This window comes from Arachis ipaensis, chromosome B2 (genome assembly GCF_059453495.1).
Source record: "Arachis ipaensis isolate K30076 ecotype BB chromosome B2, ASM5945349v1, whole genome shotgun sequence".
Lineage (NCBI taxonomy): Eukaryota > Viridiplantae > Streptophyta > Magnoliopsida > Fabales > Fabaceae > Arachis > Arachis ipaensis.
The window spans coordinates 105,491,386-105,554,200 of NC_142437.1; the positions used below are offsets into that span (position 1 = coordinate 105,491,386).

At 33.8% G+C, this 62,815-nt stretch overlaps 3 protein-coding genes, 1 long non-coding RNA gene and 2 other non-coding genes across 7 annotated transcripts; 4 read left to right on the forward strand and 2 right to left on the reverse strand.

Moving 5' to 3' along the window:
• Positions 1–5,680: 5,680 nt before the first annotated feature.
• LOC148575103 (uncharacterized) lies at positions 5,681–8,616 on the forward strand. The gene is made up of 5 exons (XR_015904782.1): positions 5,681–6,029; positions 6,102–6,180; positions 6,261–6,432; positions 7,923–8,113; positions 8,499–8,616. It is a non-coding gene; the product is annotated as an uncharacterized LOC148575103 (long non-coding RNA).
• A 3,365-nt stretch (positions 8,617–11,981) lies between these two features.
• Positions 11,982–14,190, forward strand: LOC110269273 (uncharacterized). The gene is made up of 6 exons (XM_021116983.1): positions 11,982–12,328; positions 12,678–12,860; positions 12,941–13,252; positions 13,351–13,447; positions 13,516–14,047; positions 14,108–14,190. Exons 1-6 carry the CDS (start codon positions 11,982–11,984, stop codon positions 14,188–14,190), a joined length of 1,554 nt encoding a protein of 517 aa, XP_020972642.1.
• Positions 14,191–26,985: 12,795 nt separating this feature from the next.
• TRNAE-CUC (transfer RNA glutamic acid (anticodon CUC)) lies at positions 26,986–27,058 on the reverse strand. Its single transcript has one exon. It is a non-coding gene; the product is annotated as a tRNA-Glu (tRNA).
• A 437-nt stretch (positions 27,059–27,495) lies between these two features.
• On the reverse strand, positions 27,496–30,760 carry LOC107628452 (uncharacterized). 2 transcript variants are annotated; one of them, XM_088505248.1, is made up of 8 exons: positions 30,522–30,760; positions 29,911–30,127; positions 29,285–29,485; positions 28,994–29,218; positions 28,588–28,828; positions 28,269–28,354; positions 28,121–28,183; positions 27,496–28,024 (listed from the first exon to the last, which is right to left on the reverse strand). In XM_088505248.1, exons 1-8 carry the CDS (start codon positions 30,753–30,755, stop codon positions 27,993–27,995), a joined length of 1,299 nt encoding a protein of 432 aa, XP_088361374.1. In that variant the 5' UTR covers positions 30,756–30,760; the 3' UTR covers positions 27,496–27,992. The 2 variants fall into 2 exon arrangements, with proteins under 2 accessions (XP_088361374.1, XP_016186600.3); XM_016331114.3 differs by having other exon boundaries at positions 28,588–29,218.
• A 2,481-nt stretch (positions 30,761–33,241) lies between these two features.
• On the forward strand, positions 33,242–37,410 carry LOC107625657 (uncharacterized). The gene is made up of 4 exons (XM_016328353.3): positions 33,242–33,768; positions 35,126–35,304; positions 35,923–36,262; positions 36,773–37,410. Exons 1-4 carry the CDS (start codon positions 33,331–33,333, stop codon positions 36,851–36,853), a joined length of 1,038 nt encoding a protein of 345 aa, XP_016183839.1. The 5' UTR covers positions 33,242–33,330; the 3' UTR covers positions 36,854–37,410.
• A 13,413-nt stretch (positions 37,411–50,823) lies between these two features.
• Positions 50,824–50,931, forward strand: LOC148575104 (small nucleolar RNA R71). The gene has a single exon (XR_015905828.1). It is a non-coding gene; the product is annotated as a small nucleolar RNA R71 (small nucleolar RNA).
• Positions 50,932–62,815: the final 11,884 nt, after the last annotated feature.

A 62,815-nucleotide genomic window follows, 5' to 3' on the forward strand; every position in this document is an offset into this window, starting at 1 on the left:
CATGATGAGCAAATGAACTAAACTTAAATATCGTGCTCACTGTCATCAATTAGGATCTTATAAACTCAACTTATTGAATTATTATTAATAATTTGAACTCAGTTTAACTCATGGGTTGACTTACTCATTTCCATTTTCCGGTAGTATAGTATCCACTATCCACTATCCAACCTGTATCCATCTTAATAATAAATTAAAACAAAAATTGAAAAAAAAAAAAAGTTGACGCAGCTTTGATAGGGAACAAAAAAAAAAGGAAATGACTAAGGAGGAAAGAAGAAAAAGTCAATTCCTAAGCGACGACATCAATCTCTTAACAATTAATTAGTTGTACCCATGAAGCCGTCAAAACTCAAAAAGTCTAGGGATAGCAAATTTGCAAATAACAATTTATTAGTAGCTACCAAAAACCAATTATTAAGTAGAACTAATTGATAGCAACTCATAATAATTAATCAGCTCTTACGTTAAGTTAAAGGGACTTAATATATACTCTATTATTAATAATTTTTTAATATTTTATTTTAATAAATTCACAATCAATATATATTAAAAAAATAAAATTTATTATTTTTTCTATAAAATATTTTTTAATTAATAACCTCAACACACAACCTAAATTAGAGCAATATGGTTTACCGCTACCTAGAAACAACTCAAATCGATCTCGTAATTCTTAGCTTTTTCTTGCACTCTGGTTTCATATATATTTATGCACAATAAAATATGAATAATGATTGAGATTTTTAATTTATTATTCAAATTAATTTTTTAATATTTAAATGAATAAAAAATTTAACTGTATATACTTTTTGAAAATATCAAAAGGGTAAACTATTAAATATGCCTTTAAATTATTAAATCGCTACTAATAAAAGTATCTTCCAAATTTGTTAACAATAAAAATATTTTTAAAATATGATAAAAATATCTAATATTAAATATATATTTTCAACAAGAACTTCAGAAATTTAATTTAATTTTGATATAATTTTTTATAAGCATGATTAAAAAATTAATCACCAAAATTGGTAATTTTATACTAAATAAATATTTTTTGCAACTTTTTTTGTAAATTTTCAAAAATATTTTTTAAAAATAAAAAAATCTAGCGGTCTAATTTTAGTTTTTATTTCATGTATTTTTTAAATTATTATCCAAATATCTCCACAAAATTACAGATCAAATGTACAAATAGTTTGCTGCTAAATATAAAATTCAATTGTTACCTATAAAAAAATTAATTTTTTTATTTTTTTATCATATTTTAAAATATTTTAAGAGTATTTTTATCATTAACAAATTTGGAGAGTACTTCTTTTAGTGATTTGATAATTTAAGAGCATTTTTAATTTGGTGGTTTATCATATCGAAAAGATAAAAAAATTCAAAACTTTTTTTATTAAAAAACTAGAAAGATAATTAAAAATATATATAAATTAGGATTTCCAGATATTTTTCATAAAATATTTCACAACTTTTTAAATATATATCAGGCTACCATGTACAATATTATTATTATTATTATTATTATTATTATTATTATTATTATTATTATTATTATTATTATTATTATTATTATTATTATTATTATGCAGTTTAATTTCATATCTATTAATATATAATCCATTGTTTTTGTATTTATGTCACTACAATGTATAAATGCAAATAGTAATCAATCAACGTGAAAGATTAATTAAGATGACAAATTACAATAATACTATTTTCATACCAAATATTTTTAATACTTGTGTAAAATATAATTATTATTAATAAATTATGTATTTAGATTATTTTTTGTAATTAATAAAACAAAATTAAAAGAATATGTATTGATTGTTAAAAAAAATATTAATATTAAAATAGTGCCTATAATAAAGAATGTACGCATAACAAAATTGAATTTTTTTAATCTCATAATTGATGGTTTTAGTTTAAACCAAAGAGAACAATTTAAGGATCTTAATTGTTTTTTATATAGAAGAGTAAAGTATCGTTTTTGTCTCCAATGTTTGGGGTAAGTTTTAAAATTGTCCTTAACATTTTAATCGTTCTATTTAAGTCCTAACGTTTCAAAATTGACTCAATGTTGTCTTGCTGTTAGGGATCCATTAACAGAATTGACGGCGGGACAAAATTGAGACGATTTTGAAACGTTAGGGACTTAAATAGGACGAAAATGTTAAGGACAAAAATAATACATAAAAATAAATTTTAATTTAATTTTATCTTTCAATAATATTAATTTTTTACTGTACATAGTGTCCAATTATTTTTTAATTACATCTAAATAAATTACACTTAATCACGTTACTTTCATTTTAAATAAATTTATTTTTTTTATAATTTTAAAGAATTTTGATACATTAGAGGCAAAAGGTATATATAATTTATATTTTATTGTATATATATTATTTTTTTTCTTTTCTGCAAGTTTATATACTAGTCATTCTACAAACATTTCATGATAACTAAAAATCTTTAAGAGTAAAATTATAAAAAAAAATTAATTTATTTAAAATGAAAGTAATATGATTAAGTGTAATTTATTTAGATGTGATTAAAAAATAATTGAATACTATGTATAGTAAAAAATTGATATTATTAAAGGATAAAATTAAAATTTATTTCTATGAATCATTTTTGTCCCTAACATTTTCGTCCTATTTAAGTCCCTAACGTTTTAAAATCGTCTCAATTTTGTCCTGCCGTTAATTCTGTTAGCTGATCCCTAACGGCAGGACAACATTGAATCAGTTTTAAAATGTTAGAGACTTAAATAGGATGATTGAAACGTTAGGAATAAAATCATAGGCAAGGACAAAATGTTAGAGACTTACTCCAAACATTGAAGATAAATTAAAACGATACTTTACTCTATATAAAATCATAGGCAAGGACATACTTATGTATATATTAGTAGAGGCTAGTCACAAATGGCCCATTAAAATTTAGAAAATTACTTAAAAGTATACAGTAGTATTATATTTTTGCCTCGTTAGTTTGTTAAACTTGCTCTGATTATGTTAGATGAACATAAAAATTATTTTATTAGATTTGGCTTTATATATAAATTTATTGTGTTAATTAAATGTTTTCATAAAATTATTTTATTAAACTCAATTAAGGCCTTAAAGAAGAAAATAATTATTGTGTGTAACATACAAGACAACTTTAAAAAAAAAAAGACTTTACAAATTCTTCCATGTTCTTCCATTTTAAATAATCCAACCAAAAGTAGAATATTCAAAAATTAATATCCAACAAACATGGCATTAGTAAATCGACTCAGCAAATAACTTAAAGCAACTAAAACTTAAGTATTTTTTTTATAAAAAAATATACTTTAATTCCCCATCTCAATTAAAACAGAATTTTTATCAACTTTATACTACCAAATAAACATATACACATATATATATATAATACAACAAAAAATTAGATTATCAATACCTTCTAAGCGTGATAGTAACGACAATGACGCAGTGGTGACATCGATGGCGCGATAGCTACACTAATTGGGGGCCAAAAATGAGGTTAGAATTTTTTATTTTAAAAAAATAAAAAAGGAAAGCAGCAACAGATGGGGATGAGGGAGTTGTCCAACCTATCTGAAAGAGGGAGAGACATGCAGTTTCGGCAATAGAGGGAGCAACAGCAATAGCGACACCAATGGACGGTGAAGACAGTGGGAGCAGCTCCGTTTTAGGCGACAAAACACGATTTAGGAGAGTCTATGAAGTTTTTGAAAAAGAATGCGGATGACCGACGTTAGTGGATGGTGGTCAGAGGGACTGCCGGAAGTAGAGAGAAGAGAGAGAGAGAGAGAGGAGAGTGGTGGAGAGAGAAGGAAGTTTTCGAAAATGAAGAGGGAGGGTCGCATGTTTTGAAATTAGGGCACCGTACCGTCGAATTTACCGGCAGATAAATCCGACGGTAACGTATTCAATGACATCAAGATGTAACGTTCCATTAAATGCATTTAACAGCGGATAAACCTGTCCTTAGATTCCGTGCCTATTATTCTATTTTTTCCTTCAAAAATTACTGGTAAATTTACCGCCTATAAATTTGATGGTATATTCACCGCTAATATGTGACACTAAATCAAGTGGTACTTAACATTTTTTTAGTAGTGTTTATTAGAATTATTTTCAAGTTAAGATATTTTATTAAATAGTTGATATATAGATAACTTTTAAATCTCAATTTTCAACAATTATTTTATAGAAGTAAATACTGAATTACTTTTTATATACCTTGCTTAAATTTAAGATAACTAGTTTTATAATGAGAAAGTAATTTGATTATTTTAATTTTATCTATTGAATTTTTTTTAAATTTAACTTTTGGCACCTAATAATTAACTTCATAACTTCGTATAAGATATATATATATATCAATTATCAAACTAATTAGATTTTTTATATTTTTTAAAATTATAAAGAATATGTGTATTTATTGGTGTTTTTTTTTTGTTGAACTTAGCTTTGACGATCATAGTTTAAAAAATTCTTACTAAAAATATTACAATAAAATGTTGATTTTGTGATCATATGAAAGATAATTTTTAAATGATTATTTAATAGTCTATATAAAAAGAGAGAGAAATTATGTTTTTTTTTAAACTAAAGAGATAGATTGATAAAATGAGAAATTAAGATTCTATTCAACTTTAAATCAAGATAACATATTTATATATTATGAAAATTATAAATTCAATAGTGATTGCGATTTTATTTTATTATTTAAATTCTTTTTATATTTTAAAATATAAAACAAAAATAAATACATTTTAAATAACATTTTATTATTTTAGATTATTAAATTTTTTAATGGATGTGTTAGTCAAATAATTGATAATTAATTATATTTTATAATAATTAAAATTTTTTATTATAATACATGTATAATATTTGTTCATACTGTCAAAAATTTTTGGATCTGTAATTAATTATAAATTAGTTTGAAAGCTAAAGAAATGGCTTTTAAAAATCCGAACTTTTTGAGTAAGTTAAAGGGAGGAAAAAGGAAAAACATTTTAGAGAAAGTAAAATGTATAATTCTTTTTAAAAAATAATTTATTATAAAAAACAAATAAATTAGTAGATGTTGGGTTATTTCTAATTTTTATAATCTTATAAAAAAATAATTAACCTGATTCATATATAAATTATTTTTTAAAATTTAAATTATTGATATAAAATATATAATAAATAGAGAGTTGTTTTGTTTAATTGCTATAAAGAATAAGAAAAGTAAAGAAATAATTAAACCAAAAGAAGCAGAAAATAACAATGACGTCGTAAGGCACGTTTCACCACGTTTTTTAGTATCAAATTGGAATTGGAATATCAGAAGTTGACTCTTTGCTTTAATTTATCTAGATGGTCAATTTCTTCCATTCCATGCGCATGCGTTGCCACTATTATTATATCAGCATGCTTTGATCATTTTACGTGGTATGGACTATGATCGAAATATTATGGCATCTATTTGTTAATTTCTTCAGAGAAATTAAAAAATTAAAGTAAATAGAAAAGACAATGAAGGTTCAAGGGCTGTTTGAACATAAAGGAAGATACAGCTTCAATTCTTTACAAATTACAACTAAATTAACGTGTGTCCCCTTTTTATTAGTTCATTAAACTTGGCTTCATTAGAAAAGACCAAAATTTGGTTCCTCGTGGAAAAAAATTGTTAGGTATATAAAGATGGTAAGATGACAAAATTTTATATTACTACGGTAGAGGCGGAGGATAGCGGCGACTAAATAGTGGCCTTGGCCATAATCGCCACTCATTCGAAGGATAGCGGTAGAAGTGAGTGGCGGTCTGGCAGAAGCCGCAAAACACCCCTGGATAGCGGCTGGGCAGTGAAAACCGCCGCTCATTTGGGGGTATATATCTTCAAGCCCCCTTGTTTTGGCATGTCTTCTTGGCGCGAAGAGAAGCAGGAGCAGAGGCGCGAAACACGTCCACCCTTCGTTCCGCAACATACCTGGCGACTACTTCAAGAAACGCCACTAAGTAAGTTTCAATTCATTGTTTCAATTCCCCCTTTTTCGTACTTCCAGCAATTGATTCCCCCCAATTGTTTAGAAACCCGCGAGTTGTTTTTGGTAGCGCACCAAACGAGCAGGAGCAGAGCCCCAATTCATCAGCGGAAGAACCCACCCAGGTGAGGATCTGATCATAATTCAATTTGTCCATTCCCCCTTGTCATGTTACAACCATTAATCGACTCCCCCAATTTTGCAGAAACCCCCAATTTTTCGAGCTTTTGCCCACAATTCCAGAAACCCACCCAACTGCTATCCGTGCTTCTCTCACCGGCGTCGAAGTTGAGCTTCTCATCAATCGTGCGTGAAACAGTTCCACCGTCCTCCACCGTGTGCCAAGTTGAGCTATCGCGGCCTCTCCCCTTTCACTGGTTTGTTCTTTAATAACTGATCTTTCCTTCTTGTTTACGTTCTTGGTTCAGAATTCTGAACAAAGAGTTTGTCTATATCTTCTGCTAATTTGGGTTAATTGCTGCTGTTTAGAGTTAGGAATTTGATTCATGCGAGTTGTTCTACTATGAGCAAGCTCAGCTGGCTAATCATTTTTATGTTTTTGTCATAACTTTAACTATTTGAACACTTGAGATTTTACTAGCTAGATAGCTAATTGATCTTAATTAACTAGCAGATTGTAATTTTTCCATGTAAAAGATAATTCTAATAAGAGTATACATACATCTGTATATGATCAGCAAGAATGGATTGTTCTGTTATTTTTTCTCTTAAGTAATGAGACCAGATTGTAAATAATTGTAAAAGATAATTCTAATCAGAGTATACACTCGCTTATTATGTAGACACCTTAAGTACTTTTCGCATGTTGTGATGAGTGTGGAGTTGAGAAACAAGGTTGAGTGGTTTGAGTGATCAAAAGAGCATGTTGATCTCATTCGATTGAATTAATTTTCCAGATTTTCTGATTCTCAATCGATTGTACATTTTTGCTTTTTTCCTCCCCTTTTTCTCACAATTGATCACACATGTACCTCTTTTTCTCAAACTGGCTTTAGTTAGTTGAATTTAAAGGGCAATCATGTGAGTTGAAATGAATCAGGCAAGCTTCACTACGAGTTAAGAGAAAACTCCATAAGCCTCTGAACCATAATTGAACCCCTTCCTTATACATGTTCCTTTTAAAGCGAAGATTCATAGACTAATCTAGTTACAAGGTCTTTGATGAATCCTAATAAATATATGCCAAGTGGTTGTCATCATTTCCTCTTTTTTGGTCTGTTCTACACGTGATTTCCACTTTTTTTTTTTTGGTTTCCCACGGTATCCCCCAGCCCGACAGGCCAAAGACTAATCCGTCGCGGTACTGAGCTCCATTTAAGGGTTTGCCGCTGGCCAATGAGTTGCTGCATGCACAAGGCGGGATTCGAACCCCCGACACTTGCTTAAGCGGACTAGTGAGCTAACCACTAGACCAACCCAACTTGGTTCGTGATTTCCACTTTTAAGTTTACTAGTTAACACCTTAAATTAATTTTCCTTTTCAAATAACTCATGAACTTTAAACAAGCCTTAAACATTCCCGGCTGCCCCTAACAATACCATAATTCTCTAGGAATTTGACGGTTAGGTATATAAATGAAAAAAGGGTCATTATCATTATTAGAGGAATAAATTGGTCATGGTTCTTTCTTTCTATTCTTGGAATTGGAATCATGAAACAAGAGGGACTTAGGTGCATGTATAGATTAAAACAATCAAACGCTAAGGTATTCATAATGATCTCCACTATGCTCTTTGCATGCTACTAGCATCTATGTTCTGCTTCTAAGATTCGAAATTTGAAGCCACTATACAATTACACTATAGAAAGAGTTTTTGGAATTGAAATCACGCTGTTTTTATGCAGATTTATTTGAAACCTAAAGTGTTTAGAGGCTCTTCAACGAAGAAGGTTCTGGTGCAGGAAGCGACGTTGTTTGGTGTCAGCTGCTAACTACTGTGCAAAGCAATTGCCAAAGTGTGTTTCACTCTCCGCTGTTGATAAGAGTTTCAAAATTACTTGCAGCAAAGAAGCTTCTAGAGCACACTCTGAACAAGGTTAATGTTCTTTTAAATCTGTTATTTGTTATGATTATGATGATTTTGATTTGTTATTGTTGTTCTACTCATCTTCTGCGTATGTGAGTAGTAGAATTGATCATACTATTTTTTATTAAAAGGAAAATAATAAGTATGAATTGAGACTGATTCAAACTATAATATTATTGAAGTGTTATAAGCAATATTCATCATTGGCAATTTCTCAACACTATAACTTGGCCCTATTATCAGTATTATTAAAGTGTTATAAGCAATATTCTGTGGGTTTTGGATATTGTTGGAGAATTGATAATATAGAATATTGGGGAATATTGGATTGGTGACCTCGATTTTTGCTTCGTTATTTGCACAAGTTGACTGGGTTATAGATTTATTGATGCAGACGTTAAATGGGAAGGGTGGGAGTTAAAAAGACTGAAATTCTACTCATGCTTTAAGGATGAAGGATGAAGGGTATATAGAGAATACATATATAATCAAGCCAATTTTTACAATAACTAGCACTTTGTTATTGACTCTTCCAAGTGACAATTGAACGTTGGTATTTTTATTTTTCATATGCTGTATTGCTGCTGGGTTATTTGTGCTTTACAAATTGGTTTTTTGTTAAACAAATTTGCTAGAAAATGAGAACATTTTATTTCAACAAAATTTGTATCTGTTAACTCTGATCCATCCAAATGGTTTTGATGGAACAATTTTAAATTTGCTTCTTAGTTGAATCTCTTTGAAACTTGTACATGTGATTGTACAATTCTTATTTCTTCTTGCTGCTTGGTTCCTGAGATAGCTGCATTTTCAAAGTATTTGGTTTATTGTGTCCAGTTCATTGAATTTATCAAAGCTTGTTGATTGTACTTTCTGTATACTGTGAACCTATTTCTTTTCCATGTTTTGCAGCATTCATACATGTTATCATCTGATTGATGAATGAAATGTTAAAATCAAGAGGAGTTTCTAAGTTCTAACAAACATATAAACACATGGGTCTTTATTGATTGTACTTTGTGCCGCTAGCTAGCTTAGCTGGTTTATATATTAATTATTGGCAGAAAAAGTGTTGAACAGAAGAGATAAACGGTTTTGATGTTTTTACAAGTATGAATAATAATGGAGTTATTATATACTTTGCGTGATTAATTTGACTTAACATTTTTTTTAATTGACTCCAATTTCTGTCCCTTAACGAAAGTATCCCCTTTCTTTTTCTTCCTTGGTTAAAACAGTTTCTTTTTTTCATTGCAAATGTAGCCAAAATTTTATAAGAACTCAATTATATGCTTTATTATTATTACTATAATTATTATTGTTGTAGCATCTTCTTCCATGGCTCAAATCCAAATAAGGGTACCCCAATAATTCGTGTGTACCAGGTCCATTCGCAATACGTTTTGGTTTCATACAGTCATAGCCATGCCAATTTTCTTGTTATTTCTCAGAATTCAGATTCTTAAGTTTAAATTTTCTTGTTTGACCTTTATTTTTTTCAAGTAACGAAAATATTGGGTTTTTCTTGAGTCGATCATCGGAAATTGGAATCCACAACTTAGATATATCAGTAAATAAATATATAATTTCTATTTTTTCTATTATTATTATTCATCTCCTCTGAATACAAGATGAAAACTATTATAGTCTATCTATGTGTTGAGAAGAAGAACAATGAATACAAAATAGTTGGGCTCTTAGTTTGTTTTCTGCTGATCCTACAACTTATGAAGCAACGGATATTTCACCTGCTAGCATTTTTGGTTCCCATTTCTTTTTTGACTGACTCTTCTTGTCCTATCTTTTTTATTTTTATTGTTATTTTCTTTTACACTGAACAAATTATTTGTTCATACACGCTAGAAGACAGCACAAGAAATCCATAATATGACTTTCTTAGAATCATATCTAAAGTAATATATTTACAATTTCCAATTTCTATTCTCTATCTGTTATAATTGTTTATTTATATTTTTTATTTTAATTGTTTTTTAAATCTAACCTTCAATCCTATTTTCTTTTTCATTTTTTAAGATAATTTGAATATTCTATTCTCTGTGCCTTATGATGGATTATAGTTATTGTTTTATTTATTTTTTAATTTTATCAGTTATTCCTGCTTTCTTTTTCATCTTTAAGGGAGCTTTTCTTTATATTTTCATTTTTTGGACCTGAAACCAACAATTCTTTCTACCAATATTTTTTTAAAGAAAGCATAGAATTTTGCAATGAGTATGCCTCCTTCCAAATACTTTTCATGTGCTACATGTTATCCGGGATGCAAGTAACTTTGTTTCTTTTTCCGTTTTGAGTTATTCCGTCTTATATTTATGATTAACTGTTGTTGTTTCTCTTGACACATATCCCAATTTTTTTCCAATAGGTTTGTTAGTGTTATTTATTTATTTACTGTACATTTATTTGTTCGTGCCTTTTCATTTAATTAGACATTGATAAGAGTTGGATTACAAAGCCACGAGGTAGTGCATAATATAGGGATGGGCTGAATAGATTTCTTGATTTCGCATTTGTCAATGCATCATCCGATGGGATGATACATTGTCCATGTCCTTTGTGTGGGTTCCGGTTTTTCCAAACCAGAGAGGATGCCTACGATCATCTTCTGATGAAACCCTTTCCCCCTAACTATACCTTTTGGTTACATCACGGTGAGAGGATCGTAGACGAGAGCTCGAGAGGTGGAGAAACATTAGAACCCACTGGAAACGCAGGAGATTAAATGCTTGACATGGTCTACGAGGCATTCAACTTTCCGGGACTGCAGGGTGATGATGAAGACACGATGGATAAAGTGGTCAGAGATAGTGCAGATGGGTTGCCGTACTTATCTGACGAGCCTAGCTGCGAGGCTCATGCCTTTCACGACCTGCTTGAGGACGGCGAGCAGAGATTATATCCGGGATGCTCAAGATTCTCGAAGCTGTCTTTCTTGGTGAGGCTGTACCATATAAAGTGCATGTGCGGAGTGAGCAACAAGGCTTTCAGATTGATTCTGGAGCTATTGGGGGATGCATTTGAGCATGCAAGGATTCTGAAGACCATGCATGATGACAAGAGGATCATAAAAAAGCTCGGTATTGAGTACAAGAAGATAGATACATGTCCAAATGACTGCATGCTATACCAGGGTTTCGACCAAGACTTGTCTAGATGCAAAAAGTGTGGAGCATCCAGGTGGAAGCAAAAGACCAGAAATAATTCTTTAGTAAGAATCAACTCCGTTGTCAAGAAGAATGGGAAACCTCAGGCGGCGAAAGCTCTTCGTTATTTTCCTTTGATTCCACGGTTGCAGCGATTGTTCATGTCCAGCAAGACAGCCGTGGACATGTTGTGGCACAAGAGAGGAACCAACTCTGACGGTTCCTTGAGGTATCGCAGGGACGGCGAGGGTTGGAAAGCATTTGACAGTAGATATACTGACTTTTCTGGCGATCCGCACAATGTTCGGTTAGCCCTGGCCAGTAATGGCTTCAATCCTTATGGAAATCTCAGTTCAAAGTACTCAATATGGCCAGTGATTCTTATTCCGTAATACTTACCCCCATGGATTTGCATGAAACAAACCAACTTTATTCTCTCTATGATTATTTTCGGTCCTAAAATGCCTGGCAATGACATTGATGTCTGCCTACAGCCCCTGATCGATGAGTTGAAGCAGTTGTGGGCCGGTGTTGATACGTACAACGCCAGTGAAAAGAAAACATTCAAGATGCATGCTGCATTGATGTGGACTATCAGCGATTTTCCTGGCTTGGGTAATTTATCTGGTTGGAATACGTACGGCGGGAGAGCTTGCCCCACGTGCAATTTGGACTGCGAGACTAGGTGACTCACCTTCAGTCAGAAATGGTGTTACATGGGTCATCGTCGCTTCTTGAATCGCGATCACAGATATAGACATGACCGGAGTAGATTTGATGACAAAGTAGATGATAGATCTCCATCTACCAAATTGACTGGCAGGGATGTCCTGAGACAATTGGAGGGTGTGCACGTCTCACAAGGCAAGGTGCAAGCGGTGGGCGATAAAAGAAGGCGCGGACAGCAGACCGTGGTGCAAGACGAGTCACCCTGGAAAAAGAGAAATGTATTCTTTGATCTGCCATATTGGGAGAACAACGAATTACGTTACAACCTTGACGTCATGCACATAGAGAAGAATGTATTGCGACAACATTGTTTAAACCATGTTGAACGAGAGCGGTAAATCCAAAGACCACCTAAAAGCTCGAAAAGATCTCCAGTTGATGGGAGTCAGGCATGATATGTGGCCACTTGAAGGTGGAAAGTATCCCGCTGCAGTCTTTACCATGTCGATCCCACAGAAGGATATCTTTCTTAGGACCATCAAGAATGTGGTCTTTCTAGATGGGTACTCCAGCAACATCTCTCGATGTGTTGATTTAAAATAGCGCAAGTTATTCGGTTTGAAGAGTCTTGACTACCATATTCTAATGGAACATCTATTGCCATTTGCGTCAAAACACGTATTGCCCACCCCAGTGTCTGCCGTCTTGGCTGATTTATTAGCCTTTTTCTGACTAATATGTAGTAAATCCATAGATCCTCAACAACTTCCTCTCCTTCCGGATCGTGTGGTCCATACTTTGTGCCACATGGAGATGATATTTCCACCTTCCTTCTTAACAGTTATGGTTCATCTAACGGTGTATTTGGTCGAGGAGGTACGTCTCGGTGGCCTAGTGCATTATTGGTGGATGTACCCAATTGAGAGGTAAAGATGTACTTAAGCTTTCTCGACCTGTTTTGTTAGGATAGCTGTCATCTAGTAATTTATATGTTATGTTGTCGAAGGTACCTATGTCGTCTCAAGCAGTACGTGCGTAACAGGGCACAACCGGAAGGATCGATTGCAGAGGGCTACTTATCCGAGGAGATTCTCACATTCTGTTCAAGATACCTAGATAATGTCGAGACTAGGATCAACCGACCGACACGCATTGACGACTGGCCGAGCGATGCTCCGCCGAGCAAGATTGCCAACATGTTCCCAGAGGTTGGAAAGGCGGTCGAGGCAGCGTCATTTTTTACTCTAACAGCAACCGAAAAGCTTCAAGCACATCGTCATGTACTGGTCAATTACATTGCTGTAGAGAAATTCTTGGAGTAAGTACAGAGCCTGAGTTTTAAAATTATACAGTGAGCCAATTTGGTATTGATAGTACTAAACTTGAACAAACTTTTTGTATGCATAATGAGTACAGAGCCGTCACAAAGAGAAAACTGCGAAATAAAACAAGGTCCCAGTCTCAGATAGATAGTGTTGTGCACAGAGAATTTTTCAACTGGTTCAGGCATGAGGTAATCTTTAATATCTCAAGATCCTACTACCCTTTGATGCTTTCTTGCCTCTAATGGTTCAATTTCAGGTCCCATTTGGAAGCACCAATCATTCGAACGAGTTGCAGTGGCTCGCCTGCGGTCCCCTTGCTCAGGCCAGACGCTATCGGGCTTACAACGTCAATGGATTTAAATTTAGGACCATGTCAAGGGAGGAAGGGATGAAAACACAGAATAGCAGGGTTTATGTCACTTCGGATACTAAAAGTTATGCAAGTAAACGGGATGCCAATGTCGCTGTTGGCGATGTCTCGTATTACGGGAGATTAGTAGACATCATCGAGCTAAATTACAGCGGTCAATTCACTATAGTCTTGTTCAAGTGTCTTTGGGCAGACACCACGTCGGGCAGAGGCATCCGACAAGACGTTTTGGGCCACACCTGTGTCAATTTTGCCACTCCGATTCACACCGGTGATCATGAAGATGATGAGTCGTATATCTTGGCATCTGAGGCGCGTCTTGTGTTCTACGTGGAGGATGAGGTGGAGAACGGATGGAGTGTAGTAGTCCATGTGAAGCCAAGAGATTTGTTTGACATGGGCGAAGATTATGAACATTGTGAGGTCGACCTTCATCCATAGTCCTGTATGACTAGCTTGCTTGAATTTGATGTTGAAGGCCTGCGGTTGACAAGAGACGGCGATTTAGAGGAGTCCACTAATGACGGGGTTGAAGATTGTGATGAGGCCGCTGATTCCTAAAATACTGTTATCCATCATGCATGTAGCTCATATTCATGGCAGTTCTGGATATATACTACTGTCATGATTCACCTACGATAGATAGTGGATTGTATTTTAGTCATATAATTAGACAATAGGTTGAATTGATTGAGTTATTTTATATTTTCTTATCCTCTCAGATAAAGCTCTTTTATTTAACTGGGTATTCACAATGTTGTTACCTCTCCTTCAAGATTTCTTATGATCACATTTTTATATTGTCCTTGTACATTCTTTCTATTTCCGTGGAATATCAGGGAAATTGGAGACAAGAGACTCCTTTCTCATTAACAGAAGCCGTTGATTCGCAGAGAAGATGATAGGTGCGTCTCCATTCTCTTCGTTGGATCACGCAACATCCTTTGCAAGGCAGTTGTGGTTTAAAGAGTCCCGTATACAATCATGGTTGGATGCCTTCTCTGGACACAGTCACCTCTATCGAGCCATTGGTCATGCGCTGGCTTCAATGATGAGGGTTTGTTTGCTGCTACCCAATTTAATTTTGTAAATCCTTTTCTCATTCGTGGAAAGAAATCCATATTCATGTGGTTATGTTAAAATTTTAGGAATTGCTTCATTGGGACCGAAAGTACCGGGCTAAATTTGTGTTTGAGTTTATAACAAGTACGGAAATGTGGTGCTCACAGAAAATACTTGACGAGGTGAAGGTAAATATTCACGTTTTATCTTGCTATTTATCTAACGTATATAACAGTTCTCTATCTAGATAACTAAATTCTATTATTTGTTTTGTAAAATTAATAAATTAGAGTCATTAACCCGAATCACCATTGAGGGTGGAGAATTTAATTGTATTTTGTAGAGCAAGATAAACTCTAGAGATATGTTTGCTAGAAGAAACTTAATAGCATATAATAGCTAGAGACCTTTTCGTGGAACTCAAGCATATAATATAGACCCTTTTGTGGAACTCAAAAATGGATGGTCTGTGCTACTTTAAAGTGGCTGCTTAGGGGATGGATTCTCTTGAGATGAAATGAGTATATGTTTCGTTTGGTACCTATATTTGTGTACCTTAAACCTGATGTTTGATATTAGATTGTTTAGGGACTACCAGATAATTAATATGCTGCGAGATTTATGTACTTAATTTTTTTGGGATGTTTAAGACCAATCATGTACAATCTGCTACAAGAAAAAGTTCTGGTTTCAAAATGCCATGTTACAAGAGAAGCTATGTTTAGCTAGATAGTTATGATGTTACATCCTTTTAAGTCTTTCTTCTTAAGAAATTGTAAAACTGAACCCAAAAACCTGCAATAATCTCTACGGGTGTAATAAATTAAAGGAAATTCTGAAACTACATGAAGATAAAGTCATGATTGGGAAATTCTCAACCTTGGAATGAATCTGAATTCTGGGATTACTTAGGCTTATTAGCCTTATCCTATTTTAATAGTATTTTCTCTTAAAAAATAAAAATTTTGAGTCTTCTAGAAGGGTTCTAATGCATGGGATTAACGCATGCTTCTCAATTTGGGAAGATATATATATTAATTATATATATATATATATATATATATATATATATATATATATATATATATATATATATATATATATATATATATATATATAACATTAACGGAAATTGAAAAAAGTGGATTATCAGTTTAATTTTATGTAGTAAACTAAAATGTGTGCATGAGGCATAGTTTTTTTTTCTAACTTGAGCTCTAGAGCATTCCAAAGAATTCATTCTCTTGTTGGTGTTATTAGTGTTCTCTTTTTTGATGTCATAGTCTTCTTGCTATCTAATCTATTTGCTATCCCAAAAAAATGTAATTCTTTTACTAGAGAGTCACTTGCTTTCTAATTTTTAGGTTCGGAATTATTTGAATAATTTTATAATTCATATATTGTAAGGGATTACATTGTCTCAGGTTTTTACAAATAGTATTTCTACATTATTTTTGTGGTGTATTGTGCAAGCACGCTATGAAAATACTCTTGTTGTTGAACTAGATATTGCAGCACGAGAGGAATTCAAACTCAAAGAACATGGACTTGAACGACTATGGGAACGTAAAAAAGACAACTTTTTGGTTGTTGATGTAATATGATTATGTTCATACACTAACTCTTGTTATTCTGCGCCTATTTTTTGCTATGATGTACCTCTCAGGGTTATCTCGATTCCAGATTCAGGAGGCATGCGAAGAAACGGGGGAGGTGGTTTCGGATTCAGTGGAGAAAGAGGACATTGTCTCCTTCGATGGCTCTAAAGAGGTTGGTTCTACTGGACAAAAGGCCTCGATACTGTCATATGACCTCAATAAAACGCCGGAAGAGAATGAATATCCTTATAGTTGAATGTCTCCTGATAAGAAGAATGCGTGGCACCTAGCTATGTGGGCAACACGATACTTGAACCCTTGAGGATATTGCAATAGTTTAATTGAAGAATTTGGATTCAGATTTATAGGATGCCCAAAACTTGTGTTTTGAAGTTGTCGTGACTTTTTAACTCTTCAGATTGTTATTAGGGAGTGTTAGTATGCTGCATTGAAGGCCCTTGATTTACTGTTTTACCTATTTCTGTATTTTGTTAAAAGACTACCGCAAGATGCTGATTAATATAAATTTTTTGACACAATGAGTGAAATGTTTTGCTATAATTTCTACTCTGTTATGCATAGAAATTTTCCAAACAAACTAAAAAGTAACAATCTATTTATTTTTTGTTTATTTTTATGACGCCTGAAACAAGTACTTAGAAATATACTTATTATTATTATTATTATTATTAGTTGCTCAAAAATAAAAAAGTAATTATATTATTATTACATAAACTCAGTATATCACAAGTTACCAAAAAAAAAAACTCAGTATATCACAAATTAATATGCTTACTGTTATTATTGTTCCTTTTACCCTACTATTATTATTATTATTATTATTATTATTATTATTATTATTATTATTATTTTAAAATTAAAAAATTAGTAATAAATTTAGATTCTATAATATTTTTATGTTTTAGTTTCCTTCTGCTATAATCATTCCCGCGTTTCACGTAATTTTTTTTTTGGGCAATATTTACTCATTATAACAAATAGTATTATACTTACTATTATTTAATGTTCACAATTTTATTATCAAAATGAATATTGTTAATTCAGAATAAAGATAAAATAGTGGATTTGTTTCTTCACAATTTCAAATACCCCAGCTTTTGCACCCTACCTCTTCTCCTCGATCCTTAGAAACTTTACATTGGACGTAGCCCTAGCTCACTACTCTAACTACATTGAACCAAGACCCGCCAGGAGATGCTTTTATCCTTCGCGCTCTGGCCTGTCTTTGTTGTCGCCGATGAGGATTGCTCATCGTGCGTCGCATTTTCAAGTTCCAGAACCTGCCGGTCACATCGCTGTCTCTGCCCGCGTGGTAGTCGTCGGTTCGGGACTGCTGTTAGGCTCGTCCTCTCTGTTCCGATAACCACCCCTATTTCTTCCAATAAAATGTGGGATGTTCTAATGTGGTTGCGGTAGGTGTTCTTACAAGTCAATGAAGTTTATGTGTGTCTCGTTAATTGGACTATGCTCCTCTGTCTTCTTATGAAATTAGGATTTATGTAAAGTGATGCTTATTTTATCAAAGTCCTATCATGATAACTGATGCTCTGAACCTTCCAAGTAATCATGTCTCATTTTTTGTTGAAATTCTACTCCATTAAGTTCACCAACACACAAATAATTTTGATGAAATCCTACTACAACTTATCATCTCATCTATTACCAAACGCACCTCGCCTATCTATTAAAATGATTTGTGTATTTGATCAATTTGTGAATACTTGTCCTGCTTTCAAATGGAACATACATTTAATTGGGTGGATTAGTGTGATTTTTAATTATTAATTGATTATTGTAGTCATGATGAGACTTATAAGAAGGATTGCACATTCAAGATATCTTACTATCTGTCAATATTTGTTGGGAAACGGTTGTGTGTTTACTTTCGCAATTTAGGATGAGAGGTGGAATATAGGTTCATTACTACTACTGTGATTACCTTGCAGATCTGTTCCCATGAAGCTTCAAATTTTAATATGTGAAGTTTACTAAGCTTTATATTTCGTTTCTTTTGGTTTCATTTGGTGTTATAACTTGTTTTTGTGAATCAAGGTTCATGATTTGCTTTTGTAATGATGAATCTCGCTGATGGAAATTTTGTTGCACTTGTATTGTGCTTGTAAATGCATTCAAATAACTGTATTATGATGTAATTCTGTGCAGATACACTCATAGATGCATCAATCATTTAGTTTTTCACATCGCTGATTCTTCTGAAGTACCGAGCAATATTGTTCAAATGCATCTTTTAAATTAGTAGCAAATCATTACTATTGACTACTAAAGACCCAGATTCTGAAACATGTATTTACCTTCTGCTTGAGTGATTTTTTCTGTTATAATTGTTGATCACTGTTGTTCGAACTTGCTCATGGTTACTAACAAATCATCTTAATTGGATTTTAATGTGACTTGATTTTTATCCTGCATCCTAGTGTTAGGGCATTAAGATGGCTAGGAAAGGTCAGTACACGAAAAAGTCAAAATTAGGACCAGGATATCAGCAACCTCAAACGGCTCCGCCTTCGGCCTCAGGATCCCACCATGATGACTCTCAAGTCCTCCCAGCTGGTGGTGATGGTGTCCCTACAACTTCCCATCCGTTTCGTCCACCGCGCACTGAACCAAGGCCTGCTCCACAGATGAGCACAAATAGCGTTCACAACTCGGAGCTAAGCCATGATCACTTTTTGGAGGGTAATGCTCCAGAGGTAGAATCTCGTGCTCATGAAGTTGACGACCACTTTAGTGCTTCTGGAGCTCAAAGTCGTAAAAGATGCAAGACTACAGAGTTTTGGACAATTAATATCATCGGTAACGTATTTTATAATTTTTCTATATTCGATTTGAGCTATGTTATATATTTTTTTTTTGTGCATAATGTCAACAACGGATGCACACATAAGGATTTATATTTGGCTTATAGATTCTGACGGCACAATCAAGCCGGCAAGATTAAGCGTGAGGAAGGCTATGGAACGGCCTAACGGTAGAAGGATCGTGCTCAGATTCAACAACAAAATGCATCCAATTGGAGACGAGGCTGGACTGTTGAGTGGAGTGCTTGGTCTGCTGGAATCTGCCTATGGAAAATTTTCTATCGGTAAGCAAAGTTGGCATAAGGTTACCACTAAAGACAAGGTTTATAACGAATGTGTCAAGATAAAGATTTATATCCCCTTTGTAATAAATCTGCTTATTTTTTACAATTATTGACAAATTGTATTATATGTATAGCAAATTTTTTACTTTGATGAAGATTGTGAAGGCAGTATCAAGAAATATATTTTGAAAAGTATGGGAAGGTCTTGGAAGGAAACAAGGCTGAGGTTGTATAATGCCTTTTATGAGCCAACATTCACATTTGAGCAAAATATTGAGCACCGTCTACCGGGAATTGATCGAGAGCATTGGAGAAAGTTTCTGATCGCGCCAAAGCTGAGACGAAGGTAATCTAGTATACTATTGGTAGAAAACACAGCAATTTATGTTGCATTGAGTCCTTTTAAATCAGTATCTAATCGCCCTTTAATTTGGCACTTATGGAACAATAGGAGAAGTGCAGAAAAAATGCGATTAATCGATCAAAACAACCATATACCCACACTGGCGGTTCGAAAAGCTTCGCACGGCGGATGGAAGAAGAGGTACTCCATTTTTTATCCACTGTTTGGACTTTCTTTATGACTTAAGTTTCCTTGATTGTGAGAAATACGGTAATGGCGTAAACCTTGTTGTTGCAGTGTGAAGAACAACGAAGGAGAGTCGGTAGAGGAGAGTTGTGGATCACAGTGCACAAAAAAAAATGATGGCTCCTATATGAATGATGAAGCAAGGGCAATTAGTGTAAGTACTACTTGTCAGAAATTTTCGATAAAATTAGTTTTCAAATACGTTAATAGTTTACTTCTCTATTTTATTTTGTTCTTTATTTCTTTGCTGAATGATTTGGACTTGGGTTAGAAACAGCAATAAGATATTCAAAGATAAGTTTCTATTAATCCTAATTCAAAATGGACCAAAGGAAATTTTCAATTTCCAATTCTGCTTACTTTTATTTATTTTGCTAATTTACCTCAGATGTTTCTAGACAGTTTAAACTTCTATGTAATTTAGAGACAGTTGGGTTAAAATTGAAATAATTTAATTTCACTTATTCCTTATTTCTTTTTATAGTGTTTGGCATCCTATGTAACGTGCGTTATTTTGGTTGTTTTACATAAATTACTTTTGGACCCTATTTTTTTCTCTCATATTTGACTGATTTTTTATTAAGATAGACCGATCAACAAAATGATTGTATTTGCTAATTTATGTCTGTAGGAAAGAATTGAGGAGATTGAGCAACAGGATGAATCTTCTAGAGTGTTGTCTCAAAATGACTCCATTGCTCAGGTTTTCGGAAAAGAGAAACTGGGTAGAGTACGTGGTGTGGGTTTCGGTCTGACTCCTACTCAACTCTTTGGTTCAAATTCACATGTGCCAGGCAACAGAGTCGAAGTAGAGGAGACCCAGAGGAAGCTGTTTGCACTGCAGGCAGAATTGGAAGGCGAGAAGTTGAAGAGGAAGGCGATGGAGGACGAGGCAGCAGCAGAGAAGAAAAAGATGCAGGCGATGGAGAGAGCTCTGATTTATCTATTTCAAAGGCAGGGTGAGGAGCTGTCACGAGACATCGCTGTAGGGATGAGTTCCGTGGAATGATAGAGTGAAAAATAATAGTAGGATTATAGATATTTTGGATCAAAGCAAATATTTTTTTTGAATTAGACTATGCAACTCTTTGCAAGAGATTTGTTCTCTTCGTATTTTTATGAATATATTATTTTGTTTTGTGTAACACCCTACTACACAGAGTTTTACGCTTAAGTCGTAGAACATAGGTAGTGTGGTGTTACAGACCTCTAAACAGTAATATATATATATATAATAGTGGAAAGGACAATATACTAGGAGCCTTGGAAAACGGATAAGAACAAAATCGCAAAAATAAAAAGCTCAACGCTGAAGGAATAGGATTACTTGCGCGTTAAGAAACCTAATGGGAGGAGGTAAAGATAAGCAAAAGAGTAAAGGAAAGCCAAGGAAATAGCATAACTAGCTCCTGACTCAGCCTGCGAAGCCAAGGCTGGCCAGAGTATATATATATATATATATATATATATATATACACATATAAACATACATAGGTATCCCAAAATACACCAAAATATCAAAATAAACTCCTATCTCTCCCTCAACCTCTAAGAGGAGCAGCATACACAAGTTACTGGGAGAGTAAGCTAAACACATATATACATATATACAAACAGAAGTCCAAAATACACCCAAGAACTACTTCGCTTCAAGGATCCAGACGCCTAGCGATGAGCCTCTCGACCTGCATCTGAAAAATAACAACACAGTGTGGAATGAGAACCGGAGATTCTTAGCATGGTGAAAGTGCCACGCGTATAATAAATAAGGTCCTGAGAATTCCATAGGCAAACCTAGAACTCCGTTCTTCAGTTATCCAACTTAATTACTAAACAGAAGCCATAAACAGGGGTAGGTATTCTAAATCTGCCTAACTTACTCAATTTCAAACCTAACATAACACCAAACCATTTCACCTTTTCCTCCATCCCTCCATCATCCACAATGCAACAAAGACAAACAACCAAACAAGTTCACGCACAAATAATGAGCAGATAGTGCAAGTAGCAAATATAACAGGTAGCAGGTGGTATATATCAATTAGGCAAACCCAGGAAATGCATAACAATCAAACCAAACAAATGCATATGATGCATGTCTGTCCTATGGCTGATGAGGCTCATCTATCAGTTATCCAGCCAACTCGACAAGTCCGAAAACCTTAGACAGTCCCCCGTCGCGCATCCCTAAGAGCCTATGCATAGATTTCACATTCAACATCAAGTAATCGCTCAATGGGGGCTATCCATACCTGGGAATTTATACGTGCCCGGTCACCCTTACGACGTAGGGTCAACAGAGTGTCGAGATTCAACCTGGAACACGTGGTGGCGAGCCACAGTTTTTAGCCAGGAAAACTCGTATCTCAGATATCATTATTCATAAGCCATTTCAATTTCATTATCAATACATCACCAATTATCAAGCCTTAGCGTTAAACTTCGTTAACATTCTTATTTTCTTCATAAAAGCCACCATTTACATCTTACTTCACCCTCAAGTTATCTTGTTTTCCTAGCTTCTTTTATCTACTGGACCTAGAACCATACTTTAAGCCTTAAAAGGAAGAAAATAGAGGTTTAGAAGTGGAAAATTGGTTTAAAACAGTCAAAACTGGTTTTTGCAACAGGCAGCAGCCACACGTACGCGTAGGCCACACGTACGCGTGAAAATACACACACGCGTACGCATGCTTCTCGCGCATGCGTCGTCAAAATGCCACGCCACGCGCACGCGTGGATTGGCGTTTTTTAAAAAATTGGCAGAATGCCCAGAAGCTGCTTCATACCTGTTTTAGACATCCTGTAACACAGATTTATATACCAAACTTTCAACGTCCATAACTTTCTCTACAAAATTTCGTTTTTCACAAAATTTATATCAATCAAAAGCTCATTAAACCATCTTTCATTTGCAATAAATCACAATTCAATTTAAAATTTGAGGAGTGAATTATGGACGTCCAAAGTTCATCAAAATTTACTTTTTAACCAATTCTCAACCAAACCTCATTTTCATCAACTCAAGTTCCTTACCAACAAAACTTGCATATTAATACCATATCAGCCCATTTCCTTAACAACCATTACAAACATTACCTTTAACCATCAATAAATATCAACATTTACCTCATATACCAATAACCCCTCATTTATTTATAACAACTCTTCACCTATACCACCCTTCATCATATATATCAACCCTCTATCAACATATAACAATTAAATTTCATTAACATAAATCAACCCTTCATTAACACATATCAACATCTTCATCAACCCCTCATGAATAATCTCAAGCACATATATTTAATACTAACAAATCATGACCATGACTTCCATTACTAACTCAATTTCAAGAGTACACAATTAACAAGTTCAACACCTCATAATTCCAATACATATTCACCAACAATTTATTCCAACAATATTACAAGACTAATCATTAAATGCAATTAACCAATTCAACTTATCCTATGGTTCCTCTTACCTAAGTTTTTACAATACCTTAAATATTAAACGTGCGAAACTTAAACCAGACCTTGGCCGATCACTTTGTTTCACCCAAGGCAGCCTCACAAGCAAAACACAGCCCCTCCAAGTCCAAATGAAACAGCCACAAACCAAGTCTTGATCACCAATAAGCCTCCAAATACTCCCAACTCAATTCCAATGCATATATACCCACTTAATCTACACCTAATTCATATACATGTTCCAAATTCAGTTTTTTCACTATAAATGCAAGATTGAGCTAGGGTTAGAGTATCCTTACCGTACCCATATGCTTAATAGCTCGAGCCCATTAAGCCCCGGAATCTAACTTGAACCTAAAACACAAAAATGGGACAAGATTTCTCTATAGGATTTTAATTTCACCAAAGAAAAGGGGAGTAGAGATTCTGAATAAAAAATGAGGCTTACCAGTGAAATTGATCCGGTAGAAAGGTAGAGCTCGACGCGCTGGGCGCGTGGCCGCGAACGGTGCGGCGATCAGAGCCTGGACGGAAGAGTTATGGTGGATCAAAGCTGGTGAGGGGTTTGAAAGCTCCTCTTCCCTTCCCCAAATCTGTTTGTGCCGTTGCATGCAATGGGGAAGAAGGAGCGGCTGTTTTCTTTAAATGTTTGGGTCCAGTTGGACCCACGGGCCCGTTTTGGGCCCCGGTTCAACCGGTTCAGTTTTTTCGGTCCGATTTTGGACCAAATTTTCGAAATTGGTATCAAAATTTTCGTTCTGACGAGCTCTACCCTATTTTGATATTAGTTTTGTATTTTTAGCTTTCCTAATTAAAATTTAATTATTAACTAATTATTTACCGATTTTAGCGGGGTTTACATTTTGCAGATAATTTATTTATTTTTTCTACAAGTTTACCATCTAAGGTTGAAAATATTAACACTTAAGATATTAAAAAAAATTAAAAAGCCAATAAAAAAATAGTTCTATAATATTTTAAAAAATTATACGATTTTTTAATAAAAACCCAAATTTTCTGTTTTTTATTCTTCTTAATTTAGCGGCATTTTAAAACCGCCGAAAAGTCGCCCAAAGTTACTGGAAATCTGTCAGAGATTGCGGTGGTTTGTAACCGTCGAAAACTATTTCGGAAAGCTGAATTCCGTTTTGTGGCGGTTCTAAAAGCACAGCAAAACACGCGGCAGCATGAAAACATCAAAGTGAATAGTGGCGGTTTCGGAACCGCTGGTGAACATGCTGAAAATTGTGCCACCAGCGTTTGACGGCGGTTTTTTGAACGATTGCTGCGAAACATTGATTTGGCGGCGGTTATACCAGCGGTTACTGAAAACCGCCACCAAATCTAATCCCCGCGCCCATAACCGTGGCGGTTAGGAGAGCCGCCGGCTTTTGATTTTGTGGCGGTTTAAAACCGCCGCTAATCATTAAAAAAACGCTGGTATTCTGCGCCTCCGTTGTTGTGATTTGTGTAGTGGTTTCAAGGCACGATTAGATCGTTTTCTTTAGAGAGATATTTGTCCCCACATTGCTATAGGGTTGATGACAATACTCTCTTAGGATACAATGAAACCTAAGAATTTCTTGATTAGCAATAGCAAAAAATTATCAACTTTCTTGAACAAAGAAAATCTCTTAATAGTTGATTAAAATGTACACTTAGTACTTATATTTCTGAAATAGTGGACAAGAACTTATTTATACATATTGCACGTAACAATTATGATTAGTTACGTATACAAATGGTTGTGTCTTTTCTATTGCTAATAGATACAATATTTTGAACATACACAATTCTTAAAGAGTTGTATCCCTTTAGTCAATAAACACAATGTTTTAAATACACACAATCCTTAAAAAATTATATCCCTTCAACCAAATGATACTAAACGGTTAATAACCGTTTATTAATATTAATAATAATATCAATAATATTAATTAATCAAATTTATAAATACTCTTAAAAAAAATTCCAATTTTGTACGAGGGAGAGTTTTCTTTTTCCCTTTAATTTTGAAGACTATTACAATTACATACCTAATATTTATATAGAATATTGAAATGGACAGGATCAAGAAAAAGTAGAAAATGATAAAAGGAAGGTTTGTCCTGTACAGGCTAATTTGGAGTTTGAATGACTGTAAAGTAGAAAAGTCGAGTGACATATGGTATAATACTATTAAAAAAATACTATTATCTTAGTTATAAATAACTAAGTTTAACAAGCACTATATATCAATACATTAATTAAAGATGCTAAAACTATTTTTCAGCCAAATATTCTTTTCTTGTGACTTAAGTTTTGCCAGCCGCCCAACTTGATTCAATTTGGCAGTGTTTATAAAATAACCGACCTAGCTAGCTAAGTTCAATACATATAGGAAAAATAAAAAAGATGTAGTACGAATGAAAAATAAACTACGAGATTATTAGTTACCTTATATCTCAATAAGGAATTTTTAATTGATAAAATGGAACACATATAGAGTGCATCTTTGTAGAGCTTTTCAACTTGGATTAGACGATGGATTCAAAGATGTTTGAGGCTTTTGATAGTTTTATTGAAAAAAAATGCAAATTTATTAAATTACTACTTGAAAATGTCTAAACAGAAGGTGTTAGAATTTAATATTAAAAAAATTAAAATATCTTTTAAAGATTAAACTTGTTTAATTATATTAAAAATTTTAATTTTAATTTTAAAAGTACTAGAATATATTTTTAGTTAATTTTAAAAAGAATAAAATACCCTTATAGAAACATTTTAAAATTACTAAAATACCATTTTAGGATTAAGACTATTTGATTGTGTTATCATAATAAATTAGAAATGTGAATTTAATTTAATTTAAAAGACTAAAATATTATTTTTGTTAATTTTTAAAATGACAAAAGTAACATTTTAGAAATAATTTTGAAAGATTAAAATACTCATGCGTGATTAAAGTTGTTTATCCCTATAAAAATTAGAAATTTCAGTTTATTTTAAAAAGATTAAAAATAACCTTTTTAAAATTAGTTTTAAAAACACTAAAAAAATTTCTAAGTTTAAGATTGTTTAATTATATTCAAAAATAGATATTTAAACTTTATTTATTTTAAGAATACTAAAATATTCTTTTAGTTAATTTTTAAAAAGACTAAATGCTTATTTAAAAATCGGAGTCAATTGCAATAACCAAATGATAGTGTGATGATTGCATCAACGTGTAATAAAAATTCTACATGATCAAATGTCACCTAATTAAAATTTAATTATTTTAGCATAATAATTAATTATTATTGGTGTAACTTAATTAATTATGTGATTGTAAAATTTGAGGCCGAAAATTGTAGAATAATATATTCTTGGATTTTGACTGGCCTTTCAAACCAAAATATCAACAAATTACGAGTTAGGACGAAAACCAAAAGACAACAAAAGCCGAAACAGCATTGAAACTGAGACATAACATAAACTCAATCAAGGTCCCTGTCCAAAAAAAATCTCAAAAAAGGTAAAACAATATTCCGTTGCCGGGACTTGAACCCGGGTCTCTCGGGTGAGAGCCGAGTATCCTAACCACCTAGACTACAACGGAATTTTGATGGTGTTAATAACCCATTTCAACATATTCATTCTGTAACTCGTGTCTTCTGATAAAAGTGAGAAGGGACTGAGCTAAACTTTATTGGCCTCAAAATTTATTGTCTATTTTGATTTCAATTCAGTGCTTTTGGTTTTAGAAATTTGTGAAAAAGAAATAAAATAGTAAAAATAATATTTCACATTTTCACTTCCTACTTTTTACTATTTTTTTTTAAAGATTCTGAAAACAAATAAAAAAAATATAAAATCTCAACCAAATAAATCCCACACAACCATTATAGTCCTTTAGTTTCTTTTTTTCCTCACTATATCATAATTTTATACATCCTTGGATAATATGGAAAGGAAGAATTAATGTCCAGATGTTTCGAAGTCATAAGCATCACTTTATCAAGTACTAATGGTGTATAACCATTTGAAAATATGGAGTTTTTCAAATAAAAATAGGATACTTATTCATTATTATTTTCATGGTTTAGACAATACAAGAAATAGAATCAAGATTAACATTCTATAAGTCTACACAATGCCAGCTAGATGTTTTTACACACTAAGTTTTACCTTGTTTAACATCTAACTAAATCCAACAAAAATGTAATCATTTGATACACCAAAAAAGGGGGGAGAACGAAAGCTATCTACAGCGGCTAAGAATTCTTATTGTTGCAACCTCCCATGGTAACCTAACACTAACAGTATGATAAAAGCTATACTGAACAATGAATGACGTTTAACAGTTTAACACCCAATGTCAAGTGTAACCGTGGGGGTGTTGTTTCTTTCTTTATTGGTAAAGTAAAAGCAAGCATCTCCAGCAGCAAAGTCGGGTACCAATTCAATTTCTATGCCATATACTTCATAGCGGAGAGAAAATGATGAAATTACTCTTCCGAACTCTTAACTCGGATACACACCCTTTAAGAACTCTACTGATCTAAAGAGCCCTGGCGACTTTTTACTGAAAGTATAATATAGCATGAGCCAGTATATTTAGATCTTTGAACAGAATGTAGAAGAAAAAAATGATAATGGAACAATTGAAGAATGAATTTACCGGGGGTTGAAATCTTTATGCATTTTGTGACAGATGTCATTGTATTCAAACAATTGTCAGAGCCTGCAAAAGTGAAAGGTTCTCGGTAAATTGAAGTTTAGGTCAGATATTGTTAAGATACAAACTGGGTTTTTCATTTTTTCATTACCCGGTACATTCATTTCTTCCTCAGATACTTCTCCCACTGTTGATCTTTCAGATATCACTTGATTACCCTTGCATTCTGGAGATGACCTGTTTAAATAATGATAAAAGTCATATCAAAGCACTGGATTAAGACACTTCCGTTTCAAGTAACTATCAATTTGGACAAAATAATACTTAAAGAATCAAATCTTTTGGACAATCTATTATGCGGATAGGTGGATATACTAATTTTTTCATGCAGAACTTCGTTCAAATTGACAATTATTTTGAAAAAATAGAACTAATAAAGAGAGACTTGCTGCATTAAAAAGAAATACTACCCTGAAGCATTATCCTTATAACTCATTGATGCTGGATTGCAAGAAAAATCAATGCCTTCAAGATCATTTAACATTTCAGTGAATGAAAAATCCGTTCCCAAGGCATCTATGTCAATGTCAAACAAGTCAACATCCTTCGTCGAATCGGATGTAGAGCGTATAGGCAGTTCCGAACCAGAGGCACCGAAGTCCAACCTGCTTCTTACATGATCCCTCTTGTTACTTGCCTTGTCTGAAGTACCTGTCTTCACAGGAGAAATGCATTGACTACTCTCTATATAAGCCATTTGTTTTGTAGGGCTAACCATAATTCTCTTGGTTGATATTACAGCATAACATGAGGGTGCAGCCTCCTCATTGCGATTCAAAGCCGGGGGAATATCAGGAGGGGATATATGTGTATTACCGTGAGAGGAAGTTGTTATGCTAGGTGTCTTTGGAGCTGGTGAAGTGGTTGTGGGAACAGAAGCTGAAGGCTGATTAAACAAGCATTTGGAGACGGTGGATCCTTGAACTTGCGATTCGCTCAGCACGCTGTTCCTAGTTGATGGATGGTGTGTAGAAGGCTGAGAAGCTACTTGGTTAGTGATAGCAGAAGTATCTGATTGTGGAAGTGTGTTTTGACCTGGCACTGAGGATTTATGAAAGATCAGTAGATACTTAATCAGAAAAAAGAAGAGCAAGGATAATACTATACCTTGAAAAGGAATTCTCCTGTTGGATAATTTTCCACGAGATTTCTTCGAGGTAGAAGACTCGTCCACGGCTATTGTATCTTTCCTCTTCCTATCAGATAGATTCAACACTGGCATTGAGAAGTTTGCAGACTCTGTATTGGTGTTGATAGGCTGAGGAAGTGAATGTACATTTGATGCATTTTGCATAGTAGTAGACACGCCTAACAAGAACCAAGTCACAAAGAAACACCAATACATCATTTCACACCTCATAACAGGTTTAAAGGCCAAAATACCTCTGAAAGTGAAATCTAATCCTAAAAGGTGCTTTCAAACACATTAGAGACAATCAATAACCATTCTTAGCTTTATCATGTCAAATAGTATAACAATAAATTGTGACCAAGCCTAATGAGAAGGGGAAACGTAAGTTACTGATTACCATACTAATAAGTCAACCAGAGTTCTTCAGTCTCCTTTATGATAGATGTGTCTAGAAACCATTATTAACAAAATAGAATAGACATTCCATTGTGAAAATTTCATATGACCTAGTCATGCATATACTTTTACTACTGATTAGAACTATAAAATTCAGTTATCACCAGAGTCCATCAATTGATTGATCAAGAGCACAGGCCTCTACCTGGAGGAGGAGTTCTGTTACTAGGTGCAACAATGCTCCGGCTACTAGTAGTAGCATTGAAAGCGTTCATAACATTCTGTATACCGTTCAACAGCATCTGAACACGATTCTTCTCTTGCTCGACAAGCACCCTCTCCTGTTCCACCATCACCTTCTGCTCCTTCAAGCATACATAATCATCCAGCAGCTCTCCCAAACTCAACAAACTCTTCGGTGCCTAACCAAGAAGGCAAGAACACAACAAATGCCGAATAAAAAAGGATTTAGTTTGTATTCAATCTCAGTCTAAATTGGATTCACACACACATTTAATCATAAATTTTCACATCAACATAACACATTTGACTCGATCACTTACTATCTTAAAAGTGTCATCGAATCATCTAATTGGACTAGAGCGTAAAGCTCTTGAATATTCTCCGCGCATGGCAAAAAAATTTAACGAGAAATGTTTCAATCGAAAATGAAATTGACCAAATATGCACTAAAAGATAAACGTTACAATTAGAAAAACAAGAACTGAAATTCTGTTAAGAGTAACTAACTAACAGAACTAACTCATTAAGTTTGATGATAACGGTGTGGAAAAGAAACGAATCTAGTGAATTTACCTCGTGAATAGGGGAATTGGTGAGGAGGGAGGAGGCTTCGTTTCGGAAGGCGGTTCGCGTTTCGGAGTAGTTGTTGTCGCAGAGATAGCGGTCGACGATGAAGGCGATCTGGATCGGAGTGACCTTCCCCTTCCCCAACGAGTCTGGCCTTCTTGGCTTGGAACTGGCTTGCTTTCCCATTGTAATTTTGCTGAAGAGGAAGAACAAGTGTGATGAGTGATAAGAGTTTCTCATCTGACACTCGGTGCGTTTTGGAGGGGAAGCTACGCGGGACATGGGTTTTGAAAATTGGTTTTGGTCGTTTTAGCGCTAAACGGCAAACCAAAAACTAGTTAAGCAGTTACCGGTTCAAATCTCCTGTATAGTGACGTGATTTAAAAAGCGTAATAAAAATAATAAAAAAATCAGATTTTTTATAAGTGATAAATAATTTTTTCTATAGTGAATAATTTTTTTATTTAATTATTTTTTTAAAATTTGATAAATATTTAAAATTTATATATAAAACATTGAACAAAAGTCAATTTTAAAATTGTTTTATGTTTTCAAAAAAATTTCAATCATTCACGATAAAAAAATTAAATGAAATTATTTGGTGTAAAAAATCAAAATCAAATTCTAAAGATAAAGATGTCCTTTTTTTAAATAACACTTTTAAAAAGTTGTATTAAAATTTATAGTGTAAAAGGAGAAATTTGGAAAATTCTTTTATAGATTAATCTCTACGTACAAGCGATTTTGCTATACAAGTCTTACATTACAAGTCCTCTAATTGATATTACGCTCAATTACGCTTGTTATGCACATATATTTCACGCGCCTCTCTGACAGATTTTTAATTTTTGAAAGGATTCTGTTTCCTTTTTCGAATTTCTTGCCCTCTCTTTTTCCTTCTTCATTTATGTGCTTTTCTCTTTCTGCTCTCTTTTTTTGTTATTATTGATTTACATTGTTTTTTGACATCAAGCTCTGAAATTGTTTTTGAAGATAATGAATAATTCAACTTCAGTGTCAGATGAACCAGTACGTGAACCTTGCCTGTAAAATTTGCTGTTCATTCTTCCTTGTTTGAATTGAATCTAATGTACTAGTTTTGATTAGAATTAATATAATATTATCCATTTTATATCAGACGTTTAGGTGTAGATGAGGAATATTTGGATGTATTTTTATAAAAGTTTGGGTGTATTTACAGTTTATGACTTTTCATCTGATGGAGGATGAATTGTCTTATTCTTTTAGTTGAATTGTTTTAGTTTCTGTTTAGTTATGATTCATGAATATGATTTTTGTTATTTTTTATAATGGTTTTATAGTTGTATTTGTATTCTATAGTTTATACTTGTTTTAATATGGTGTATTTTGCAGTCCTTCTGTGGTGTATTTTGTAGCCTTTGTTGACTTTTGTGGCTGATTTTAGTGTACACGTAACATAACTCATTTATGTATCTGCAACAAATTTGGGTGTAAAAACGAAGATATTTGGGTGTAATATGAAGATATTTGGGTGTAAAACGAATATATTTGAGTGTATTTTTATTCTGATGAGTTCTGTCTAATTCAGAACTCTTCCTCTTCCTCCTCCTCATCTTCTACTTCTTCTTCTTCATCTTCTTATTTCATATTTTCATAATTCTTTTTGGGAGGAAGAAATCGAACAAAGAAGAAAAAAATACATAATGTTGCAAAATCAAAAAGAAGAATGAGAAAAAATACGACGATGAAGATGAAACACGCGAAGAAAAAGAAGGAGAAACACAAAGAAGGAGGAGAAGAAGAAGGAAGAAGAGGATGAGGAGGAGAAACGCGAAGAAAAATGACAGTTGTGATTTTCATCAGAGTCGTTCATAATGGTGAGTAGCGCGCTTTGGAAACAGGAAGTGGTTGAGTAACGTGTGTGTATTTACTTTTGAATGTAGGAGTGTAATGCGCGTGTGTTTTATTGGGCTTGTGCCAACTTGTAAAACTTGTAAGCCAAAAAAAACTTGTATGTGTAGCATCCTGTGAATATTCTTTTACGAATTTATATTTTACTAAAGTATTAAAAATAAAAATTTAAAATAAATTTAAATATAATATAGTAACATTTAAAATTTAGAAAAATTAAATATAATAAAAATTTATATACAGATATTTTTATATAAACTTAATAATTAAAATTATTAGATTTTTTTAATTAAAAATAGGGAGATTCGAACCACAACCTCTTAAATAAGTATAAAAAGACAACCTCTTAAATAAATATAAAAAGACTATGCTATTTGAAATATAATTTATTGATAATTATTAGATTATAATTTAGTTAAATTTATTAAATTATTTAATAATTTTTAATTATTAATTTTACATAAATATTCAAAATACAACTAATTTAAAAATTTTGAAAAAACCAACAAATCCTCCAAAATTCTGATACTCTAACAATAAAACTAGTAAACAAAATTTAACTACTTGAAAGTAATGGAAAAAAATTGATTATATTAAATATACACTAAAATTAATTATTAATATAAAATATATATTAAAATATAAAATTATATAGTGACTGATTTTGATTTATAGATGGTGAAAATTTAAGTAAAGTTGACTTCACGTGAAGTTGATATCTAATAGCAATTAGATGAAAATTTAGTCATATCAGCTAAATCATCTAACTGTTCTCAGATATCAATTTTACATGAAGTCAACTGCACATGAGTTTTTACCTTTATTATAGATACATATTTTTTTTTTCTCAAAAATAAGAAGCAAGCAAAAAGGATAACAGATGATTAATGTAGAGTAGCCAGCATCGTTACTGGTAAGAAAGATGAGAGGCCTCGTCCGTCTTCCTCTACCTCTTCCTCTTCCTCTTCTTCCATTTCCGTGGAAGTCAACCTCCTCCTTCACTCTCCACCAACTCAGAACCCCCTTCAACCTCTCAATCCACGCTTCTTCATCACCCACTCCTTCTCCTTCTTCTTCTTCTTCTCCCACGCAAGAGCTCCTCACAGCCAGGGAGAGAAGGCGCCTGAGGAACTCGCGAAGGGAGAACAACGTCTACAACTGGAAGGAAGAGGTGGAAGAGAGCTTCATCAAGAAGAAGAAGAAGGAGAAGAAGTCATGGACCGAGCAGCTCAACCTCGATAACCTCGCTGATTTAGGTCCCCAGTGGTGGGTCCTTCGAGTTTCTCGCGTTAAAGCTCACTACACTGCCGAACTTCTAGCTCGCTCCCTCGCTAGAAACTTCCCTGACAAGGAATTCAAGGTTCTTTCTCTTTTTCCTTCGTAATTATTACTAGTATCTTATTATTGTTATTTCTTCTTCTTGTATTTTAGCTTTGTGTGAAATATTTGTTTTTGGTTTTTAGGGTTGTGAATTTCGTAGAGAATTTCAACTGCATTGGGTGGATAGGTGTAGGGAAATCAGGAATGGGTTAACTTGGATTCATTTCTAGGAAATTTAATTATTAGTTTGTGTGAATAAGTGGATAAATTAAACAGGATATTTAGTACATGGATTCAAGAGAAAATTGGGAAAATTGGGATAGTTGGCACCTATTACGGATAAGATGATAAGACAATATCCGCAATAGGTTATATATCCTTGGAAGGTTCAGCACTTAGTTTTTGCGGAAAAAGCCCGTTGAAACATGAGTAGAAGGAGTAGTACAGTTGTGTTTGGTTTTGCTTTTGAATAATTGACCTTGATTGATGTAAATTAATTTATGTTTAGATATTTAGTAGTTTACATGAAAGTGATTTGATTTCTGAGTGAAAGTAATGCATTTTCATTTCTTACTTTTTTTTTATTAAGTTGTGAAATCCAGACATGATATCACATAGGTGAAATCAACTACCCCCTTAGAATTGATTTTGTCTGCCCCTTCCCTTCCAAGCATACACTAAAGTGATGGTGATCTTATAGTAAGAGGAAGGGGACCAAGAAAACTTATAAGGGAAACTATTGGAAACAAATTTGATATTATGGTTTGATTGTAGATATTGTTTTAAAAATCTTTGTGACTTGTAATAGCCATATTCCTTCATTTGAATATGTTATATTTTACCCAAATACATGCATGTTTGGAAAACCTTTTGCTGCAGTAGAATCAATTGCCCTCTCCCCATAATTGATTTTTCCCATCATGTTTGGTTTTCCACAATTAAATTGAATTCTTGCCTTTAGAATGATTTCTAGAGAAATGAAAGTCTTTTATTTTCTATCAAAATGACTTTTAGGAAACTATCATACCTTACAAAACCAGAGTCTGGCAAGTCATAATTTGAATAAATAAGCCTGACATAGCCAAAATGATTCATTGAGGAATGATATCATTTAGATTAACTTAGTTTGTGTAGAATTTTCTCTCCTCAAAGGAAGGAGAAGGTTTAGTGGCAGTATCAATAATTTTTTGGCTAATTGATTTTCTGTGTAGCTGAAAGATCTTGTTAATTTGTTATTATTTTGGCTAGGGTGGAATTCTTGTACAGTATTAAACCCTAAACAACATTGCTGGCTGATGAAATGGAAAAACAAAATGTACCGAGAAATATATATATATAAGAAATGATTTCCTTATGATATTTTTTGCTTCTCAGGATGGTATAATGTTTGGTTTCAGGTATACATTCCATCTGTCAATGAGAAAAAGAGGTTGAAAAATGGTTCCCTGTCTGAAAAACCAAAACCCCTGTTCCCAGGATGCATTTTTTTGCGATGTGTACTGAACAAGGAGCTGCATGACTATATAAGAGAGGTTGATGGCATTGGAGGTTTCCTTGGTTCCAGGGTTGGAAGCATGTAAACATCTTGTGTTTGTATTGAATGCACCGCTTATCTGCACATCTTGCTTGTTTTTAGAATTATCATACCTAATTGCTGTATTTTTTTTTTTTTCTCTTTTCCTCAATCAATAAATTGATTCTAAATTTCAAAGGATGATCTGTCTAGATTTCAACTTCGGATGAGTAATATTTTGAGTGATATTTCTTTCTTGCTTCCATTGGTTTGCATAATGATCAGATGGAAAACTGGATACACTATAGTGGATAGAATTAGAAAAGATGTATATAAGATAGATGATAGAATTTCGTCTTAAATGGTATGGTCATTTAGATGCTCCAACTTGGATAGTGGATTAGATGAAGGATAGTCCTGTAGCTACTAGCTAGAGGTAAAGGGTAACCGATGAAAATCTTAGAAATTATTAAAAGAGATTTAAATATAAATGTAAACACAAAAATGATTTTCGATAGAGCACTATGGTGGTGGATTATATAAAACTAATACCTGCGTAAGCTCTGATGAAATAGGTTGCTGCTGAATAGCTATGTACATTATTTCAGAATAAAAAAAATTATTATATAATTTATTCTATGTTCAGCTTAAATGGAAACTAAGTTTCTCAAACATTTGCAGAAAGAGACAGATTAACAGACCAAGGCCGGTTGCTGATGAAGATATCAAAACAGTCTTCAGGCAGGCAAAAGAAGAACAAGAAAAAGCTGATCAAGCATTTGAGGAACAAGAGCGTGGTGCAGTCCAAAACTCTGGGATTCCCAATACGGAGTTAGAACCTGATGAAGTTTCTGATGCTTCTGTTGAGTCTAAGCCTAAAAGACGATCCAGAAAAACTTCTGACCAGCTCAGTGTTCCAGGTAGCAAGCTCTTTGTTCCAGGTTCTACTGTTAGGGTTGTATCTGGAACATTTTCAGGTTTTACCGGCACTCTCAAGAAGCTGAATCGCAAAACCAAAATGGTGAGATGCTTCCTTAAAACACTCAAGATTAATTTCTATACATTAACATCAGGTTGTAGGCCTGTTAAGTTGCGTGACAAATCATTGTGAATAGGTATTATAGTGGGTATAATGCTGCTTTGGCACCTTGTAATTTCATTGACTGAGGGTCAGTGCATGGAAATTGATTCCAAAAAGAAATCCCTGAATTTTTCACTAGTATTTTTACTCTTGTACCAAACCCTCCCACAATCCATATTAGGATTTACATGATCAAGTGGTAAACAGGCTTGTCCCTTCTCAATGGTCTTGAATTCAAGTCCTGACAACATACGAAGCCTATGCTAGGAGAGGCAGCCACAATTTCTCAAGCTAAATTTGTTGGATTCTTTGTAAACTCAAAAAATAAAATAAAATATGGCTGTGAAAGTCTGATCCCTTAAATAATGTATTGAATTACCTGGTTACGATATTACCTGATTTGTTTTCCTTCCCTTCACTATATTGACTCGATGACCCTTCTCCATGCAGGCCACTGTACATTTTACACTATTTGGGAAGGAGAACATAGCAGATATAGATGTCAGTGAAATTGTTCCAGAGACTACTTGATGCTTGTAAGTTCTGCGCCGTATTTGAAATGCTATGCATCACATTTTCTGCTGTGCACATAATAGTGTTGGTAGATAGCTTCGGATCGTTGAAATTGGAAGGGAAAATAAAAAGCTTTATAGAGTTACTGGATGCTCTCTCAGCCTTCTCCATTTATGGTTAAGCTGAATTTTTGAAGATATTCATTCTTACCTAGTAGTCTAGCATTGACTTGTGTTATGAGTCATGCATTGCGGATGTTAAGCAATCAGCTACCTTAGTAAGATTAAGACGACATTATGGGAAGCTGCTGTCAGAAGTGTCATGCTCAATTAACGAAATACAACTTTTGAAGCCTGAACTGAGACCTGAGGGACAAAAATCAAAGGTAACGGTTACGATATGCTTTAGCCATTGCTAATACAAGTTTCACGACTGAGTCGCTCATAGTTCTGTTCTGTTGAAGGGAATTTATATCTTGGATAGACTTGGTTATTATTCAAGTTATAAGGCAATAAGGCATTGTGATGTAAGTTTTATAACACAGATTTTGATATGATAGCAGTTTTTCTTCTCAATAATGTACATGCTAATTGAATTTGTTTTCTCCTCCTTTTTCTTCCAAAGTACCTTTCGCTCAGTGCAATTTCCCAGCACTTTTGTGTATTAACTGTTGCAAGTAATTAAGATACACCATCATTTGCTGGATTGTCTAACGTGATGAGCATTTGTTGATTTTCTTTTGGCATTGCTCACATGTAAACATAGCAAGATATATTCTCAAATTTGTGGAAACCACATTCATCAACATTGATTTGCAATCTGTATATGCTCCACAGTGGAGATTACTTGCATGTTTTTTGTAGACTCCTTATCAATTGCTTGTTTTTATTTATTATATTTAAACTTAATATAAAAAAATTAAACAAAACAAAATAAAATAAACTAAAAGGAAGGTGTTAGCTATATGGTGAAGATGACATTCTATCGTCACATGAAGAAAATGAGATCTATGGTAAAGAACTAAAGATAGATGACACGTCCAGGAGTTTTCCATAAATCTAATGACAAATGATGCATCTAATATTTTTCTCCTCACTTCCCAAACTACCCTTGTCTCTTTATATATATAAAATAGGAATATTTTAATCATTTTTTATAATAAGAGTATTGTACAGGGGCGGAGTTACATCGTAGCAAAGGGGGCAATAGCCCCTCCTTAATTTTAATTTTTTACATGTAAATTATATGTAAAATTTAGTTTAGTCTTCCTTAAAATTTTATTTTAGTCTTATTTTATTATATAAATATTTTTTGCCCCCCTCTAATCTTTCATCTAGCTCCGCCCCTGGTATTGTAGTCATTTTGTATAAAAATAATAATAATTTAGAGTTTAGATTGATTCAAAATTTGATTTACTATTTTTTCGGTTAAATAAATTTGTTTGACTTAATTTTGATAAAAATAATACAGTTTAATTAATTATATGTGTTAAATTTTAATTAATAAAAAAATCTTTAAAAAAATATTTTAAACATCTTTATCTGAAAAGAAAAACTCAAAATAATCCCTGACAATTACCTCAAAAGACAACGAGGCCCTTGACAAAAAAAAATACCAACCCGGCCCCTGAGACAAAAAGAAAATACCAACTCGGCCCCCGAGATTTACTTTTATAGGACTGATTAGCCCCTGTGCTAAAAAAAATTAATGTTGTTTTTTTTAGCACAGGGGCTAATCAATCCTAAAAAAAAAAGATCAGGAGCCGGGCTGGGTGTTTTTTTTTTTTTGGGGCCTCGTTGTCCTTTCAAGATAATTGTCAGGGGTCGGATGGTATTGTATCCCATAAAATATGATATGCATGTCACGCATATATAATTATACAGGGACTTTTTTGACAGGTAATATGTACAGGGAAGTTAAGTTTCATCTAAATATGTAGAGAAACAAGGTTAGATAGATGAAGCAAATTTTATTCTACTCTGTCTTTTCTTATCTGTTTCATGGTAGTTTAATTTGTTTATTTCTGTCTGTTTTGATCTCCCATATTTTCAAATTAAGTCAAGTGTTCTGAATTGTTGCTGGTAGTGGAGAAGGATTTCTGATATGGCTTCAACATTAGCCAATAATCAAGAAAAGATGGTCATGAGGATTCTGAACTACCAAACTGCAGAAAAAGTCTAATTGGAAATCTTGGCCAAAAATGATCTCTATAATTGTGTTTTCTTGTTTTAATAATTTTTTTACTATCTTCAAGAAAATTGCATTTGTTTAATCCTCTTCAAGTTTTAGGAATGCCCATTTCTTTTTTATTGTTGACTTTTTATGGTTTCTATTGTACTATTTTTTACATCCGTAAAAACTCTTTATTTTTTTAAAATGAGTTTAATTTTGATGAATAGATAATATAAAAAAATATTTTATCAAATTTAAAAATAGATATAAAAGTTAGTTGGTTTTGTTGATGTAATTATATACAATTAATTATTTGAATAAAATTATTTAAAAATATTATTTGTATATTAAAATTAATTATTATGAATTTTTATATAAATACATATGTAATTTAATTTATTTTAATATGTATTTTATATTTTATTATATATTTTATATTATTGATTAATTTTAATATCTGATTTTCATATATATTTAATATAATTAAAAAATTATTTTATAATAACAGAGCATAAAAAAAGATGACCGAAAAAGTATAAAAGTTGACTTAAAAAAAAGCATGGCGAGTTATGAAATTATGATAGGGACGGGTCTAAAGAGGTGAATAGTGGTCTTAGCTTTTTAAAATTTTAAGGAACTATACTTATATATAAGATAGATATTTAAAAAAATAAAAAATATTATGTAATTTAATAATTTTATATATATTATTTTTTATTATATAATTAATTTATATCTCAATTATTTAGTTTATTAATATTTTTTATTTAATTAATTTAATATTATATTCTGAAATTTTTGTATCTTTTAAATTAATTTTTATATAATCATCTCTATATTTATTTTTAAAAAAATCATTTGTTTTTTAATATTAATAATAACTATGTAGTTATATTTTAATAATTATATTGTGTATTTTAGATGTTTTTTTTTATAAAAAATACTCATTTTTTTTCTAATAAATTTATATTATTAAAAAAATTTATAAAAATATTTTATAAAGATACTGTATCTTTTACATAATTAATAGTTTATAATTTACTTTTAAATTTTTCAAAATTTTAAAAAAAATTAATTTTAATTAATAAGATATGCGATAATTTTTTAACTAAACAGTAAACACATTATAAATTATTAATATTATTATGTTTTTTTATATAGTTGTCGTACTAAAAATAAAATTATAAAAAAATATAATTTTTTAAAATATATATTAATAAATTTTTTGAAAAATTAATCAATAACTATATATTATGTCTAAATTATTTTTATAAAATTAAAAAAATTATTTAAAATTCGACCACTTTTCATTAAAATTTTTAGATACATCTCATCTCTGCTGATGATACTAATTAATCTGTCCCAATTGGGAGAACGTGGAGGTGAAGGAATGGCACAGTAACTAATGTGATTTGCATGTGATGGGGGGTGGGTTAAGGAACAAGACAAGTAAATCACGCGCATATTAGTTTTAATCAGAATTAATTGACCTTCGCCAATGCCAATGCCAATGCCAATACCAATACCAATGTGGTCACAAACCACTTACACCCCACTTTCACCATTTCAAATTACAAACCAAAAACCATGAAAAAGTGTCTCGTGAATGGTGAGGGTTAGAAAAGATACTACTACAAATACATGATATATGAGTCCCTCTTTGCAAAATTGGAACCCCACCCACCCGCCCCTTTCAATTAATTTTATCTTATGTTTTATGCAATTAGTTTCATATTTTTTTTTTTGGGACAGAAAGAAACAGTTATGTTTATGTGATTAGAAGTTTAGACACTTTTTATTTTTAATATGGAGGAAGGTGTGGAGTGATACAGCATTATGGAGAATAGGGGTGTTTTTCCTGCATGTGGTGTTAGGGGGGCGGAAATCGAACCGAGCAATTTAGAACAAGAAAGTCGGACGGTCCGATTAGGAAAAATCTACAAAAAAATATTTTTTTAATGAAACTCGGAGGGTCCGTTTTGATTTTAAAAAAAAAAAACAAAGAAAAATCCAAAAATGGAGTGTCTGTTTTCTCGGAAACATTAAAAAAACAAAACTTGTAAAATGGAGGATCCGTTTTCGGTTTAAAAAAAATAAAAATAAAAAGTGTAAACGGATGGTCCGATTTTATTTTAAAAAAAAATAAAAACTAATCGGACGGTCCAATTTGTGATTAACAAATTTTTTAACAAAAAATTCGGACGGTCCGATTTCTCACTGTCCCACACCTGTGTCTAATACCTGTATACACCATAACCAAACACAACTCACACACTCCTCCAATATAAAAAAAAATTTAGCCAAGTTTAGAACCGAGCCAGCTGGAGATGCCCCTAGAGGGAAGTCCAGTGGTATTCTATATTCGTTTCTAATTAAATTCAAACATCAATAATGTCCTTATTTTACTAGTGAAAGGAATGGTGTTGATATGTTTTCTAATTACATCATCAAAATTTTTTTATAATTGAATAAATTTTAAACATCATATACATAGGAAATTAATTAAAAAACTAAAGAATTTGATAAAAAAATTAATAAATTGATAAAACTGTAACGATTAATTAGTTTAAAATAATAAAATAAAAAATTTATTTTTTAAAATATATATTCATATATAAATATATTATTTTATTATATTCAATTTAACTCCAGTTGAATCTTTAAATTTTTTAATTTTTAGGTTTTTTTTAGCTCCACCGATTTAACAAAGAATTTTATTTTTAGACTTTGATATAAACAAGTCTACACATATACAATAATATTCTCTTAAGTATTATATAAATTGAATATTCACAGTATAAAATATATTAAGAGTAATACGTTAAATAGGTCTTCAAAAAATTAAGTCGTCCGACGAATATGTTCCCCAGAAAAATTAACTAAATTTTCAGTTTCTAAAATTCTTAAATATATGTTGGATACATCCCTACACCAAACTTAGCTAATAATGATCATACTCTCTCTCTCTCTCCTATATGGAGGTTGATGACGTCATGTGATACGCGTCACTCTTGTGACATTTTAGTCCCTTGTATACATTGCTAATATGACATCATTTGATGACAACTTTAAATGACGTCGTTTTGAGTGGACAGATTTGTCCCCAACTTTGGTGCTTGAATTCTCATATACGATGACATTTAAAGAGAGACCTATTTGGATGGATGCATTCAGAGCAACCTATAATCATTCTATTAGTCCTGTCAACAGTGAAGAATATTGGGAGAAATCTAGTCAAATTAGCTCAATCCCTTCCAAGATTAAGAGGCTAATAGGTCGTCCAATGAAGGAAAGGAGACCAGATCCAATGAAAGATGGACCAGAAGGTACAAAAGTAAAGAAAACATTTAGAGTTACCTATAGCAAATGTGGAGAATCTGGCCACAATGCCAAGACTTGTAGGGAGCACTTAAACTAGGGACTACTACGAAAAGATAAAGGCAAGAAAAAAGTCAAGGAGAGGCTCTCTGCAACACAAAAAGAGGTGCAAGTTTCTCAATTAGCATCCATAACTCAGGTAGTTTTGAATTCATTTACATTTTGTTACTCATTGTGATGGTCATTGTATTTGAGTTATGTTGTTTGAACATCTAATTACTTCTTTTGAGGGACTAATGTGACATATAATCATTTTTATTAGGGCCAATTTGACTAATAATAAAATTAAGAGACCTATTTGATTTATAATATAATTCATTAAGGACACTATTGTCATAATATAGTTGTTTCTTATATGTGATAACTCAGCCTGATGCAACAAGACTTGTTATTGCACAACATTACAACATAATGGTATCTCTAATATAGTACTTGATGTTGAGAGTCATGTAAATATTGCAACTGTAAGTGTAATTGCCTAGTCTGTTTTATATTTTATCTCTGATACTGTATGCTAACTAGGTTATTCTTTTTAATTTGGACTTTCAGAGACAAAATGTGTAGGAACAAAGTGTGCATGATAGACTTCTGCAGTAATCCTTTAGGCACCCAAAGTAAACAATAATAAGGCCGAAAAGGAAAGGTAGTGTCTCTGCAGAGATAATAGTAGCTACAACTAATGGCACAACTTTTACGATCCTCCAATTCATACCAACACCAGGCCTAAATCTCTCTAGAAGAAATGAGTAGTTGTCAATGAATTTTTTTTTTAATGTGATAAATTTTTGTGTGTTGTTCAAAGAAATAGACCTCCTTTTTTGTCTTGTATGGCTAAGTTATTTAGTTATTAGTTTTTAGTTTGAACTTATTGTTTAAGGTACTCTAGCTTAAGGTTTAAGTTGATGTTTAAGATGTTTTGTAATAACTATATTGTTTAAGAATTAAGATACTCTTCCATATTTGTATTTGCTTATTTAATATTGGCATTTGCTTTATATATATATATATATATATATATATATATATATAAAATCTTTGGCATTTGCAAACATTATAGTCTATCTTTGCTTTATGTATTGCTTATCTTATAATTTGAAATAAAATGTACAATGTCACTTAAACCACAATATCATCTTAGCCCTTTCATAAGTTATTACAGCATTTGAAACAACAATTAAAAAGTATTTACTATTAGAATATCATAATTAAAGAACAAAATCAGAAAAATATTAAAGAGGATCAGAAGAAAATCAATAAAATTTATTAGGATATTATTCCATAATTAGCGTACTCATTAGCATACTCTTACTCTATATATTGGTAAGAAATTTGTAATCACATAACATGAATAATAAAAATGATACTTTTTTAAATAATTCTTCTTTTCTTTCCTAAACTCTTTATACCATGGTAACATAGTATCAGAGCAGAGTTAGGTTCTAGGGACCCAAAATCAACCATTTCTGACGAATTGACATTACAAATTGTAAATATGCTACGCAATAGTCTTGGAATGCGATCATCACAAACAAATTCTGAGAATTTGTCAATTGGTTTCAAACTAAACGGATATAATTATTCATTATGGGCAACTCTGATGAAAAAAGCAATTGGTGGAAGAAGAAAGAAGAAACACACCAAAGAAAACTGCTTTAAGATTGTGGGTTACCCAAATTGGTGGAAAAACAATCCCAAGTCATCGAGAAATCAGAGTAAGGGAGCCGTCGCTGTGAGTGGTATGCAAAATTGTTACTCTGAGGTTGTAAAATTTGTTGTTCGTTCTCTCCCTGGCAATGGCGCCAATAACTGGTGCACAATACCATGGTCCAAACATAACTTCACAACTTCGCACAACTAACTAGCAAGTGCACTGGGTCGTCCAAGTAATAAAACCTTACGTGAGTAAGGGTCGATCCCACATAGATTGTTGGTATAAAGCAAGCTATGGTCATCTTGTATATCTCAGTTAGACGGATATCAAATGGTTATGGAGTTTTTGAATAATAATAATAAATAAACAGAAAATAAAGATAGAAATACTTATGTAAATCATTGGTGAGAATTTCAGATAAGCGTATAGAGATGCTTTCGTTCCTCTGAACCTCTGCTTTCCTGCTGTCTTCATCCAATCAGTCTTACCCCTTTCCATGGCAAGCTTTCTGTAAGGGCATCACCGTTGTCAATGGCTACATCCCATCCTCTCTTGTGAAAAAGGTCCAAATGCTCTGTCACGGCATGGCTAATCATCTGGAGGTTCTCGATCATACTGGAATAGGATTCACCCTCCTTTTGCGTCTGTCACTACGCCCAGCACTCGCGAGTTTGAAGTTCGTCACAGCCATCCCTTCCCAGATCCTACTCGGAATACCACAGACAAGGTTTAGACTTTCCGGATCTCAGGAATGGCCATCCATGGGTTCTAACTTATACCACGAAGATATTAATAATTCGGACTCGGTCCCATGTATTAGATATCTAAGAGACATTCATTCTAGCTTGTTTGCATGTAGAACGGAAGTGTTTGTTAGGCACGCGTTCATGAGTGAGAATGATGATGAGCGTCACATAATCATCACATTCATCATGTTCTTGGGAACGAATGGATATCTTAGAAGCGGAATAAGTTGAATTGAATAGAAAACAGTAGTACTTTACATTAAATCATGAGGAACAGCAGAGCTCCACACCTTAATCTATGGAGTGCATAAACTCTACCGTTGAAAATACATAAATGATAATGGTCCAGGCATGGCCGAATGGCCAGCCCCCATGAAAGTCTAAGATCGCATAAAACTGATCAAAGATGATCCGCAGATCTAAATACAATAGTAAAAAGTCCTATTTATACTTAAACTAGCTACTAGGGTTTACAGAAATAAGTAAGTGATGTATAAATCCACTTCCGGGGCCCACTTGGTGTGTGCTTGGGCTGAGCTTGAAGTTTACACGTGCAGAGGCTTCTTTTGGAGTTGAACGCCAAGTTGTAACGTGTTTTTGGCGTTCAACTCTGGTTCGTGACGTGTTTCTGGCGTTTAACTCCAGACTGCAGCGTAGAACTGGCGTTCAACGCCCTTTTGCGTCATCTAAACTCAGCCAAAGTATGGACTATTATATATTACGAGAAAGCCCTGGATGTCTACTTTCCAACGCAATTGGAAGCGCGCCATTTTGAGTTTTGTAGCTCCATAAAATCCACTTTGAGTACAGGGAGGTCAGAATCCAACAGCATCAGCAGTCCTTCTTCAACCTCTGAATCTGATTTTTACTCAAGTCCCTCAATTTCAGCCAGAAAATACCTGAAATCATAGAAAAACACACAAACTCATAATAAAGTCCAGAAATGTGAATTTAACATAAAAGCTAATAAAAACATCCCTAAAAGTAACTAGATCCTACTAAAAACATACTAAAAACAATGCCAAAAAGCGTACAAATTATCCGCTCATCACAACACCAAACTTAAATTGTTGCTTGTCCCCAAGCAACTGAAAATCAAATAGGATAAAAAGAAGAGAATATACTATAAATTCCAAACTATCAATGAAACATAGCTCCAATCAGATGAGCGGGACTTGTAGCTTTTTGCCTCTTGAATAGTTTTGGCATCTCACTTTATCCATTGAAGTTCAGAATGATTGGCATCTATAGGAATCAGAGTTCAGATAGTGTTATTGATTCTCCTAGTTCACTATGTTGATTCTTGAACACAGCTACTTTATGAGTCTTGGACGTGGCCCTAAGCACTTTGTTTTCCAGTATTACCACCGGATACATAAATGTCACAGACACATAACTGGGTGAACATTTTCAGATTGTGACTCAGCTTTGCTAAAGTCGCCAATTAGAGGTGTCCAGGGTTCTTAAGCACACTCTTTTTTTTTTGATTTGGACCTTGACTTTAACCACTCAGTCTCAAGTTTTCACTTGACACCTTCACGCCACAAGCACATGGTTAGGGACAACTTGGTTTAGCCGCTTACGCCAGGATTTTATTCCTTTAGGCCCTCCTATCCACTGATGCTCAAAGCCTTGGGATCCTTTTTATTTACCCTTGCCTTTTGGTTTTAAGAGTTATTGGCTTTTTGCTCTTGCCTTTTGGTTTTAAGAGCTTTTGGCTTTTTCTGCTTGCTTTTTCTTTCTCTTTCTCTTTTTTTTTCGCTATTTTTTTTTGCAAGCTTTGTATTCACTGCTTTTTCTTGCTTCAAGAATCATTTTTATGATTTTTCAAATTATCAAATAACATGTCTTCTTGTCATCATTCTTTCAAGAGCTAACATATTTAACATTCTAAAACACCAACTTCAAAAGACATATGCACTGTTCAATCATTCATTCAGAAAACAAAAAGTATTGCCACCACATCTATATAATTAAACTAAGTTCAAGGATAAATTTGAAACTCATGTACTTGTTCTTTTGTAATTAAAACATTTTTCCATTTAAGAGAGGTGATGGATTCATATTCACTACTTCAAGGCATAGACACTTAGACACTAATGATCATGTAATAAAGACAAAAACATAGATAAACATTTAACATAAGAAAATGAAAAACAGAAAATTTAAGAACAAGAAATGAGTCCACCTTAGTGATGGTACCATTTTCTCCTTGAGGAACCAATGATGTCCTTGAGCTCTTCTATGTCTCTTCCTTGTCTTTGTTGCTCCTCCCTCATAGCTCTTTGATCTTCTCTAATTTCATGGAGTATGATGGAATGCTCTTGATGTTCCACCCTTAGTTGTCCCATGTTGGCACTCAGTTCTCCTAGGGAGGTGTTGATTTGCTCCCAAAAATTCTGTGGAGGAAAGTGCATCCCTTGAGGTATCTCAGGGATTTCTTGATGATGAGCTTCCTCACGTGTTTCTTGACCTCCATGAGTGGGCTCTCTTATTTGCTTCATCCTTTTCTTAGTGATGGGCTTCTCTTCCTCAATGGGAATGTCTCCTTCTATGAAAGCTCCAGCTGAGTAACATAGATGGCAAATAAGATGAGGGAAAGCTAGCCTTGCCAAGGGGGAGGGCTTTTCGGCTATTTTGTAGAGTTCAAGGGAGATAACTTCATGAACTTCTATTACCTCTCCAATCATGATGCTATGAATCATGATGGCTCGATCCACAGTAACTTCAGATCGGTTGCTAGTGGGAATGATGGAGCGTTGGATGAACTCCAACCATCCTCTAGCCACAGGCTTGAGGTCCAGTCTTCTAAGTTGGACCGGTTTGCCTTTTGAGTCAATCTTCCATTGAGCTCCTTCCACACATATGTCCATGAGGACTTGGTCCAACCTTTGATCAAAGTTGACCCTTCTAGTGTAGGGGCGTGCATCTCCTTGCATCATAGGCAAGTTAAACGCCAACCTCATATTTTCCGGACTAAAATCTAAGTATTTCCCCCGAACCATGGTGAGATAATTCTTTGGGTTCGGGTTCTTACTTTGATCATGGTTCCTAGTGATCCATGCATTAGCATAGAACTCTTGAACTATTAGAATTTCGACTTGTTGGATGGGTTTTGTTAGAACTTCCCAACCTCTTCTTTGGATTTCATGTCGGATTTCTGGATACTCATTTCTCTTGAGTTTGAAAGGGACCTTGGGGATCACCTTCTTCTTGGCCACAACATCATAGAAGTGGTCTTGATGAGCTTTGGAGATGAATCTTTCCATCTCCCATGACTCGGAGGTGGAAGCTTTTGTCTTTCCTTTCCCTTTTTTAGAGGATTCTCCGGTCTTAGGTGCCATCAATGGTAATGGAAAAACAAAAAGCTATGCTTTTACCACACTAAACATAGAATATTGCTTGCCCTCGAGCAAGAAAAGAAAGAATAGATGAAGAAGAAGAAGAAATAGAGGAGAGGGAGAGAGAGATGTGTTTCAGCCAAGAAGGGGAGGAGAGGGTTGTGTTGTGTGAAATTGAAGAAGAATGGAGGGCTTTATATAGGGAAGGGAGGGGGGTTAAGGTTCGGCCATATGGGAAGGGTTTGGGTGGGAAAGTGATTTTGAATTTTGAAGGTAGGTGGGGTTTATGAGGTAGGTTTATGGGGAAGAGTGGATGGATGTGAGTGGTGAAGGGGTAGTAAGGAAGAGAGCTTGATGTGATTGGTGAAGGGTTTTGGGGAAGGGTGTTTATTGGAAAGAGAGGATGAACATTGAGAAGAGGGAAGAGTATGAGTGGAGGTAGGTGGGGATCCTGTGGGGTCCACAGATGCTGAGATGATCCTGTGGGGTCCACAGATCCTGAGGTGTCAAGAAATTGCATCCCTACACCAATTAGGCATGTAAAATGCCTTTGCATGCAATTCTGGCATTTAAACGCCGAATTGGTGCTTGTTCTGGGCGTTCAGCACCCAGATGCAGCATGTTTCTGGCGTTGAACGCCAGTTCAATGCTTGTTTCTGGCGTTCAGCGCCAGCTTTCCTCAGTGTGCATTCCTGGCGTCTGAACACCAGGATGCTGCTTGTTTTAGGCATTCAACGCCAAATCCATACTCTGTTCTGGCGTTGAACGCCAGCCAGATGCTCCTTACTGGCGTTTAAACGCCAGTAAGCCCTTCCTCCAAGGTGTGATTTTTCTTCTGCTGTTTTTGATTCTATTTTTGATTTTTCTATTTATTTTGTGACTCCACATGATCATGAACCTAATAAAACATGAAAGAACAATAAAAATAAAATTAGATAAATAAAAATTGGGTTGCCTCCCAACAAGCGCTTCTTTAATGTTAATAGCTTGACAGTGGGCTCTCATGGAGCCACACAGGTGATTAGGTCAATTTTATAGGCTCCCAACACCAAACTTAGAGTTTGGATATGGGAGTTCAACACCAAACTTAGAGTTTGGCTGAGACCTCCCAACACCAAACTTAGAGTTTGACTGTGGGGGCTTTAGTTGACTCTGTACTAAGAGAAGCTTACTGTGCCTCTTTTCCATGTTTACAGAAGGATGACCTTGAGTTTTAAACACAAGGGAGTCATCATTCAATTGAAGGACTAGTTCACCTCTGTCAACATCAATCACAGCTCTTGCTGTGGCTAGGAAGGGTCTTCCAAGAATGATGGATTCATCCTCATCCTTCCTAGTATCCAGGATTATGAAATCAGCAGGGATGTAAAGGCCTTCAACCTTTACTAACACGTCCTCTACTTGTCCATAAGCCTCTTTTCTTGAGTTGTCTGCCATCTCTAATGAGATTCTGGAAGCTTGCACCTCAAAGATTCCCAATTTCTCCATTACAGAGAGGGGCATGAGGTTTATTCCTGACCCAAGGTCACATAGAGCTTTCTCAAAGGTCATTGTGCCTATGGTACAAGGTATTAGAAACTTTCTAGGATCCTGTTTCTTCTGAGGCAATCTCAGTTGATCTAATGCATTTAGTTCATTGGTGAATAGGGGAGGTTCATCTCCCCAAGTCTCACTACCAAATAAATTGGCATTCAGCTTCATGATTGCACCAAGGAACTTGGCAACTGACTCTTCAGTAACATCCTCATTCTCTTCAGAAGAAGAATACTCATCAGAGCTCATGAAGGGCGTAAGGAGGTTTAATGGAATCTCTATGGTCTCTAGATTAGTCTCAGATTCCTTTGGTTCTTCAGAGGGAAACTCCTTATTGATCACTGGACGTCCCAGGAGGTCTTCCTCCTTGGGATTCACGTCCTTCTCCCCTCTTATAGGTTCGGCCATGATGGTCAATTCAATGGCCTTTCACTCTCCTTTTGAATTTTCTTCTGTATTGCTTGGGAGAGCACTAGGAGGGGTTTCAGTGATCTTCTTACTCAGCTGGCCCACTTGTGCCTCCAAATTTCTAATGGAGGACCTTGTTTCATTCATGAAACTCAGAGTGGCCTTAGATAGATCAGAGACTAAATTTGCTAAATTAGAGGTATTTTGTTCAGAGTTCTCTGTCTGTTGCTGAGTGGATGATGGAAAAGGCTTGCTATTGTTAAACCTGTTTCTTCCACCATTATTAAAGCCTTGTTGAGGCTTTTGATCCTTCCATGAGAGATTTGGATGATTTCTCCATGAGGGATTATAAGTGTTTCCATATGGTTCACCCATGTAATTTACCTCTGCTACTGCAGGATTCTCAGGATCATAAGCTTCTTCTTCAGAAGATGCCTCTTGAGTACTGTTGGATGCAGCTTGCATTCCATTCAGACTCTGAGAAATCATATTGACTTGCTGAGTTAATATTTTATTCTGAGCCAATATGGCATTCAGAGTATCAATTTCAAGAACTCCCTTCTTCTAAGGCGTCCCATTACTTATAGGATTCCTCTCAGAAGTGTATATAAACTGGTTGTTAGCAACCATGTCAATAAGTTCTTGAGCTTCTGCAGGCATTTTCTTTAGGTGAATGGATCCACCTGCAGAAGTATCCAATGACATCTTAGCTAATTCAGACAGACCATCATAGAATATATCCAGGATAGTCCATTCTGAAAGCATGTCAGAAGGACACTTTTTGGTCAATTCCTTGTATCTCTCCCAAGCTTCATAAAGGGATTCACCTTCTTTCTGTCTGAAGGTTTGAACATCCACTCTAAGCTTACTCAGCTTTTGAGGAGGAAAGAACTTGGCTAAGAAAGCCTTGACCAGCTTATCCCAAGAGTTCAGGCTATCTTTAGGTTGAGAATCCAACCATATTCTAGCTCTGTCTCTCATAGAAAAAGGGAAAAGCATGAGCCTGTAGACTTCAGGATCTACTCCATTAGTCTTAACAGTATCACATATATGCAAGAATTCAGTTAAGAACTGAAAAGGATCTTCAGATGGAAGTCCATGAAACTTGCAGTTTTGTTGCATCAGAGAAACTAATTGAGGTTTAAGCTCAAAGTTGTTTGCTCCAATGGTAGGAATTGAGATGCTTCTTCCATGTAAATTAGAATTAGGTGCAGTGAAGTCACCAAGCATCCTCCTTGCATTATTATTATTTTCGGCTGCCATCTCTTCTTCCTGTTCGAAAATTCCTGTAAGGTTGTCTCTGAATTGTTGTATTTTAGCTTCTCTTAATTTCCTCTTCAGATTCCTTTTAGGTTCAGGGTCAGCTTCAACAAGAATGTTCTTGTCTTTGCTCCTGCTCATATGAAAGAGAAGGGCACAGAAAAATAATAATAGGGATCCTTTTTACCACAGTATAGAGGTTCCCTTGTTGTGAGTAGAAGAAAAGAAGAATAAGAATGTAGAAGAGAAGAATTCGAACTCAGAGGAGAAGAAGGGGTTCGAATTTTGGGTGAAGAGAAGTGTTAGTAGATGAATAAATAAATAGAAGGAGATGAGGGAGAGGGAATTTCGAAAATTAAAAAAAATTAAAATTTAAAGTTAGATTTTGAAAATAGTTTTTAAAAAAAGGTTAGTAATTTTTGAAAATTAAGAATGAAATAAAATTAAAATAAAAAATTAAAATAATTAGTTAATTAAAAAGAAATTTTGAAAAAGAGGGAAGGAATTTTTGAAAATTAGAGAGGGGAAGTTAGTTAGGTATTTTTGAAAGAGATAAGAAACAAACAAAAAGTTAATTAGTTAGTTGAAACAAATTTTGAAAATCAATTTTTAAAAGATAAGAAAATAAGAAGTTAGAAAAGATATTTGAAAAAGATAAGATAAAAAGATATTTTTGAAAAGATATGATTGAAATTAGTTTTGAAAAAGATTTGATTTTTAAAATCACAATTAATGACTTGATTCACAAGAAATCACAAGATATGATTCTAGAACTTAAAGTTTGAATCTTTCTTAACAAGTAAGTAATAAACTTGAAATTTTTGAATCAAAACATTAATTTTTGATGAGATTTTCAAAAATTATGAAATAAAATTAAGAAAAAGATTTTTGAAAAATATTTTTATAATTTTCGAAAATAAATAAAAAAATGATAAAGATTTTATTTTTGAAAAAGATAAGATTTTTAAATTAAAAATTTGATTTGACTCATAAGAAACAACTAAATTTTAAAAAGTTTTGAAAAAGTCAATCCAAATTTTCGAAATTTTAAGAGAGAAAAAGGGAAAGATATTTTTTTTATTTATTTTTTTTGAATTTTTTTAATGATGAAAGAGAAAAACATGAAAAAGACTCAATGCATAAAAATTTTGGATCAAAACATGTGATGCATGCAAGAACACTATGAATGTCAAGATGAACACCAAGAACATTTTGAATGTCAAGATGAACACCAAGAACTTATTTTTGAAAAATTTTCAAGAAAAGAAAACATGCAAGACACCAAACTTAGAAATTTTTTCATGTATAGACACTATGAATGCAATAATGCATATGAAAAATAAGAAAAGACACAAAACAAGAAAATATGAAGATCAAACAAGAAGACTGGCCAAGAACAACTTGAAGATCATGAAAAACACTATGAATGCATGAATTTTCGAAAAATGCAAAGAATTTTTAGAAAAAATGCAATTGACACCAAACTTGAAATTGACTCAAGACTCAAACAAGAAACACAAAATATTTTTGATTTTATGATTTTATGATTTTTTTGGATTTTTCAAAAATTTATGTGAAAAAGAAAAATAAGGATTCCAAAATCTTTAAGAAGAATTCCAGGAATCTTTCAATATTAGCCCAAAGCTCCAATCAAAGGGTTGGACATGACTTAATAGCCAGTCAGCTTTAGGATGGAATTACATGCATTGTGGTGATTAGTTGAAGACCAATCCTAAAGCAATTTGAATATGGCTTTACAGCCAGATAGGATTCAACATGTTACCATGAAACTCTAGAATTCATTCTTGAAAGTTTTGAAGCCATAGAATAATTAAAATTTTTTTTTCGAATATGAATTGGGAAAAATGAAAAAGAAGAAAATATTTTTGAAAAATTTTTGAAAACTTTTTGAAAACAAAATAAGAAGAAAATTACCTAATCTGAGCAACAAGATGAACCGTCAGTTGTCCAAACTCGAACAATCCCCGGCAACGGCGCCAAAAACTTGGTATGCGAAATTGTTACTCTGAGGTTGTAAAATTTGTTGTTCGTTCTCTCCCTGGCAATGGCGCCAATAACTGGTGCACAATACCATGGTCCAAACATAACTTCACAACTTCGCACAACTAACCAGCAAGTGCATTGGGTCGTCCAAGTAATAAAACCTTACATGAGTAAGGGTCGATCCCACGGAGATTGTTGGTATGAAGCAAGCTATGGTCATCTTGTATATCTCAGTCAGACGGATATCAAATGGTTATGGAGTTTTCGAATAATAATAATAAATAAACAGAAAATAAAGATAGAAATACTTATGTAAATCATTGGTGAGAATTTCAGATAAGCGTATAGAGATGCTTTCGTTCCTCTGAACCTCTGCTTTCCTGCTGTCTTCATCCAATCAGTCTTACCCCTTTCCATGGCAAGCTTTCTGTAAGGGCATCACCGTTGTCAATGGCTACATCCCATCCTCTCTTGTGAAAAAGGTCCAAATGCTCTGTCACGGCATGGCTAATCATCTGGAGGTTCTCGATCATACTGGAATAGGATTCACCCTCCTTTTGCGTTTGTCACTACGCCCAGCACTCGCGAGTTTGAAGTTCGTCACAGCCATCCCTTCCCAGATCCTACTCGGAATACCACAGACAAGGTTTAGACTTTCTGGATCTCAGGAATGGTCATTCATAGGTTCTAACTTATACCACGAAGATACTAATAACTCGGACTCGGTCCCCTGTATTAGATATCTAAGAGACATTCATTCTAGCTTGTTTGCATGTAGAACGGAAGTGTTTGTCAGGCACGCGTTCATGAGTGAGAATGATGATGGGCGTCACATAATCATCACATTCATCATGTTCTTGGGAACGAATGGATATCTTAGAAGCGGAATAAGTTGAATTGAATAGAAAACAGTAGTACTTTGCATTAAATCATGAGGAACAACAGAGCTCCACACCTTAATCTATGGAGTGCAGAAACTCTACCGTTGAAAATACATAAATGATAATGGTCCAGGCATGGCCGAATGGCCAGCCCCCATGAAAGTCTAAGATCGCATAAAACTGATCAAAGATGATCCACAGATCTAAATACAATAGTAAAAAGTCTTATTTATACTTAAACTAGCTACTAGGGTTTACAGAAGTAAGTAATTGATGTATAAATCTACTTCCGGGGCCCACTTGGTGTGTGCTTGGGCTGAGCTTGAAGTTTACATGTACAGAGACTTCTTTTGGAGTTGAACGCCAAGTTGTAACGTATTTTTGGCGTTCAACTCTGGTTCGTGACGTGTTTCTGGCGTTTAACTCCAGACTGCAGCGTAGAACTGGCGTTCAATGCCCTTTTGCATCATCTAAACTCGGCCAAAGTATGGACTATTATATATTGTTGGAAAGCCCTGAGTGTCTACTTTCCAACGCAATTGGAAGCGCACCATTTTGAGTTCTGTAGCTCTAGAAAATCCACTTTGAGTGCAGGGAGGTTAGAATCCAACAGCATCAGCAGTCCTTCTTCAACCTCTGAATCTGATTTTTGCTCAAGTCCCTCAATTTCAGCCAGAAAATATCTGAAATCACAGAAAAATACACAAACTCATAGTAAAGTCTAGAAATGTGAATTTAACATAAAAACTAATAAAAATATCCCTAAAAGTAACTAGATCCTACTAAAAACATACTAAAAATAATGCCAAAAAGCGTATAAATTATCCGCTCATCAGTGAGCATCCCAGAGGTTACCAGTGTAAGGTCCCACATCGGTTGAAAAGGGGAACGAAGCATGCCTTATAAGGGTGTGTATACCTCTCCCTAGCATGACACGTTTTGACGAGTGAGTGTGGGGACTTTGGCTATCATCTCTATCGTCAAAGGCAAAACCGTGAGGCCTTGTGTGCCAAAGTGGACAATATCGTGCTAGCGGATGGTTTGGGCTGTTACAGATGGTATCAGAGCCGGAGCCCGGATCGATGTGCCAGCGAGGGCGCTGGGCTCCCTTAGGGGGGACCAGCTACCGATACTATGACTCATGACCTCCATGATTTTAACAGTTTGACTATACCGTCAAAAGCCCATATTGAAACAGCTAGTGGAGAATTAATTGATATTAAAGGAGGAGGCTCCATTACTTTTTCATAAAAATTGAAATTAAAAAGTTGCCTCTATGTTCCTGCACTATCATCAAAATTTTTGTCTGTTAGCCAAGTAACAAAGGAACTAAATTGTGTGATACTCATGTACTATATCTTTTGTCTTTTACAGGACATTCTTACGAAGGAGATCATTGGGTGTGGTACTGAGCGAGAAGGCCTTTACTACGTTGATGAAGTAGCATATCAGGGTCATGCCATGCTTGCTCACAGAACGGTTACTAGGCAACTTTGGTTATGGCACAGGCGTTTCGGACATCCTTCATTTGGGTACCTCAAGTTTCTATTTTCTAGTCTTTTTACAAGTAGTATTGAACCCCTCAAATGTGAAACTTGTATTCGTAAAAAAATAACAGAGTTTCTTTTCCTCCAACCAACACTAGAGTCAATTCCAGTTTTTCTCTAATACATTCTAATGTGTGGGGCCCAGCCCCTATTTTCCATAATAATTTTCAATATTTTGTGTTATTTGTGGACGATTTCTCTCATGTGACTTGGATATATTTTTTAAAACACAAATCTGAAGTACTTGATAAATTCTTTACTTTCTACCAAATGATTCAAACTCAATTCAACAAGAAAATCCAAGTACTTCACTCAGATAATGGTGGAAAATTTATAAACCAATCAATGTGTGATTTTTTTTTATGAAAAATGGTCTTATCCATCAAACTTCCTGCCCAAGTACACCCCAACAAAATGGTGTGGCTGAGCGGCAAAATCGTAAGTTACTTGAGATGACCCGAGCCATGCTTTTTGATGTACAAGTTCCAAAAACCTTTTGGCCTGAAGCTATAGCGATCTCTGCCTACTTACTAAATCACCTACTTACCCAAGTTCTCCACCACAAAATACCCTTACAAGTCTTGGCTACTCAGACTGCAATCCCGCCTATTCTAACCTTACCACCTCGAGTATTTGGATATTCCATCTTTGTCCATATCCTCAAATCAATAGAACCAAACTTGATCCTTGTGCAGAAAAATTTATTTTCGTTGGGTATGCTACACACCAAAAGGGGTATAGGTGCTACAATCCAATCACTTATCGTATTCATGTGACCATGGATTGTGATTTTTTAGAATTCGAATTTTACTTCAACTGCCAACATGGCATTCAGGGGAGAACAATAATGAACCACCAAGTTGGTTAAATAACCTTTGTTGCCCAGAAACTGTTCAAACAGAGCAAGTAGATGGAGCCATAGAGCATACTTCACTCAACGTAGAAAATAACTCGATACATACAACCAGTGAGAGTCCTTTTGAGAATGTCAGACAAGAGGTAAGTAATTGTCAATTTGATAATTTACTCCCTGTTTTTAACGAGGCCACTAACAATAACAGTATAGCACTGGAACATGAAGAATCAGAGCCCAATACCTTTATTCTTCCTCCAAGAAGAAACAGAGGGATGCTTCCTGATCGATACTCACCAGAACATGTTCCCCGTAACTCTAGATACCCGATACGGGTGGCTAACGAAGGAATAGCAAATGTTGCAAAGGTTTTTCCCACCACACTCTTAACAGAAGACATTCCAAGAACTGTCCGAGAAGCCAATGAGAAAGCTGAATGGCGAAAAGCCATGAATACAGAAATGGAAGCTCCAGAGAAAAACAGAACTTTGGAGAAGTGTATCCTACGCACAGAAAAAAAGCCAGTCGGGTGCAAATGGGTTTTCACTATTAAACACAAGGCAGATGATACTATGTAATGGTACAAGGCAAGGTTGGTGGCCAAAAGTTATACACAGACCTATGGTATCGACTAAACTAAAACTTTTTCACCGGTTTCAAAGATTAATACTATCAGGGTGTTATTTTCAATAACAGCAAATGAAGATTGGCCACTCCATCAATTTGACGTCAAGAATGTTTTCTTGCATGGAGAGTTGAAAGAAGAAGAGTACATGGAAGCTCCTCCAGGTTTCTCAACGGGATTTAGAAAACATGAAGTTTGCCGGTTAAAGAAGGCTCTTTATGGGCTTAAACAATCTCCACATGCCTGGTTTGAAAGATTTACAGAGGTCATGAAAAGGTATGGGTACAAGCAAATTAACTCTAATCATACCCTTTTTTTTGAAAAAATGGGGAGATTTAATCACTTGCCTAATAATCTATGCGGATGATATGATCATAACGGGAAGTGATGCTGAAGAAATTACAAAATTGAGAAGGAACCTATTTACAGACTTCGAAATAAAGGATTTGGAAAGACTAAAATATTTTTTAGGAATAGAGGTTCTACGATCCAGCAAAGGAATCTTTATCTCCCAAAGAAAGTACATTTTGGACCTTCTGGCAAAAACAGGAATGGTAGATTGCAAACCAATAGATACGCCAATGCAAGTTAATCACAAGTTGAAGATAGTAGAAGGTGCCACCCTAGCAGATAAGGAAAGGTACCAGCGACTAGTTGGGAAACTAATTTACTTATCACATACTCGGCCTGACATAGCTTATGTTGTGGGAATAGTAAGTCAGTTTATGCATAAGCCACAAGAAGATCATATGGAAGCCACCATGAGGATAGTTCGATATTTGAAGGTTGAGGCATACAATGACGCAGATTAGGCGGGCAACCCAAACGATAGAAGATCAACAGCTGGTTACTTTACACTTGTTGGAGGTAACCTGGTAACTTGAAAAAGCAAGAAGCAAAAAGTTGTAGCACTTTCAAGCGTAGAGGCAGAATTTTGAGGATCGTTAAAGGCATAACTGAAGTATTGTTGATAAGAAAATTGATGACTGAGATTGAGTTTCCACCACAATTGCTAAGCCAATTGAAATGTGACAACAAAGCCGCAATCAGTATTTCAGAGAATCTCGTATAACATGATAGAACAAAACATGTTGAGGTAGATCGACACTTTATCAAAGAAAAAATTGAGAATGACATTATTGAGCTTCCATTTGTGAGATCAGAAGATCAGTTAGCTGATATTCTTACTAAAGCAGTTTCAAGACATATAAGCCCTTGCTAAAGTTCTAACCAAACTGAGTACTGGTGATCCCACTACTCACCTTGAGGGAGAGTATTAGAATATCATAATTAGAAAACAAAATCAGAAAAATATCAGAGAGGATCAGAAGAAAATCAATATAATTTATTAGGATATTATTCCATAATTAGCGTACTCATTAGCGTACTCTTGGTCTATATATTGGTAAGAACCTTGTAATCACATCACATGAATAATATTTACAACCCTAAAGCCTACTAAAGCTTCTTGGTCTAAATAATTCTTCTTTTCTTTTCTAAACTCTTTGTACCATGATAACATTTACAACCCTAAAGCCTACTAAAGCTAAAAAAAAAAAGCAACAACTATAAATGCTCCTAATATTAAACCACTCACAAAGACAAAACTTTCATCATTTTTGGCAACACCATTGTAATTTTTTTTCCACTAACATCAATTTTTTCAGTACCTTAAGTCTTTCTTCTAACCACTATCCAAACCTACACCACCCAAACAAGCATTCAAAGAAAGATAACAAAAAATGTCATCAAACCACCGAAAAAATCACAATGTGGTTAATTTTTCTACAAACAAAATAACATATACAATAATCATCACCTTATTCTTAACAAATTTCTTACAAATTAAGTAGTTCAATATCAACAAAACTTAGAAATACCTTGAAGTAAGGATGCTCAAAGAACAATCTATTTGGGTTTCACATTGTGTGAGACCTAGAGACTACAACATACATCTTGTATTTATACTTAGGGTGTTTTACTTTTCTAAAACGCCCCTTACCCACAACAGTGGCTCTTTCAACCTCAACTCATCACTAGCAAGTCTCCTACCTTGTCTCCTACTTATTATTGATGTGCTGCCTCCACTCGCCATTACCAATTTTCTTTTGCTAGTCTTGGTCACTCTCGGTCGAAAATACAAGGGACAAATCAGTTTGGAATTATGTTGGAGGAAGGTTGAATAAAAAACTCCAAACTTATACAAGGTCCCCTTTAAAAATAAGACACATTAATTTTTAAAGTATTATTTAATTGTTATATGACATTATAAGGATAATACATAAAATTATATAATTTTTTTTACTAAGTAAAATTTAAATGAAACAATATTTAACTGAGTTAAAATTTAAATCTCTTTTTGACTGCAAAATCTTCTTTTATAAAAAAATTTTTACGTTTTCTTGCAGGAAAATATACAATTGGGTTTTATTCTTGTTCAGTTTTTAATTGAATGGTCCCAAAAAAAGTATAAAACTGTTGAGATTGAAATTGTAATAATTATGAGAGTGAGGATCATACAAATGTGGGACTATGTGTATGAAAACATAGAAATAATTGTGTGAATGAATAAATTAGAAGTACCTGCTCATCCATCAATACCATTTCAATGGAGCTATTGGATTTGGGGTCTTTGAATTTTGGTAAAGACCAGAGTCTGATTACTTTTACATGAATCTTCCAGCTCTCTTTTAGCGGTGCAATCATCTCTAACAAATCATATTGTCTATCCATTTTTCTCTAGAAGAAAAAAAAGAACAAACGTAAATTCCAGCAAGTATGTATGGTAACAGTATAAGACCATACTTCCTAGGCTTTTATAGTAACTAAGAAGAAGTATATTTTTTGGGTAAATCATTTTAAAATTAGACTGCATCCAAAATCACATTTCTTCCTTAATCCAAAAGAAGAAAAAATATGTCTTGATAATTTAAAAAATAAAAAAAGATTCGAATTGAAAATACTACTCTTATTCTATATCATAAATACTATCAATTCAAAATATACTGAGTAAAAAAAGATATGAAAATAAGAGCTGAATTCATGTCTTCCTGTGATTAAAATATATATATATATATATATATATATATATATATATATATATATATATATATATATATATATATTGTATAATAATACCCATAATATATGTATCAAAAGAATCCATAATTTTATTGTTGTTTTCTAAACCAGGCATCATACGTAGCAAATTTAAGATAGTTTTATCCCAATCATATGCCTTTTTTATGAGCTTAAATTATTAGAAAAAATAATTTTATAACATAGTATCATATTTTCTATAATTTAAAATTTGAGGCATTGATTTTTATTGACTCCAAAAAAAATATTGCAACAGACACATATATTTAGACAAAATAAAAAAAATTACGTAAAAAGACGTATTAAAAATAGGATCAATTGTATGATAAAATTAATTATATATGGGTCGCATGCAATTTGGGATTAGGATTTTAAATTACATATATTAATGAATTAGTTTAGAGACTTACCATGATTACAACCAATGTTCTGAGAACAAGGGAAGGACCCAACGAAGGATCCATTGGGAAGCTGTTGTTAGGACTGGACATGTTTGTGTGTAAGTATTTCAAGTAATTGGTTTTTTCTGTGTAATCTAAAACACAAAATACAAAACACACAACCCTGAGCTGAATAATCAAATAATCATCTACAAATTTTACAAAAACACAAAGTAGCAGCAGTACAACAGAACCAGAACCCAAAAATCAAATAATCATTCAACGATTTCAATAAAACATAAAACCCTATAATCATTCAATAATTTGTTGATTTCAGAACAGAGATCCAGAGAATAAAATGAAAATCGAAGAACAGGTGCACACCAAAGCCACTGACCTTCGAGACAATGACGCCAAGACGACGGCGACAAGACGACCTCGAGCAGGACGAATCCGACGGAGGATGGGCACCGAATGAGGAAGAAGACATCAAACAGGGGATTTGACTTGGAAAACACCGACATCCAAAGAGAGACTCCTCGGACAGCCACGGACGGCGGCAACCGGTCACTCCGTTCGGCGGCGGTGGAAGCTAGCTAGGGTTTTCCCTTTTTGTTATCTTTGAATGAAGGAATGAATAAAAGTAACAAAAGAGAGGAGGGAGACCAGCAAGCAGTAATGTGTTATTCCCATTTTGTTTTCTTTTGTTTTCTTTATTTATCCTAATTTACAAAAGTAACAAAAGAGAGGAGGGAGACCAGCAAGCAGTAACGTGTTATTCCCTTTTTGTTTTCATTTGTTTTCTTTATTTATTATAATTTACAAAAGTAACAAAAAAAGGAGGGAGACCAGCAAGCAGTAACGTGTTATTCCCTTTTTTTTTCTTTTGTTTTCTTTCTTTATTCTAATTTATAAAGAAACTACTTGTGATTGATCAAATTTTCTACATGTATTTTGGTAAACGAAGAGATTGATTAAAAAAAGTTCTTATTTATGATCATTGAATATATTCTTTCTATTTTAAAATAATTGTTGCTTTAATTTTAACTTTTAGATTTATTAAAAAAATTAAAATATTCATTTTAAATTAAAGTAAAAGCTGTACTTATTTTAAAACTGAAGAAGTATACGATAATGATAATAATAATGATGCTGAATGAGCAAAAGATTTCAATAATGCATGATTTATTCCCAAGTTCTCAAAGTAGTAATCATATCCATGTGAGAGAGGGGATTCCAATGCAAGGTTCAAGATATTCCGAGACCGAGTATGCTATGCATAGTTGAATTTCACTTAACTCTCCTTGCAATTGCCAACATATTATCACCACCACTAATATTACATTTATTTCTTCAACGGCCTTTCATTTTTTTATATAATTATTCAAATAATAATAATAATAATAATAATAATAATTTATTAAAAGAAAACACACTCAAATCTTGGATTAAATAAACAAATATACGAAACAACTCTTGTATCAAGTTCTAAGAGATAAATTAATGTCAACACAAATTTTAAAAAATAAACTACTCATATATGGTAGATCCTAATCACTCTCAAACAATCATAGTTTATTCAGATAATAGTTTAAATAAATTATTCTCATATATTATAAATCGAACTGTGATTTAGTCCTCCATCACAACCCACTTTCCTTTCTTAGATTTGGACAAAACTAACTCCTCTCCAACCTCTTCAATATGTTCCTTAGCTCCGAAAATCTTAGAATTATGTTTCTCATCAACTGCAGGTGATGGAGTTGGCTCACTCTCACAAGCCTGGATACGCCATCATGTACCAACAAATATAAGAATAATAAGGGTTAAGTACTGAAATCGTCCCTAAGGTTTGGGGTGAAAATCAAAACCGTCCCCGACCTTTTTTTGTTATTAAAATCATCCTCAACGTTACAAAACGTTATAAAATCGTCCTTTTCTATTTTTTTGGACCAAATTACCCTTAACTATTAATAAAAATAATATTAAAAAAACAAAACCCCACCCCCACCCACACCCAGATCTCTTCGTCTCTCCCTCCACCCCAAACCCCCTCCCTCACTCCCTCACCCCATCACCCCCTCACCCCACTGCCGCTGCCC

Excerpts from the sequence above, each read along its gene's own strand:
- LOC107628452 (XM_016331114.3), bottom strand. The coding sequence starts at position 30,755 with ATGAGAAACTCTTATCACTCATCACACTTGTTCTTCCTCTTCAGCAAA. Across the intron at positions 30,128-30,521 it reads CCAATTCCCCTATTCACGAG|GCACCGAAGAGTTTGTTGAG; the intron begins GTAAATTCACTA and ends CTTCTTGGTTAG. Across the intron at positions 29,219-29,284 it reads CAGGAGAATTCCTTTTCAAG|TGCCAGGTCAAAACACACTT; the intron begins GTATAGTATTAT and ends ATAAATCCTCAG.
- LOC110269273 (XM_021116983.1), top strand. The coding sequence starts at position 11,982 with ATGGGTCATCGTCGCTTCTTGAATCGCGATCACAGATATAGACATGAC. Across the intron at positions 12,861-12,940 it reads TGGATGTACCCAATTGAGAG|GTACCTATGTCGTCTCAAGC; the intron begins GTAAAGATGTAC and ends ATGTTGTCGAAG. Across the intron at positions 13,253-13,350 it reads GCTGTAGAGAAATTCTTGGA|AGCCGTCACAAAGAGAAAAC; the intron begins GTAAGTACAGAG and ends TAATGAGTACAG.
- LOC107625657 (XM_016328353.3), top strand. The coding sequence starts at position 33,331 with ATGAGAGGCCTCGTCCGTCTTCCTCTACCTCTTCCTCTTCCTCTTCTT. Across the intron at positions 33,769-35,125 it reads TCCCTGACAAGGAATTCAAG|GTATACATTCCATCTGTCAA; the intron begins GTTCTTTCTCTT and ends GTTTGGTTTCAG. Across the intron at positions 36,263-36,772 it reads TGAATCGCAAAACCAAAATG|GCCACTGTACATTTTACACT; the intron begins GTGAGATGCTTC and ends TTCTCCATGCAG.